This window comes from Peromyscus leucopus, chromosome 8b (assembly GCF_004664715.2).
Source record: "Peromyscus leucopus breed LL Stock chromosome 8b, UCI_PerLeu_2.1, whole genome shotgun sequence".
Classification (NCBI taxonomy): domain Eukaryota; kingdom Metazoa; phylum Chordata; class Mammalia; order Rodentia; family Cricetidae; genus Peromyscus; species Peromyscus leucopus.
This window is the reverse complement of record NC_051086.1, coordinates 18,133,124-18,205,212: the sequence shown is the minus strand read 5'-3', so window position 1 is coordinate 18,205,212 and position 72,089 is coordinate 18,133,124.

Here is a 72,089-nt window from a genome sequence, read left to right as displayed (position 1 = left end):
GCATTACATAGTAAGGATTCTGAAGCTGCCCTCCAGCTCACTGGGAAAGAATGCCATGATAGATTAGTGATGTCTGCCACAGGTGCAGAACCAGGAATGATGAGATGCATGATGGCAGTGTGCTACTGCTAGATGAGAAAATCTCCAGGGTATCCTGATTCTGACAGCCCATGATTTCATAATTTACACACTCCTTCAACAGCATGTTTGGCTTGCTTACTAGCTCATGATTGATAGCACACTATGAAACAAGATAACTTTTGTAAGCGATAGTCAAGCAATTCAGTTGAGACCAAGAAATATCTATTGAATATCCAAAATGCAGTAACCTCTAATTTGGAAACACAAAGAGGGGCAATAAGCCTTAGTCCCCTACCTTAGTGATTTTTCCTGATGCTGGAAAAAATTTTAAGAAAAAAATCCTGAGAAAAGCAACTTCAGTGAGAAAGGACTTATTTTTGTTTTATAGTCAAGGTTACAGTTTCTCATGGTGGGGAAGTCACAGAGGCAGGGGCTGATCACATCTGTAATCAAAAAGCAGAGAGTTATGAATGCATACTGCAACTCAGTTCCTTTTCCTCTCCTATACAGTCCAGGATCCCTGTAGAGAATGGTGTCATCCACCAGTGGGTGAGTCTTCCCACCTCAATTAGTGAAGTCAAGGTAATCCCAATAGGCATGCCCAGAAGCCTATCTCATAGCAAGTCTGTATTCTTTCAGGTTGATGAACAGCACTAGCCACCACAGTCCCTATCCCAGAAGAGCTCCCTGCTGTGAACAATGTGGGGATCAGACAGTTAATGGCAGATACATAACCAGTTTTCAGCGTGTATTATGGTAGAGAGCTCAGTCACAGGGGCCCTGCAACAATAACCTGGCCTGGAAGTTCTCAGGGTTCTTGGAAGCTGGATGCTATAGGTTGAATTATGTTCCTCAGAAAACAAAGGCTGCAATCCTGACTCACACTGCATGTCAATAAAATATGATTTGGAGATTGGCTTTTTGCATATTGTTGTGCTAAGTCAACTTGACTGCATCTGGAATCAACTATAATGCAAGCTTCAAGTCACTTAGACGAGAGACTTTTGATCGGATTATTTGAAGAGGGAAGACCTACCCTACATATGGGTGGCACCTTCTGGTGGCTGTGCAGAGAAAAGGACAAGGAAAAAGAAAGCTTTGCATTTTCCTTGCTTGTCCTCACTCTTGCTGGCAAGTTCATCTGTCTTGTTGCCTCAGCATCCCCCTGCTGACATTAGAACCAGCTTCTTTGAGCTTCCAACATAGCTCCACAGAAATCTTCCAGGTCTTCATTGTTGACTAGGAATGCAGAGACATCTGCCTGGTAGCTTGAGCATCTATCTACTAGATGCTTTTCTTCTCCAGTGTGAGACAGCCATTGCTGGTACTCTGGCTAGTTTTGTGCCAGTTTGACCCAAATATAGTCATCTGAGAGAGGGGAAACTTGATTGAGAAAACATCTCCATAAGATGGGCTGTAGGCAAACTTGTAGAGCATTTTCTTAATTAGTGATTGATGGAGGAAGGCCCACCCCATTGTGGGTGGTGCCACCCCTGGGCTGGTGGTCCTGAGTTCTATAAGATAGCGGGCTGAGCTAGCCGTGAGGAGCAAGCCAGTAAGCAACACTCCTCTATGGCCTCTGCTTCAGCTCCTGCCTTCAGGTTTCTGTCCTGTTTGAGTTCCTGTCCTGCCTCCCTTCAGTGATTAACAACAAGGTGGAAGTGTTAGCCAAATAAATCCTTTCCTTCTAAGTTGCTTTTGGTCATGGTGTTTCATCACAGCAACAGAAACCCTAATTAAGAAAGTTGAACTACTGAGACCATAAAATGTAAGCTAATCTAATAAATCCCACTATATCTATCTATATCTATGTATATATCTAGGTAGGTAGGTAGGTAGGTAGATAGATAGATAGATAGATAGATAGATAGATAGATGGATAGATGGATAGACAGATAGATAAATAGTACAATTGATAGATAGATAGATAGATAGATAGATAGATAGATAGATAGATAGATAGATAGATAGACAGACCATCTATATTAATTCATCCTAGCAGTTCTGTTGCTCTGGAGAATCCAGCCTAATATATATATATGTGTGTGTGTGTGTGTGTGTGTTGTGTGTGTGTGTGTGTGTGGTGTTAAATCATGAACACCCCCACACACATACCAAATACATTGGATTCTTAATTTCCAAATGTGATAAAGTGTTTACAGAGATAATTAAGTAAAACTGAGTATATTAGGGTGAGCCGTGATATGACAATATTCCCAGCATCCTTATAGGAGGGAAATTTGGACCAAAACAGACATGTACACAAAGAAAGTGAATTGAATAGACAGAGTGAGAAGATGGCCACTCGTAAGCCAAGGGGAGCCCGTGGCACATCTTTTCTCACAGCTGTTGGGAGGAACTAGCCCTGCTGGCAGGTTGAATGTAGACTTATAGTTTTCCAAGGTACCCACAAATAAATCTTTTCCATTTAAGTCACCCTACACAAGGAGCTTTGTTATGGCAGCCTTAGAAAACTAGTACAGATGTGATTAAGCCAAACCAAAGTTAGAGCGGGTTTGGGCATGCACTAATTCAACAACAAGTATCGTTACAAAAAGAAGAAACCCGTATACATCAGGACACATAAGAGGATAACAAAGCGATCCCTAAGGCATTCCAGCATCCACTAAAAACCATTAAAAAGACATGTTACTAATCCTCCCTTGGAGGCTTCTCGAAGAACCCAGCCTTGCCAACTCCTTAACTTCATACTTATAGCCTCTGGAACTCTGAGAGAATACAACTGTGTCCAGGACCACTTGATGGTTCATCATTATGGCTGCCCTAGGCAGCTAATACACTGATCATTTTATCTTCCCTCTCCTCTCACCCCATCCCACCGCAGGAACTGCCTTATTCCTCCTCCTTTGAGAAACCTCCTCCCCCACCACAGACGAGCTAGTCTACCAATAGGAATGCCACGGTTATCTGATGAAAAGAAGGTCAGGATACTGACCTGTGGACTTCTCCTGGTGTTTTCTGGAGGCTCCACCTTCCCTCTTGTTCTAGTTTCATTTCTGTTGTTGTGACAAACAACAACAACAAAAACATAAAAGAGGAAATGGTTTGTCTGGCTTGTAATTGCGGGCTATAGTTCATCACTTCAGGCATATCAAAGCAAGAGCTCAAGCAGCTTGTCTCTCATATCAGAGACTACAAGTGCCCTTGGTTGCTGCTGAACTGGCTATCTTTTCTTAGTTCAGGTTCAGCCCATAAAATGGTGCTGCCCACACTAGGGTGGGTCTTCCCACTTGAACTAGCAATACAGACAATGCCCCATGAGCTGGCCCACAGGTCATCCTGAAGGCCCACAGTCTTCTACTGAGCCCCTGCTTTTCAGGTGATTCTAGCTTGTAGACTTTTAAAACTGAACATCACACTTCTCTGCCACACCTGTGTTGATTCTCGTTGCTTTAAAAAAAAAATGAGTAAGTTCTGATTTGGCTTTGGGTTTTGGAGAAAACCTGACAGAGATGTGTACAGAAGAGGAAAAGCTGAGGCTAGATGAGCAAATAACAAAAGACTGATGAGCACAGGGCCCTCCCTGAGCACGGCACCTGGGAGAGGAGCTGTGGCACTGATCAGTACAGCCCTCTTTAGACCTGCCACTGTCCAGGACCACTGCACTCCACCACCACACTGGCTTAACTAACATCACATCTGAAAACAGCAGGATGGGGCCTGTACAGGGGAGACAAGGGCAAGAAGAGCCACCGAGAATTACCAGGGGCTTTCACTTTAAAATGTCAGAACTGAGAAGTTAGGTGGCAATACGAACCTCCTGCAAGAATGTGACTCTTCTGTCCTCAAGGGAGACATACACTCCAAACAAGATTTGCATATTCAAGCTTTTGTTTCCCTGCAAATTTATTGAAGTGTAACATATATGGAAATCAGCAATATACAGCTCAATTAGTATTCACAAAATTAACTCACCTGCCTAACCCAGACCCACAGAAACTGAACTTTACAGTCAATGAAACCACTTCATGTTACTCTCTCTGATGTTAACCTCCCCCTCTCCCTGAAGGATACCCACTCTCCTGGCCTCCAACAGACTTAGTCCCATTGTTTGAAGGGCACCAAATATACCGTTTCATGTCTGACATTTTTTGCTCAGCATGCTAGTGAGATGCACCCATGGTTCCATATGTAGCTGGAGTTCCCTCTGTGTTGTGGCTACAGTGTTTCATCGTGTGGAAGTACCAAGACTTGTGTTAAGTATTTTATTCTAAGCAGACACATGGGCTGTTCGGAGTTTGAGGTTATTGCATGTAATCCTGCCAGGAGTAAGCTTGTACATATGGATGAACATGACTGTTGGCGATCCCAAGACTCCACAAGGCTTTTCTCTAGTCACATCCTACTTTAGATGGCCCAGTCTCCTCTTCCTAAGGAATCTGGGAAGTCAGGGACAGCTATGTTTCCACCCTCATAGGATATTGGAACTGAGACGTCTTTTAAATATCATCTGTCCCATTTCCCATTGTACAGATGAGAAGTTACGTCAGGAGAGGAAAGTGAATTTACAGAAACCTCCTAGACAGAGAGTGCTTACCGCGATCTAATACTAAATCTAGTGTGTCTTCTACTCCTTGCTCTGTTTCTCCACTGTGACATCCAAACATCACTACTAAACTTTACAGCAGAGGCTGTGCTTTGTGGTGTAATAAATACATGTTAGCCAATGTCTACACCACAAACCCACTCCTGTACCCCATCGCTTTGGGTGCCAAAGACAATCTGCGCTAAGGGTTTCTAGGTAGAGTGGTGAGCTGAATTCCCCAGCCTTGCTGTCTGCCGGGGCTTGAGATGAGATTGTGTTTCAAAGCTTCCAGAAGCTTCCCTAATCCTCATTTCTCATCAGCCTTGGCATCTGTCCTCAAATTCTGTGTCCTAGTTTTCAGACAAAGCCATGGCATTACATGGGAGTGGACTGTGGGGATATTCTCTTTGTCTCTGTCTGTCTGTCTGTCTGTCTGTCTGTCTGTCTGTCTCTCTCTGTCTCTCTCTCTCTCTCTCTCTCTCTCTCTCTCTCTCTCCTCACTGGGGTTACAAGTGTGCACCCTCCTCTCTAGCCTCCCTCATATTTATTTGTGTCAATAAACATATTTAGTCACTCTTGTATTTTTGGTTGTGACCCTAGCCTTTACTGGCTGAGCCATCTCTCCAGCCCTAGTTATTCTTTCTTATGTGATAAAATCACTTAAGAAACTTAATAAGGCTCTTCTACATGACACATACAATTTAATGCTCACAACAGTCCATGTGATCTTTACTATTCTATTCCTTTTTTTTTTTTTTTTTTTTTTTTTTTGATGTAACATGGATGTTTGGGGTCTTTATTTTCATTCTGATTTGTTTTTGTTTATTTGTTTGTTTTTGTGTTTGGTAGGTTGGTATTTTTGTTTTTATTTTAGTTCTTTGAGAAATCATGTGGTCCAAAGAACCACTGGAAGTGGGTGAGCCAAGATGTTGACTCAAGAATTCACAGCCACAATCTCTACCCAGGTGCTCCAGCTTCTGTTACTGTGAGCTGTCATCACAGGATCAAGGAGGGGGAAAGCGCTGGCCCAGAGCGTGCTTTTCTTTAAGGAAACCACATAGAGGAAAGCAAAGCAGATGTTTCCCTGCTGAAGGGATGCAGTGTTATTTTAGTCCAGCCTTTCACCCGAGACGCTGAAGGGCTTGCCTTTAGAGATTTTACTCGTCAAACTGGGGACTCCACAGAGTCAGAGTCAGAGTAGAAAGATACACAAACTAGAGATGATGGTAACTGCTGCAAAAGGAAGTATGAGGCCATAGAAGGTGATGCCAAGGTACTGATGGCAAAAACATCAGTAGGTGCAGTCAGGCAAGGACCCATGTGATAGGTCAGGGAGTGAAGTGGAGACCTTCAGTGGATTTGTATTTTAATTTGTGTGCAATGGGAATCCAGTAGAAGGTCTTAAGCAGAGATTAGGGACTATGACATAGGGAAAACCACAGGAAGCAGGCTTCTGATGTTTAAACCTCAAATTTCCAGTGGTAGGAGTTTTCATGGATTCTTGCCCTGTTCCTTGAGGTGAGCTGGCCTGACTAGTTCGCAAGGTTCAGTTACACACTTGATTACTTCCTGTTGTTACCCAGTTTCATTCTTCCACAGACTCCTGTAGCAGGAATCTTAGATGGTCTTATTAATAAAAACAAACCTGGAGCCAGGTATTGGGGTGAATGCTGAAAGATCAGAGAAGCAGAACAAGCCACAGATACCTCACCTCGCCAGTTCCTCAGCTGATCCTGCTTCCTCAGACTGGAAGACTCTGAGTCTTTATCCAAATGAATCTCATCTGAACTGCTTCTCGAAAGCCTGAATGCTTAACCAGCCTAGTTCCTGGTTTTCATGCATTATATACCTTTCTGCTTTCTGCCCTCACTTCCTGGGATTAAAGGCTCATTTTCTGGGATTAAAGGCGTGTGTTACCATGCCTGGCTGTTTCCAATGTGGCCTTGAACTCACAGAGATCCAGACAGATTTCTGCCTCTGGAATGCTAGGATTAAAGGCGTGAGTGCCATCATTTTCTAGCCTCTATATCTAGTGGCTGTTCTGTTCTCTGACCCCAGATAAGTTTACTAGGGTGCACAATACTTTGGGGAACACAATACTACCACAGACCCTTCTCAAGTTCCAAGAATGGCTGGGTCGCCTCCACTAGTCCGCATGAAGCTCTCTTGATTTTGTTGTGTCTTACCTGGTTCCCTTTCCCCTCACCCTTTACACATGCAGGTCTTCTAGCCTGCAAAGCCTTTTCAAAGTCTGTGATCACACAACTGTCCCCGATCTACTTATTTATTGCATATCATCAGTATGTTTCGTGTGTGTGTGTGTGTGTGTGTGTGTGTGTGTGTGTGTGTGTGTTACTTGCATTTAAGCTAAGTGCCATCAGCCCCTAAAGCAATGCTAAGGATGTCTGCATATTTGACATGAATTCGTTGAATGTTCAAATAGATAATATGTCAATAATAATGCAAAGAATGTTCAGATTTCTAATTCCTACTTAAAAAAATACTTGGTTTATAGAAGAATAAAAGTAGGTGTTTGAAAAATGATCTAATCCCAGAATATCAGATGTCCCAGGTTAAAAACTAACAAAAAAATCTGAAAACCAGTCCATGAGGTTGATTTCTAATATAACAGTAGGATATCTTCAGGAACCTACTTCCCAGTGAAACTGCTGGAAATTATTTAAAACCCTTAGCACATACAGACATGAATTCTATTGATGAACATCAAGTAAGAAAAGTGAGATAGGCAGAAATTAATTCCACAGATACACAGAGATGAAATTAAATCCACCTAAAACTGGTAGATTAAGGAAGACACAAAAAAATGAATTCAGGAAGTTTTGGAAATGAATGAAAACAAAGAGATAAATAAAATTGTTAAAATTTAGGAGGGGAAAATTCCTAGTTGAGGGAGAGAGAGAGAGAGAGAGAGAGAGAGAGAGAGAAGAGAGAGAGAGAGAGGAAAATCTCAAGTAAGTAAGCCATCCATCTACTTTAAGACATCAAGGGATAAAAGCAAAGTAGACTTCCAAAGGGCAGGAGGAGGGACACACCAAAGACAGGAATGGGATTTAATGGAATTGCAAGAGACAAACAATGGAGAAAAAGCCACAAAGCCAAAGGCAAGTTATTTGAAAACATCAATGATAAACTTTTATCTAGGTTGATGTGGGGATTTCGAGGACTCATTACTGAAATGGAGGAGGCAGGGTAGGACACTGCCACTAACCTTAGGAATCAGAAGAATTAAAATGAGACACTATGAATAATTCTAGTAAATTAGATCAACTTAGATGGAATGGACGTAGTCCCGGAAAGACTGAAATGGCATGACCCACCTCAAGGAGAATTAATCTGAAGAGATCTATAGCAAGAAAGGAAAATGAATTAAAACCTACAGAAATTACCACAAAGAAAAGCCCATAGCCAGGCAGATTCACCAGTGAATTCTACCAAATATCTAAAGAAGAATTAATACCAATTCACTTCAGGACCTCCAAAAAGAAAATGAAACACTTCCCATCTCATTTTATGAGACCAGAGTCACCTCAAATGACAACTATATAATGGCATCCCAAGAAAGGGAAAGAGCCTAATCTCGTTCATAAACACAGCAGTGAAATTCTCAACACGATTCTCACAAACTGGGCCCAGTAACCTAAAAATCCAGAGAGTTCGATTTTACAGTCGAAATAAGAAAATTCTTTTCATCAGTTCTCCCTACATTTCTGACTGACAGGTACACCTGCTGAGGAGGCTTTCTGTAAGCGACCTCCTGGTGGTGTGCATTCAGGTTGACAAGTCATCTGTGCGGTGAAGAGACAAAGCAGGGACATTTGCCTGAGAAATTCAGAAGTAACCCGCACTGGAATGTGCATATCATCATCCACAACAGCTCAAGAAACCATACAGAAGGCATGTAGATGATGCAGAGAAAAGGAATATGAACTAACTAAATACATTTTTTTTCCCTGAGTTCCTCAGACTTTGGGGAGAAGATACAGTATTCCATCCCTCTCATGTCCATATATGGTAAGTATTCTCAGGGTTTCTCAAGCACTCTGGCAAGCACTCATAGTTTCACAGCCATAATTTGCAGGCACCATCAACTTTGGTTTAAAATAAACTAATGCAAAAGGTTTGTATTAACTAGCTCTTGTGTTGGCGCTGGGTCGCAATAGTCAGAAGGTTTTTGCTAAAGGACTTCAGAACATTGGATAATCAATTAGAGAGACAATAAAGCTGTTTATCACTCACCTCACAAGAAGCTCACAATCTGCTAGTGGCCTTAGCTCATCAACTCAGCACTGTCATTAAAATATTGCTCTTCCTATTACTTAGCCCACCATCCCTAACTCTCAGAACCATGCTTCCTGGATCAGTACCGGAAAGTGGATGCTCTAGCTCTACACATCACATTTGTTTTCAAGGCAGAAAGAATGAAGAAAAGGTATGACTATGGGTATTTAACATTTAGCTGTGCTTTTCATAAAAATCGAAATACTTCTCTAAGAGTCTGTTGTGGTTTGTCTGTGAGACTCCCCCCATCCCACTCTAGCCTCGTGTTTGAACACTTAGCCTTCAACTAGTGGTACTGTTTGGAAAGACATGGAACCTTTAGGGAGTGGAGTCTCGCTGGAGGAAGTGAGTCATTGGCTGGAAGGGGCTTGAAGTTGTATAGCCAGACCTAGTTCCTGTTCACTCTCTGCTGCCTACCTGCTACCTTGATATGATGATCGGTCCCATATTCCTGCCACCATGATTTCCCTGCCTTGATGGATCATATCTCCTCTGTGAGCCCAAATAAATCCTTACCCCGTAAGGTGCTTCTTGTGTACTTTGTTACATCAATAACAAATGATTACAGATCCTAAACTGACTTAATAGCACACACTGTTAGACTGAATCGGGGATCACAGGGTCTCCTCTGGTTAAAAGTGAAAACTAGTGATGAAAGCAAATTTGTGAAGGTGAAAGAGTTGTGTGGTGACATATTGTGTACCCCAATAAAGCTTACCTGGGGATTAGAGGACAGAGGCAGCCACTAGTAGACATAGAGGTCAGGCAGTGGTGGCACACACCTTTAATCCTACCACTCGGAGGCAGAGATTCATCTGGATCTCTGTGAGTGGAAGGCCACACTGGGCTAGATGAGAGAAACAGAACCAGGCAGTGGTGACACATGCCTTTAATCCCAGGAAGTAAAATGGCAGGACACAGAAAGGTATATAAGGCGTGAGGAAAAGGGACTCACTCTCTTGAGGATGAGGATTTTGTAGAGATAAGCTAGTGGCTGGCTGTTCTGCTGCTCTGATCTTTCAGCTTTCAGCCCAATATCTGGCTCTGGGTTTTTTGGGGTTTTTTTTGGTTTTTTATTGTAAGATCTTTTAAGATTCATGTTACAAAGTTGTCTTAAAACAATGTTATCTTAGTTTTGTTTTGTTTTCCAAGCTGTTGTGATTAAAAAACAAATCCTGATGAAAACTTAAAGGAAACGGGTTTATTTTGGCTCTCAGTTCAGGGTTATAGTTTATCACGGTGAGGAAATTACAATAGCAGGAGCTTGAGGTCACACTGCATCCACAGTCAACAGACAGAGTGATGAATGTTTGTGCTCAGCTCAGGTTCTTCATTTTACACACTCTAAGCCCAGGGAATAACACCGCCCACAGTGGAGAGACCTTGCCATGTCAATTAGCCTAGTCAAGATAATCCTCCACAAGCATACCTGGAGGCTTATCTCCCAGGTTATTCTAGAGTTCATCAAGACCCCTGGTGTGATTAAGATATACGCTGAGCCAAATCAGGATTCTAGCAACAATGAGAGACCTGCAGATGGCTGCTACAAGCATTCCTAACAGCATCTAGACAGTGTCATGCAAATATTCTTTTCCTAAATCATTCCCCACTCATATACTATGTCATCTTCACAACTCCCTGGGAGTCAAGAAGATGCTGTGCGTTACAGATGTCAAGTTAGACTATGGTAGGCGAGTGGCTCTTCTGCTCAGTGGAGCTTTCTAACATGTGATTCTCAGAGTGACAACCATCTTGGGGATGAGATCTTCTGGAGAAACACTGCATTTGAAATACATTGCCCCATGGAGCACTCTTAAAACACATCTCCCGAGAGCCATAGATGCCCCATCTCATTTAACCACCTTAGAAATCCTCCCACACGGAGGCTATCACAACAAGTAGGCAGAGCCAGCTATTTACAAATGGCATTGCTGTTCAGTGATGAACAGCCAGAGAGTGCTCGGATCAGGATTCAAAGCAAAGCAATTTCTTTGCAGAGCTCACCCTCTGTCAAGTACACAGGGCTGGAGAGATTGCTCAGTGGTTAAGAGGACTTACTGTTCTTGCAGAGAATAGGGACTTGGTTCCCAGCTCTCAGCAACTCACACCTAGATGCAACTCCAGTTCTAAAGGATCCTATGGCCTCTTCTGCCCTCCTCAGGCACACTCATGGTATATACACATACATGCAGGCAAAACTCCCATACACATAAAATAAAAATAAACCAACCTTAAAAGATTCTCTTGTCTCAAGACTTCTCAGGGCCTTAACTATACTGAAAATGTACTAGCAAAATAAAATAGACTAGAATCTCCAAGAAAAGCACTCAACTTGCTAACCGGAGAATACTATTCACAGGGTGCCTAGCAGAACTGTGGGGGAATAGTATCAACATACTTCTGCAAGGACGAGTGTGGCAAACAATTGACTTGTGAGCTACAAAACAGATGTCTGCCACTCTCTCTCCCATCTCTCCCACCAGTGCTTCTGTTTTTTTTTTTTTTTCAACCTATCTTTCAAAACATCTGTATTTCTTTTCAACCAATCTTCTCCAGGTAGGTTATTTCAAACTCTGAGGATAGATTTTGATGTTCCCTCTTTGTAGTCTGTATTGCCCTATGCAGGGGACATTTTAGGCAATGTATGGAACATTTTGGTTGTGATGACTATGGTGGTTTGAAAGAAAATACCCCCTCACCCCCATAAGCCCATGGGAAGTGGGGCTTGTTGAGGAAGTGGTCACTGGGGGGTGCACTTTGAGAGCTCAGATGCTCAAGCCATACTCAGAGTAGCATTTTCTTCCTGCTGCCTGCAACCAAGATGTAGAACTCTCAGCTCCTTCCCCAGCAGCGTGTCTGTCTGCATGCAGCTATGACAATAATGGACTAAACCTCTGAACTGTAAACCAGCCCCAATTAAATGTTTTCCTTTGTAAGATTGCTGGGGTCATGGTGTCTCTTCACAGCAGTAGAAACCCTAACCAAGACAATGACTCATATGGAAACAGCATATTGTTGCCATTTAATGAGCAGAGGCCAAAAACAGTCTGAATACCCTCTGATGCTGAGGGCAAGACTCTGTTCCCTTTCCTGTCCCATAACAAGGAATTATTCCACACTTGTGTCTGCTTGTCTGTACTGGTTCCTCTTCCAGCTGCCAATTTCTTTGAACATTGCTTAATTTTTAATTATTTTTTAGTTTGCATTAAAAATGGGTTTTATTATGATATTTAAATCTATATATCATTGTGTCCTGCTTGTATGCATCTAATGATCCTCCCTATCCCTTCCTCCTTCATTATTCCCCTCTATGTTCTTATGGTCATATCTCTCTCTCTCTCTCTCTCTCTCTCTCTCTCTCTCTCTCTCTCACACACACACACACACACACACACACACATACACACACTTTATATTCACATGTGAGCAATTATGCACATTTTGTCCAGTTCACTTCCTGTTACTCTATCTTATTCACCCTTTCCTTCTCTTTAGACCTTTCCCTCTGTCTGTCATCCACCTTCTACTTCCATATCACTCACCCACACATCTATACCTCACCCCTACACACACACTGAGATTCTGCATCTGAGAGGAAACATGACATTTGTTTTTTGGATCTGGCCCAATTCACTTAACATGATTGTCGTGGTATTGTTTTCCGCAATAAATATTGTTACTCTAATAATTTTATCTGTCAGGATCAACAGCACTAGATACAAAGGCTAGAATGTCACTACACCTTAATTAGCATTCCAGATTAGATCCATTCATCTCTGTTGATTTAGGCACATTGGAAATAGCCAAGCTGTGACAACGCTTTAATCAGAAAGCAGCTATAATCAGGATGGTGTAGAAGCAAGATTATACTGAGGACGAAAACTGAAACATTTGTGTTAAGCATTTGCTGTTAATTCAGGCTCCAGCAGCAGTTCATTGAGAATTTATTGGGACACAGAAGCTTCAGTCTGAGACAGACCAGCTGAGGAATTGGCAAGGGACATAGCTGTGCTTCTGTCTGTCTGATCTACCAGATGACCCAATAACTGCCTGGGTTGATTTTATTAATAAGAACTTTTGAGATTCCTGCTACAGTACCTTATGACTATTTCTTTGTTTTCAGAGGTCTACAGTGACCCTTGCCTCAACTTCTTTCTCCATAGGGAGTTTAGAATTGTCTTTTGTGGTTCTCTGGACCCAAAGGCCATCAAACAGCCATGGTTAGCAAACCATCAACTCTGATGAAAGAAGGAGGATAAACCTACTTCAGATAGGCAGAATTAGAGACAGTGTAGTAGGTACAGATGCTAGCCTTGGCTTCCAATGGCTTTCCACCTTTGAGTCCACACAAGAGGGTGTGTCCCTTTTGGGCTTTTATTTGGGGGTTCTTTTCCTGTGCTTCTACAATAAATTCTGTGTTTCATTTTGATCTGAGTTAAAGAGTCCCAATTAAAACACAAGTTGGAAATAGTTAGGTTTTCTTGACCTTAAATTCGAGGTTCTTCCTTCTCTCAGAGCATAAAGTTTAGAGAAAATAGAAACTGTGTCAGAGAGAGCCTAATGAGGTGGCCATAGATGGCACCTCTGTCAACCTCTACAAAGGACAACTGGAAAGGCCTTCCCTATTTTTGGATGATTATCCAGGAAGGTGACTAATGCCTGGGGTCTTGCTTTGGACACAAAGCCATATAATGTTGCAGAACCCCGAGTCCTCCACTCAATGAAGGGCATTAACAATCTGATTCAGTTTCAACACATCAAAAGAGGCTTGTGGAGACAATTATTTGCTGAAGGGGCAAGTGACCTTGTTGGACTTGACATTTATTTTATCTTCCTTTGAAAACAGTTAAAATTGCACCGTTGATATTTTGTGCTTCTAATCCTTCGCCTCTAGATGGTTACCAGAAAGAAATAATAGTAATAAAAAAAGATTAGATCTGGCTTTTGACTTGGGATAGACTTCGGAATTGTTTCTTTCCAAAGAAAAACAAGTACAAGATGCTGGCTGTACCACAGCCCCCACATGGGAAGAGCTCCCAGTTGCCCCTGGTGGTGCCGGCCTGAGGACACAGCAGCTTCGGCGGCTGGTCTGAAGCCAGCCAGCTTCAAGTTCAAATTCTGTGCCTGGCCCCAAGTTGGCTGGAGAATAGTGTGTCAGCAGGGTTAGTGCTGTCTTCTGCAGGGCAGGTCATTTCCCTGAAGCGAACCCGCCCTACACTTGTTCCGTGACCTCCTCCCACAAATCTGGGATGGTTTTCTAGAGAAATAGCTGCTGGACTCCCCCACCTCTTCTGCCCTTGCTTTATACAGCACCAGTGCCAGAGAACATTTGAAGGGTGGATTCCAACACCCTGAGGTCAGCACTGTCCTCCATGGCACACTTTGTGTTACCAGAGGGTTTGTGACACTCACTCCTATCCACAGCAGCCATTCGTTTCTTCTCCTTAAATTCTGCAAAAACTGTGTGTGTGTGTGTGTGTGTGTGTGTGTGTGTGTGTGTGTGTGTGTGTGTGTAGGCCCATGTGGAAGCCAGAGGTTGATGGCAGATTTCTTCCATATTTTTTAAAACAGAGTCCCTTACTTAGGATTGAGTTCACCAATTTGACAAAACCAGGTGGCTCTGACACATCCTGCCAGCTCTGCCACACACAATACTGGGGTCACAGGCACAGATTGCCACACTTGGCTTTTTATGTGGGTGCCGGAGATCTGAACTCAGGTCCCCATGCATTTTATCTGTAGAGCCGCCTCGCTATCTCTGATCGTCGTTATCTCTCATTTTAGACCACGGATCTTCATTGGTGGAGTGTGCACCCAGGCTTGCCGAGTTTCCTGCTTGCTCAGCCTCTGGTGACAGGATTAAATTCGATGGAACCAAGAGTTTGAAAAAAAGAACCACACATTTGTGAACTTGGTAGTCAAACAATAAACTCAGACTCAGAAAATTCTATCCAAATGAAAGAATTTTGCGTGTTGATTGGTTAAAAAAAAAAAAAAAGAAGAACAGGAAAAGAAAAACGAGACGCATCCTCAGATGTCAGGCCAATAATGAATGTCAGGATTTCTTTGACTCTCTGGAGGAAAAGCCCATGCTGATGTACTCATACATTCCCTTCAGAAGCCTGTGTTAGAATGTAGGGAACCGACAGGGGGTGTGGAGACTCTGAGGTTTTAATGGCGCTGCAGAGACCACTTAGAAACACTGAACATCACCAAGAGAACAGATGTAGCAGCCTTCCCCTGATCTCATTGTCACTTGTTCTCATTAAGGATCCAAGTGTGTAGGCGAGCTCTCCTGACGTAGCCTATGACTGGGGCCCTGAGGATGCTGCATGATGTCACTCGCAGGTCGGAGCCGGCTCCTTGCTCTGTGACTCTTCCAGCAGCCTGAGCTTTGATTGAGATGCTCCTTGGAAGTCACGGCCGGCCGCTGCAGCCGGGCCATGACTCAAGCAGATGGCGGATGGTGACAAACCTCTTCTGATTGGTGATGAAAATACCAGAAGCCACACTGCATTGTGTACAATATGTGAGGCTATTTTTTGCTTCCTTTGTACTGCTGGCTTCTATTTTGAGAACGGGTCAATCTTTCCCATGCAGAGCACTCACTGAATGAGCAGTCATGCCAGGTGTGTGTTTGAAGTGTCTACCGCAGTTTGTTCAATTTGGAATTTAAAAAAAAAAATTAGACTTCGGAATCAGACTCTTACACTCAGGTTTCTTATAGATGGCCTGCGAGTTGGAGATGGAGGGGAGAACTTCATTCTCCTTTTAGAGAAGCCATCAGAGCAGTCTCAAATTGAAACACTAGTTTAAATCGTCTTGCCTCTATCTACTCTGAGGAGATGTTGCTAATGACCCCTCTCACAAAGGGGGGAAGGGGTGAAAAAGAAAAGAGAAAAGAAAGGAAGCCCTGGGACATGGCTTGTTAGTGGAGGGCTTGCCTAGCACACACAAAGCCCTGGGTTCAATCCCAGCACGTCATAAACCAGGCAGAGTGAGTCATGTCTGTAATCTCAACGCTAGGAAGATGGAGGCATGGGAATTAGAAGTTCAAGGTCATCCTTGGCTGTGAAGGGAGTTGGAAACTAGTCTGAGCTAAGTGAGATTGTCCAAAAAGGAGAAATTGGGAGCAGAGGTGTGAGTGGGGAAAGGGCAGGACCTAAACTCTGCATGTCCCATCCCTAGGGAATGTGTCCATGGATTGTTGGAGTGGACTTAGGGCACAAATGCCGCTGTGGTGGCATTGCTACATTTGTTCCATTATTACTAAACTTTTGACCATTGGAATCATGTGGTGAGCTTTTATAAAATTTCAGCTTCCCAGACCCCACCATGAGAGGGTCCATAATCCAGCCCATTTGGGCTGCAGCCGGGAAATCTACAGCTTGAATACCAACTGTGTCAAATCTCGTCTGCGACCACTGCATAAAGATGTGGTGCTCACAACTGTGAAAGTCACAGGGTTGGGCTGGAGAGATGGCTCAGCAGTTAAGAGCACTGGCTGCTTTTCCAAAGGTCCTGAGTTCAATTCCCAGCAACCACATGGTGGCTCACAACCATTTATAATGAGATCTGGTGCCCTCTTCTGGCCTGCAGGGACACATGCAGTCAGAACACTGTATATACATAATAAACAAATAAACCTAAAAAAAAAAAAAAGAGCCACCAAGCCAATGACAACTCAGGTGAGTCTGCTCCTAACCTTGCTGCCTCTGCCTGTCCCTCCAGAGCAGTGGTTCTCAGTCTGTGGGTCAAAACCCCTTTGGGGTCGAATGACCCTTCCACAGGGGTTGCATATGAGATATCCTGCATATCAGACTTACATTATAACTCATACACATAAAAATTTAAAGTTATGAAGTCACAATGAAAGCAATTTTATGGTTGGGGGTCACTACAACATGAGCAACTGTATTAAAGGGTCGAAGCATTAGGAAGGTTGAAAGCCACTGCTCTTGATGGTTCTGCTAGGTGATGCATCTAAAGATCTGTCTTTCAGTTCTTCCTCTGTGATTTATTAGCTGCATGATCCAGAGCAATGTTCCTGGGAGGCTCAGAGCCCCCTCCATGAAATAGGGACTACATAGCCTGTATCCTTTGCCCCATTAAGCTATGGAGATCAAATTAAGAAGAGCTTGTAGCGGGGGTTCAACATTAGAAGTCACAGTTATTTAGTCTAGGGATGGCCTTCTCATACCTGGAAGCTCCCGCATCTAAACAGGCTCGTTCAGTGAACCACAGGAAGCATGCTGTGTCTGAGGGGGCTTCTCCATATGGTCACAAGGCTTCAAATCTACCGTGTGTGTAACAGGGATACCCTTACATCACTATTGAACGAGAGCTCACAGGTTGGGGTGGGACCCTGCTTCACTAACGATGCCTGTGATCTCTATGAGCATCATAAACATGCAGAAACCCTTGGGCCCGACAGTCACAGAGGCTGGAGACTATGGACAAAGCAGGACCGCACAGGCCTCTTCTTCACTCTCAGCCCTGAGTATCTTGGTCCTGGACGCTCCTCTTCTCCCCTGCTCTTCTTCTATTTAACTTACCCCTTTGCCTCCTTCCTTCTGGCCAGGCCAAATACATATCCCTAAAGTCTTGCCTCCTGCCCACTGCTTGCTACCAAAGCCTTTTTCCCACCTGCTGCTCCTTGTCACCTTTCCTTAGAATTCAGAAGATGTTTGACACCAATTCTGAAACTCTCAGAACTCAGCTTTTGTCTGTTTTCTTTATATTTGAAGGTTTTATATCTTGTTATTGTGTGTGTGCTGGGCACACACTATGGTGCAGGTATGGGGGAGGGGCTCTCTCCTTCTACCCTTGCATGAGTTTGGGCGATTGAATGTAAGTGGTCAGGTTTGCAGAGCAAGCCCCTGTGCCCCCTGAGCCACCTTGCTGGCTTCCAGCTTTTATATTCAAATGGATTTGTTTGTATCGTGGTTGTTGTTGTCATTTTATCAGGCTTTCTTTCAAAATTCCAGTAGAAGATTGTTATCTATCTGGATCAAGTCAGTAAGCAAAAGTCTGGGCAGCCATCATGATCCAGGCCGGCAAGTCTTCATCTCCTGTGGCTGTCAGCTTTCTGCCACTATGAGAAAACACCTCAGACAATCAACTTACAAGGAAGAAAGGTCTGTTTTGACCTGTGGATGCAGAAGTCCATGGTTGATTGGCTCTTCTTTGGAGCCTAAAGTGAGGTAGAGAACCAATGTGGTAGAAAAAAGATGGTAAAGCAGGTGGGAAGGGATGGGAGGGAAAAGAGGGACCCCTGACATCCCCTTCAAGGATGTACCCTCAAGGATCTATCTTCCTTCCTTCCACTACGCCTCATTTCCAAAGACTCCACCATCTCCCTAATGGTGGCACAGGTTGGAAATCAAGTCTGGAACATGAGAGCCTCGGAAAATATTCAGGGTCCCAGCTACAGTGCTCTCCTCCCTATGTTTTAAATCCAAAGCAACAGTGTTTGTTTGTTTGTTTGTTTGTTTGTTTGTTTTACCCGGTGTGGAAGGGCTCGTTCCCCCCGGCCCTTCCTTATTTCATGACCCAGTTCCAGAATGTTCAGCTGTGATCTGACAAAGTAGCCATGGTTTTCCTAATGTCTCTGAAGCATTTTCAAGGGAGCTGATAGACTCCCCACTGGGCTTGGCCTGCTGCATGAAGACTTGTTTTTCTGTTTCCTAATTTCTAGTATGACAACACTGTGCTCCTAATATCAGAATTCTCTAGGCTGGTGTTTCCCCTAAAGTGCCACCAGCGGGTTTTGATGAAGGGGAGGTGTCTTCAACCAATATTTTTGAGGATTATTTTTGCTTGGTTTGAGAGATGGTATTTTAAGCAGCTTTCTTTTAAATTGAGGGGAAAATTAAATGAACAGCAAGCACATTAAGAAGACAAATGTGGATGGCAGACTTCAGGGACAGACTCCTCCAGAAGAGGACAGGCCTTGACCAGCATTCCAGCTAGAGAGACATCCATTCAAGCCTCTAACCATGAGAGAATGCTGGAAACTAAGCAAAACTGAATGGAACAGAATATAGATACCGTTTTATGATGTGCTATAAATTATGCAAATACTGTCAAGACAATAGATTAAAAAATCCTGCTGCACCTCAGAAACACCCAGACCAGAAAACAGCAACTACAAACTGTCTCCTGTTCTACAAATAAAGTTTTATTGAGAGTGAATCATATTCATACATAATCTCAAAAGCTATTTTCACCATTAAAATAGCAGAGTGGTTGTAGAGAGATACTATAATCTGCAGAGTAAAAAAAAAATCTCTATCACACCCTTCACAGGCAAAAGGTTTACCAACTCCTAGTCTATAATGTTCTTCCTTGTACAACAGGACACTGCAAACTTCTTTCCTTAGGAACAGAATGTATTCTTATGAAGACTATTCTAAATATGGATGTCAATACAAAGGATAATCCCAGGGATGATTTGGGGAGGGGCAGCAGCCACAGAGACAACCATTCTGGTTTGCCTTTGGTCCTCCTTAAGGATGTCTTTGGAAGCCAGGGTTCCATGGAATAGTTTGAAAATTAATCCACAGCACATGCTTCTTCAGGTCAGGGCATTGCCTTGATTTCTTCTGTATAAACTTCGTGATTGGAACAGAAAATATGCTCAGAGCATGATGGGTAAGGAAAGAGATACATCATTTCCAGGTAAGACCCAAGTCCTCAGGGCTGAGCAAACTCTCTGCAAGACTTTTGCTATCTAGACCCCTCCCAAGAACTGTCTGTGCCCACTGTCACCTCTTCTCATACCTTTATGTCACTGGTTCCTGACTTCAGTTCCATTTCTCTGCCAGAATGGCATCCTTAAGGACCCCAGTGACAATCTTTATTGCTGTCCATGGGCATTCTTTGGATCTCATTTATTATCTTCAGGTGACCCCTGAGCACTTTCCTGCCTCCTCCTTCTCCTCTTCCTCCTCCTCCTTATATCTCTTCTTATTCCCTGGCTTCTTAAAATAGAAATTTTGTTTGACACTTTAATTTTTTTAATGATTATATAAATTTATGCACTACAGTATAATGCTTTGATATGAATATCATTCTAGAATAGTCAAACCAGATTAATTAACTTACTTGTCACCTGAAAGAAACAGATTATTGTGGTTAAGAATATTGAAAAGCAATTCTTTCAGCTGTTTTGAAATATGCATTGCTTTATTATTTACTACAGCCACCAGAACCTCCTCATCCTGTATCACCAACTGCGTGCTCTTTGAGCAACAGCTCTCCGTCTGCTTCTCACACCCCCCAGTCACTGGTAACCATTGTTCTGGACAGAGGGCTAACATCCAAAATATACAAGGAACTACTCAACAACAAAAAATAACTGTTAAAAATGAGGAAAGGACAGGAAAAAATGGCCAACAGATATATTTTTAAAATGCTGAACTACACTAATCACCAGAGAAATGCAAATTAAAACTATTATGAGCTAACTCCTCACATCTGTTAAATTGGCTATTATCAAAAAGATAAAAGTTAGGTGCTAGGAAAATGTGGACAAAAGAGAACTCTTGCACACTGGTGCTGGGATTGCTCATTTATATAGATGTTTGGGAAAATAGCACAAGGTTTTTCTAAAAACAAAAAGTAGAATTACCACATGATCCAGCAATTTTACTTTTGAGCCTACATCTGTGATGGTTGATTGTTATGTCAATGTGACACAGGCTAGAGTCATTTTAGAAGAGGGAAACTTAATTGAGGAAATGTTCCTACCAGATTGGTTCGTAGGTAAGCCTGTGGTACATTTTCTTCTTTGATGACTGTGATGGATCGGCCCTTCACACGGAAGTAGTGCCACTCCTGGGTGGGTGGACCTGGATGATGTAAGAGGGCGGGCTGAGCAAACAATGAGGAGCAAGCCAGCAAGCAGCACTCCTCCACAGCCCCTGCTTTAATTCCTGCCTCCAGGTTCCTGCCCTTCTTGCCTTCCTACCTGCCTTCTTCCCTTGGTGATTGACTGTTACCTGGAAGTATAAGCTCAAATAAACCCTTTCTTCCAAATTGATGTGGTTATGGTGTCTTATTTCATCAATAAAACTCTCAACTAAGACAACACCTGAAGGAACTGAAATCAGTGAGAGAAAGAGAAGTGTGCATTTCCATGTTTCAACTCCATTCCCCATAGTCAAGTCATGGAAACACCCAACGTGTGTGTATCAACAACTGAGTGGTACATACTATATATAGTATGCACCACAACAGGATGCTATTTAGTCTTTCAAAAGCAGGAAATTATTATTTGGTAGGTGGGCCTAGAGGACATGAAGCAAATGAAAAAAGCCAAAATGCAAAGACAAATAGCAAATGTAGCCCAGGCTAGCCTGGAATTCACTGTATAGATGAGGATCTCAAACTTCAGATCCTTCTACCTCTGACACATCACTATTGGGATTACAGGTGTGAGCCAAAAAGCTTCACTGTGCAAATGATATCTTGACCCCCATGTTCTTCCTTCCTCTCTCATCATCTGTCTTGAGGCTGCTGCAGAAGGTTCCCCATGTCTGTGCTGTATAACTCCCCCACTATACAGCAACAAGGATTATATTGCCTACCACCCCAACACTCACATAAGCTCCATGCCTTCCCAGGACACACAGGATAAAGGCTCAGCTCCACTAACGTCTTGTCTTATGTAGGCTGGTCCCTCTCACCTCTGATCTCACCATACATACTCACAACCTACAGCTACACTGATCTGTCTATTGTACAAACACACCATGCTCCTACTGACCAAAGAGGCTGTATGCATGATAGCCCTCTATGTCTCATGGTCTTACATAAAAAAAAAAAAAACCCTTCTCTTCATTCTGTAAATCTTAGATTAATCACCTTTTATGTACAAAAATCAGACACAGCCTTCGTGGCATTCCAAAGCACCTTGAATGTCTCCCTAACTTGTCGTAGCTGTAAGTGACTGTATTCTTACAGTCATTTGTTATATATCTAGTCTACTCACTAGAGTCTGATCTTGCCCCCCATGTATGAGAGCTGTGTATTCTTGGCCTCTAGCACAGATCTGGCTCTTAAGTGTACAGTAATTGTGCAGTGAGTTAAATTACTTACCTTTATTCAAGCGTGTTCTCGTGTGTTTAAACATGGACTCTTACCATGTTCTACCTTAAACTAAGTATCCTGTCTAGGCCTGTCCCTGACTTGCCCTTAAATGGTTGCTCTTAGCATATAGTCTGAAGGGCTGGCTACATGCTCTGCCAGCTCCAGAATCATCTTGGCTGCTCTGTGGGCTCCTGTGCTCTCCTTACTGCTGGGCCCCCTTGCTTCTCCAGCAGCCCAGGCTTCATCCTGAGTTAGTCCACTCCATGCTACATGATATCTAAAGGCTTTCTGTCATATGTATGTGTAACCACATAAGCCTGCTATCAATATTTTAGCCCATTTGCTCTTTCTCCACCTCCCCCTGTGTGTAGGGATTGGGGTGGGTTGAGCACTTGGGAGGACTATTTGTGAGCAAGCTGCAGCCATCAGAGCATTTCGCCTCTAACCATCTCTTTAGAGGTCATCTAAGGTCATTCTTTCCTGTTGTGTCATGATTATCACACTTAGGAAATTCACCATTATCATAATATACACAGAGGCCATATTCACATCTCCCCAACTTTCCAGTAATAAAATTGACCGTTCTGTTTTATTTTCTCCTTTTCCTCCCTGAGATTTCCTCTCTTTCCTGCCTACCCCATCCGGGTTCTGAATCTTGTTTGCTTTCTCTATATCTTCATTTCCACGCTGAATTTGGAAAGGACAGAGATTCCAAGATTACAAATTACATCCAAGCCTGTTTCTTCCTCATCCTGAGCACACTCCTTCACTACTAAAGACGACTTTGGGTCTGTGTGGCCAAGTTCTCCCCACGATGATGCGTGTAGTTTGCAGGCCATGGGGGAAGAGAAGCAGGAAAAGTTCATTCTTGCTTTCCTTTTTGCAGCTCAGTATAAGCAAGGAAGGAAGGCAAGCCCCCAGAGCACAGTCGTGCCATCAGCTAGAAGAAGTTCTGCGTCATCAAGTCATTGAACTGGCACATCTTAGGCTAAGCAGGGCTTATAGGAGAGCAGAATGCACACTCCTATCATGTCTGAGCCTTATGCAATTGGGAATATATTGTCTCCATCTGTAGATGTAACGGTCTTGTTAAATAAGAAACACAGAGCCAATGCAGAGATGAAAGCCCAAGGGGTCAGAGCGATAGCTAAGAGCTAAAAACCTTACCCTTCACTGCTGCTGCTGTCCTCCTTCCGCCAAGAGAACTACTTCCTGTGTGTGTTTGTCTTCTTATAGACTTTTTATTCTGCCTTCTCATTGGTTGTAAACTCAACCACATGACCTCCTTGTCACTGCCCATCTATACAGACCTCCAGGTCTTCTATGGTTGGTATTGAGATTAAAGGTGTGTGTCACCATGCTGGTGATATCCTTGAACACACAGAGATCTGCCTGTCATGTGATGGGGATTAAGGGCGTGTGCTACCACGGCCAGACTACTGCTATGGCTTGCTATTAGCTCTGACCCCCAGGCAACTTTATTTATTAACATACAAATAAAATCACATTTCAGTACAAATGAAATATCACCATATCCATCACTTCTCTTGAAGCTGTGCCAGAGCACCTGAGAGAAGTGACCCCAGGGCGGAAGGGTTGACGAAGGAATACAACCCATCATGAAGGGGAAGGTATGGTAGCGGGGACATGAGGTAGTCAGCCGTGGCATATTTGCAGTCAGGAAACAGGGAGAGGGCAGGAAGTGTGGCCAGGCTATAAACTCTCAAGACCCACCTTCACCAGCCCACTTCATCCAGCCATGTTCTAACTCTTAAAACATGCCCAGCTTTCCCCAAACAGCACCGCCAGCTGGGAAATTAAGACCTAAACACACGAGCCTATAGGAGACATTTCCCCTTCAAACCATAGCAAGTCGTTGTCGCGCCTAACCGTCGTACGATGAGGTCCACGGTGCCTCTGTAGAGAAGGGCTTGCTGTCATAACCTTTTCCTGCAGGAGGGAGTGAGTGCAGCCGAATCCATGTGCCCCCCTGGCTGGGAACCAGTGGTCCTGGAGAAGGTGCATGAGCAGACAGAGGCACTCGCTCATAGAGATCTATTGTCTTACATGTAGGAGTGCGCTTGTGTGTAACTGTGCCTTTGTGCAAAGAGTCCGTTGAAACCTCATGTAGCGTCTGAGAAACCATGGGCATAGGGGCTTTCTACAAATACAGAGCTAACAAAATAAAAAGAGAAAACCCATAGAAAAAAACCATTTGATTAGGCAATCTAAAGTCATATGAATAAATAATTACAGGCATTGTGTGAACGTCTCATTCTGTCTAATTACCATGTGGTGCAATAATAAGATTTGTCATAAAACATGTCAGATTCATTTTTGCTGTTCATTTATTTGAACAAAACTTCCAACATGGTTCTTGAATGCAAAGCCTGCATTGTCTGCTGCTCATACTGATGCTCGGGACTGAAAATATTAGAGGGAAATCTGCTCACCCACCCTCTTGTCATGAAAAGATTTATGACCATGAAAAATTTGAAAGCATTGCATTTGTATCTAAATTTCCCGATTCTTTACAATTTATTCCATAATTGTGTGTACCCAATCACAGGGAGGTTGGGAAGTCAGAAATGTTGCAGAGGCAGCAATTGGGGAGTTTTTCATGCATCCTGTGGAAGCCTGATGGCCTCATGCTGTGCTCCTGGTTAAATCTGGACAGGTTTGGCACTCAGAACATAGCTTGGCTCCTGAGCCCTGGACATCTTGGTCTGTTGATGTAATTTTATATGTTACTTACAATAATGTTTGTTGTATGAATTTTATATTGATACACCAATGATGCAAAAGTGCTTGAAGAGCTGGTCTATATGAGAAGAGATGGAAAAGCACAGACTCCAAAACCACACTAACAGAATAACAACACAGGCATGTACCATAAGCCTAGTTTGTGCTGTTTGACACTCCAATGAATATTGACAGCCAGTCTTGCTGCGAGGAAGCAAGACAGGCTTATGACTTCTCAGCCTAAAGTTCAAGAGGATCTGGAACTTTCCTGAGGCTGTAATAGAAGGGTGGCTGAACCTGACCGTTAGATGAGGTCATCGTCTTCATTTGCCTGTTTCACCTTTGCTCCATCATTTCTCCTGTTATTCTGTCTCTGTGATATATGCTGAAGTCAGACCAACCCTTGTTTAGTTAGGCACTACTACCAAGCAGGAGAATTGATTTTCTCCAATCCTCCGTCCCTCTGTTGATTTGGGGTTGGGTGGGTATACTCTCATTGTCACTCAGCCACTGCATGATTTTTCAAAAATATACATCACTTATATATAATTTTGATGAGAACCACTTGGGTCCAATGAGCAATGATCTAGTTAGTTGGAGAAGGCTAAAGAATCCATAAGAATGGATGATACAGTGAGGTAAGTGCTCTGATGGGAAACATACGAGATTTTGTGGGGAGCTCTAACCCAACTCTAAAGGAAATTATCCAAGGCTTCCTGGAGGAAGAGGCATCTGTGCTGAGGCCTGTGGCAGAGGAGGCAAACAACCCAGGAGAAGGAGGGAAGGAAAAGCGGTAACAAAAGCAGTGCAGTGGAGACGGTGAGGAGACCACCGTATTCAGCCTGTAACAGGCTACCTTGTAGTGATTCTTTCCAGAGGTTTCTGCCTACTGTAGTACTTGATTTTCTCTGTATTGATCCATCAGGAAATATTTCTGTTAATAAATCTGTAAGATTCATTATTTAGAGTCTGGAGAGATGGCTCAGCCATTAAGAGCCTTGCTGCTCTTCCAGGGGGTACAAGTTCAGGTCTCAACACCCGTGTTGGGAGGCTCATGACCACTTGTAACTACAATTCTAGGTGATCTGAGGACCTCTCCTGCCACCTACATGCGCGCACACACACACACACACACACACACACACACACACACACACACTTAAAGAAAGGCAAAAATAAGTCCTAAGAAGACCCATTAGGTAGTTATTGTACAGAAAGCATTCAGTAAGCCTTGAGAATTCAAATAGAGACTTTGCTTTTTGTGTGTTTCTGTATGTGTGACAAGACATATGCACATATGTTTGGATACATGCTCCTGTACATGTCCATTCAAAGTCAAAGGTAAATGTCTTTTTAGTTAGATGTCATTCACTCTAACTCTCCATCCTTCTCATTCAGGACAGAGTCTCTCACAGACACTGGAGCTCACTGACACAGACCTCTTATCACTGGCATAGGAATCCATTCATCTTTGCCTCTAAACACTGGGATTGGCAGCTGACATCGCCAAGACTAGCTCTGTACATGAGACCCGGAGATGCGAACTCAGATCCTCAAGCTTGCACAGCAAGGATTTCACCCACTGAGTCCTCTCCCCAGGCCTAGAGAGCCCGCTTCCACCTGCAGAGAGTTGGAATGTGCTCAGAGGAAGGCGAGAAGGAGGGAAATCTAATAGTGCTGACAGCTTTTACGGCAGAGGAAGAAACATTCCTGATGTGATCCCCAGGCTTTGGACTCCAACCCCGGCTTCCCCGATCTCACTATGCCACCTTACACAAATTACTCGACCTTTCCGAAGCTCTGCTCCCCACCTATGAAAACTGGAGTAATAAAAGATCCTTGTCGAGACTGCGGCACGGATTAGCGTGGTAATGCATGTGCAGCATTTAGCATCCTGCTCTGCTCGGCACAGAGCAGGAACACAATAAATGGTTTAGCTATTATATTATTGTAATGAATTCAGAGCATAAATACTCACATGCCTGTCCTGGGCTGCCTTTTGGGCGTCTGATTTCAAGTTTTTCTGGCTTTGTGCCCTGCCGGCGGTTGCTGCAGCCTCCAACTGCCCATCCCCCCACTGGAGGCTCTCTTAAGTCAGCGCCTTCCTGGAAAATGGGTGTTAAACCACTGTGTTCTGGGGAAGCTGGTTTGGTCTGGGTCATAAGCAGGCTTCAGAGTCTCCTGGGCGCCTATCTAACTCTCCATGGACGGTTCATTTCACCACAGTGGCAGATCTGTCTGTCCTGGATGCCTGCAGCCTTTGGTTATCACTTACATGGGACGTGATTCTGTACCCCGAATGATTTTTTTTCTATTTTATGATATCTTTCTATCTGCTATTCATTCTACTAGCAGCTAATGTTTTTGAAGTCCATATGCAACCTGGGTTTAGCAATGTTCTTCTGTTTAAAAGGTCAGAGGGGACTTTCAGCATGGGCAATTCATCGCACCCCAAACCATTCTGTAGTACATGCTCAAAAAGAATCAATAATCAAAGTCATATTTGCACAAAAAGAAAGAAAGAAGAAAAATAAGCTAAGATTGAGTCTGTTTGCCCATTAAAGAACAAGTCAAAGACTGTAAAGACAGCTAGTGGGTAAAGCACATGCTGTATAAGCCTAAGGGCCTGGGTTCAGATCCCTAGTACCCACATAAGAGCTGGGTCGCTGCAGGTATCTGTAACCCCATTGCTGGAGGAATGCAAACAGTCGGATCCTAGGAACTTGCTGGTCACCCACCTAGTCTAGCCAAATGGTGAGCTCCAGTCCGCGCGCGCACACACACACACACACACACACACACACACACACACACAGATTTGTTATGTGATCATTTGAAACGTTACCAACTACTTTCACTCACTATTTATTTACTGATGGTAGATACTCAGGGAGTCTGTTGTTCTCTACCCAGCTCCTGCAGAAACACTGACACCATTCCAAGAAGCTGGAAAGTGACAACAGAGAAGTCTGACAGTGTTGATGGGAAACAGTAGGTTTGGGCTTGTACACAGGTTACCTTCAAGGCCACCCATGGAAGAGCATGCAAGTGAAAGTTTCTCAGCTGGCAACCGAGATGAAGAGAAGAGACAGGCAGACATAGGTACAGGCGCCTTCCCAGAGGAGACAGCCAGGCCTCTGATGTCCCACTAAAAGGGCAAATGGGTAACACAGCTCTAAATGTGAAAGGGTGACACAGTTCCAAACTGTGTAGCCTCTGAGTCAAATGGAGAAAACCGAGGTCCAGAGGTTTGGGGCTACAGCCTCAGCTGCTTACCTTTGAAGTGTCGTATAGATTTTCCATCCTGCCCTGCAATATACAAATAAGATTTGAAATTATCTTCCAGTAGAAACTGACTCAGCAGCATGACAGGAGACATTTAGCTTGTGGCTTCACAAGGACAAGTTGCCCTAAGCATGCATGCTAGGAAACGAGGCTCCTGGTTCATCCTGAGGAGGGGGACCTGCAACAAGAGGCAGGCAGGAAGTCAATTATCAACTCTGCTAGCTGGCTAACTGGGGAAGCCCCGGTCTGGGAGGGACCTGCATATGACAATTTAGCTGAGAATGATCCTATCAAGACAGTTCAATGGCCAAGAGAATATGAGGTGCAGGGATTATCAGGGTGACAGGGCTGTATGGGATAAATTGAAAAGCAATGGAAGGGATCAGAAAGTGCTGGTGAAGTAGAGTCTGGTAGAGTCCAGGAGCCATAGATTATAGGGAAAAGGGGAAGAATGCCTCAGGCTGGGCAACCAGAAAACTCTTTGCTTTGGAACTCTGAAAAGCAAGGAGCATGGAAAGTTCTAGTCAGGGTTACTGACGTGCCGAGATTTCTCTCCTGAGTGGAAACAGATTGTCAGAACTTAGACGCTGCTGCATCTTTTACTGACAGATTGGGTGCAATTGTTTCCCCGATGGGGGTTGGGGGCATGCTTCAAAAGCAGACGAGGAAAGGGAAGAAGAGAGAAGGAAGGGACAGCCAGCTGTCAGCTTCTTTGGTGTGACTGTGGGACAGCTCCTGCAGATGTGCCCAAGGCACCAAAAGCCAATTCCCCAAGCTTGGGAGCTCTTCAGCAAATCCAAGGGCCATCAAGTCGTACAAGAGCATCCCAACAGTCTGTGGGACATGGAGCCTAGCCACAGGGTGGGCTCAGCTCTCATGTGACATAAGCACTCTCCTTGCACCAAATTAAACCAATTTGATCAAAATTTGTAATGCAGAGGAGCGTAATTAAATTGAAGATTTTAATTAGGCATGGTTTTGATGAAACTTAACAGGAGCGGGCAGGAACAGTCTTGCTGTCTATTAAACCTAATCCTGTGCAGTGAAGAGCTCGCTAGTTGATGCTCCTTAATGGTTACCCAGATCTCAGCTTCTTCCACACGATGAGCTTGGAGGAGGGATACAGGGAGAGACAGGGAGGAGGAGGTGAGGGAGAAAGAAGTGAAGTGAGACTTTCATGGGTCGGGTAGAGGTGGGTCCATCAAAGGAATATTGGTGCTAAGCTTCTGGGGTGAGTTATTTCTTTATTTGACAAAGTGGAGAAACAGCGAAGATCATGTTCAGGGATGCTTTGCTGTAATGGATGGGGAAGGCAAGGCTCCCTGCAGGCGGAGGGGCACCTCCAACGGCTCCCTCTGCTAATTGCTTAGAGTCTCTCTACTTCACTTCACAGACTTTGAATCTTCCCCTGGTCTCTTAATAAAGAAGAAGAAAGAAGGCTTCTGGGAGCAGCTATTTGGGAAGACTCTTCCCTCAGGACTGGATTTTCAGAAGGCTCCAGGAAGGCCAGCTTCCCCAGTACAGCTGCCAGCGTAAAAGGGAGATGCAGAAATACGGTCTCGCAGCAATCATGAGAGAATGGGCAAAGCAATGCATGAGTAAGTGAGCACTCTAGAACTCTCCAGACAGACACACAGAGCTAAAACTTACCAACCAGACATGCTGTTTCCTAACAGGTGTCTTGTCTGAAAGAGACACCTCACGTCTTTCCTTTCTCTCTCCTTTTCTTCCTTTTCCCAACTAATGCTTCCTAAGGCTTCACCGTGCAAGCGCATCATCAGGAGTCATACAGTTTGACAAATGCTTAAGAGTTCAAGTTTCCTCCTGCCCTGAAAGGCCATTGTGGTAAAGGTGGACTGAGGAAAAATGGTCCATATGGATGGTAGCAGCTTGGGTCAAGTTGGTGTTAGTACAGGTGAAGAACTGTTGGGTATATTTCGAATCCTTCTGGGCAGAAAAACAGACAGCTTTTGGAAATGTTAGTGGAAGTGGTTGCTAGCAGAGAAGAATCAGGAGTGATCACCCCAAATTTTTTGGTCAGAGTGACAGGGTAAATGGAGGTCCCATTTGCTGGGTTTAGGATAGAATTGAGAGGACAGAAAGTTGTGTGGGTGGTTTAAGAGTTTAATGCAGGATTGGGGGTATGTCTGTCAGAGGAAGAGAGCTTGCCTAGCATGCACACAATGTCAAAGTGTAATCCTTAGCACTATATGAGCCAGGTGACACACATCTGCAATCCCAGCATTTAGGGGTTCAAAGCAAGGGGATTCAAAATTCAAGATCAGACTTGGCTATATGGTGAGTTTAAGATCAATACAAAAGAAGAAGGAAGGAAGGAAGGAAGGAAGGAAGGAAGGAAGGAGGGAGGGAGGGAGGGAGGGAGGGAGGGAGGAAGGAAGGAAGGAAGGAAGGAAGGAAGGAAGGAAGGAAGGAATATTCAGTACTGAGACCCATTCTTGAATGAAAGAATAAATAAATTTTCAGTGCTTTTTGTCTTCCTTAAAATTGAGATGCAGAGGAGCCTCCAAGTAGAGCTGACAGGGAGACAGTAGAATGGATGACCTGAAGCACAGACAAGAGGCTCAGGCTAAAGCTAAAAACCTATGAGTCATGGGCATATAGATGGCATTTAAGCAAAGGGATGGCATGAGCTCCCCTAGGGTGGGAGGTAAAGGGAGAGGAAATAAGAGGTGCAGCTGATGATTTCCCGCAGGTTGCTCAGCCCTGGTTTGGCCTGTTACTCAGAGCTATTTATCAAAGCATTAGGCAAAGGGTAAAATACTGAAGAGACTTAATTAAGGAATATGCTTAAGAAATGCAGCAAGTTATTCTTAGATACATGCAGTTATTTAGAGATGACTCCCCAGAGGTGATATCACATAGGTAGGTGGTCATGTTTCCTTTCCTATAACAAAAATACAAGTAGCAAGTGCATTGGTTGGATGGTCTGGAAGGGAGATTGCTCTCTTGGGCATTTAGATGACTGACGTCATCCTTTTTCAAGTTGACTAGTAATTGAGTTGTTTAAAGTGGCAGTTCCTGCTCACAGCTCTTCAGCAGAGTCATCTGACCAGCTGGTTCAAACTAAGAACTTCCTGGATCAATCTGAATTAGCCAGGGTTCTCTAGAAGACCAGACCCATAGAATAGCTACATACTACAACAGGGGATTTCTTAGGTCACCTTATACAACACAGGCTGGGTAGTCTAGCAATGGCCGTCTGCACTCTGGAGTTTCTGAGAGCCATATAGCTGTTCAGTTCACCAGGCTGTAAGCCTCAGCAGCCCTGAGCTGCCACTGAAGGCCTGGCGGTCTTCCATCCACATTTTCAAGCCAAAGAAGCCAGGTTCTAGCGGCAAAGGAGGATGGCCACAGCAGTGGTAACAGTAACAGAAGCAGACTGGCTCACTAGAAAGAAACGAAGGCAGACAAGAGAGCATCACTGGCCCACCCCACTCCAGGGGAGGGCCTTCTCCCTTCAGCTCATCCTTCCTGGAAATGTCCTGCAGACCTGCTCAGAGGTGCACTGTAGTTGATTCTAGATCCAATCAAGTTGACAACCAAAGATCACACTCTACCTAGACACATTGACAGAGTCTGTGTTAAGATCTTAGGAGTTTTGTTTTTAACAGAGACCCTGGAAGATTCCGATCTGGGAACCCATGGCTTGCCATTTGGTAGTTTTCCTGGCTATTTCAAATGCAAACTTGTGATCTGTGATACCCACATAACACCATATCTTCTAAACTGACAAGGGTCTGGATTTGTAAGACTGGGGTGAGGTATAAGCTTTACGTTTGTTGTTATAGCTAGAGTAGCATGTCCCCGTGGGCATGTGTGATAAGACTTCATTCTCATCTGGCTGCCTTTGGAAGGTGCTGACATGTTAAAAGATCTGGTCTAGTGAGATGCTTTAAGTTACTGGAGTATGTCCTTGAAGGGTATTATGGGATGCAAGCATCTTGTTCTGATTTTTTGCTTCCTGGCCACTATGAGGTAAGCCTCAGGTAACTAGCTTGTTTTCCCACAAGCTCTCGACCACAAGCACTGCCCCAGAGCAACAGTGTCAATTAGTCATGGACTGAAACCTTCCAAACCGTGAGCCAAAATAGACCTTTCCTCTTCATAATGTGGCTACCTCAGGTGTTTGCTACAGTAGCGTAGAGCTGACCGGCTCACACATGCAATGTCACTACTTGTGTGCCACATGCTTGCTTCCTTCATTTTCTTTATTTCTCTTTCTCATCCCTCACCAGGACTTGAGATATAAATTATGGACATCCTGGCATACACATGTACATGCATACACAGGGTTAGCATGTGTACCCAGTGTTTCCCTCCCTGTCTCTCCCACATTCCCCTTTTACATTGGCCTATTCCTCCTCTTCTCTATCTTCCTCAATACCACCTCAGTCATGCACTCATCACCTTTCACTCAGGCCACTAACAGAGTTTCCTGTTTCCTGTGACAGCCCAGTCAGTCTCACATCTACCTCATCTTCCAAATGTCTGCTCAAGTTAATGTTCATGAAGTAAATCTGATTTCCTCAGGCTCCTATTCTACAAAACAATAAAACTCATTTGCCTGTCTACAAATTCGCCAGTTCCTTTGCACAGTATTTAGTGGCTGCTGCAAAGTGACAGCAATCTTCCCCCCATCCTGAATGAGGGACACCAGCCCCACTCATACATGCCCATCTGCAGTCACCCCTGACGCCCCTCTTTCCACACTTATCACCTCTGCTACTCTATGGCTGCCTACCCAGTTCCTTCCTGACCTACCTAATCATGCTCGCTCACTTAATCTGAAGCTCATCTGTCCCGTAACTACAGACCAATTCTGACCCTTTATCTCTGAACCATTTCAGATGTTCCCTGTGCTCGAAGGTCTTCCCCAGCATCAAAGACATGGCTCGGTGTTCCTCCTTTCCTCTCAGTGTAGCAATTTGCACAGATCCTTACTGGAACATTTACCATGTTGTATTATCATTATGTGCTTCTTTCTCACACATCCTCAATCCCTAAGACAAACTAGGAAGTCATCCCTCTTTCTATGCACATGTCTTGTTCAATGTCAGACTCATGGGAGATCTTTGGTAAATATGTTGGGGTGGAGATTTCTGTTTTTTTCTCTCTTGCTCTCAAATCCCAGCAGCTGTGTTCTTTTTTTTTTTTTTTTAGTTTTTTTTTTTCCTTTTATTTTACAATACCATTCAGTTCTACATATCAGCTACAGGTTCCCCTGTTCTCCCCACTCCCACTCCCTCCCCTTACCCCCAGCACACTCCCCATTCCCACCTTCTCCAGGGCAAAGCCTCCCACGAGGACTGAGATCAACCTGGTAGACTCAGTCCAGGCAGGTCCAGTCCCCTCCTCCCAGGCTGAGCCAAGAGTCCCTGCATAAGCTCCAGGATTCAAACAGCCAACTCATGCAATGAGCACAGGACTCAGTCCCACTGCCTAGTTGCCTCCCAAACTGATCAAGCCAATCAACTGTCTCACCTATTCAGAGGGCCTGATCCAGCTGGGGGCCCCTCAGCCTTTGGTTCATAGTTCATGTGTTTCCATTTGTTTGGCTATTTTTTTTTCAGTAATTGAGTAAAACCGAAATCTATTATAAGCCACAGTCATCCTAGGGACTTCCATACTGTATATATAGCCTCCATGGTTCTATGGGTTGTGGTCTGATTGTTCTTTATTTTATATCTAGAATCCACTTATGAGTGAGTACATACCATGACTGTCTTTCTGGGTTTGGGTTACCTCACTCAGGATGATTTTTTCTAGTTCCATCCATTTGCCTGCAAATTTCATGCTTTCATTGTTTTTCTCTGCTGAGTAGTACTCCATTGTGTATATGTACCACATTTTTTTCATCCACTGACGGGCATCTAGGTTGTTTCCAGGTTCTGGCTATTACAAATAGTGCTGCTATGAACATGCAGCTGTGTTCTTAAGGCTATCAACATACCTGTCTGTAATAACCTGTCTCTTATGCTCTGTTTTGCCAGAAGCTTCCAGAGTGGACAGCTGAGCATAGAACCTTGCTAAAAACAAATGTTAATCCATTTCCAGATGGTAGCACAGCACTCTGAATAAAATGCACCAGCTGTCATGTGTGGCCCTCCTCAGTCTCATGTCTTGTCAAATGGGTTCTGTTAGATTCTGCTCCTTTAGGCTGATATGTGCTGATCTCTGGACAGACGGGGAATAGTTATTATGCACACCAAGTACATTCCTATTGTTGCTCATCGCCATTATCAATAACTAAAATGGAGAACAGTGGGGATAAGAAGCCATGAAAACCACAGTAGGTGTCTTTGATGGTTAGTGTCAAATTGTCAGCTTGGCAATTTGAAAACAAGTGTCTAGGCACAACAGTGAAGGAATATTTAATCTCTGAGCATGCCAGTGACAGAGTATGTAGATTGACTTAATAGACATGGGAAACTCCATCCTAAAAGAGGGTGCCACCATTTCCTAGGTTTGGGTCCTGGGCTGAGTGAACAAGGACAAAATAAGCTGAGCAATCTCAGCTTCTGGACTGTGGATGAGCCTCAGGTTCCTGCTCCCTGACTTTCTCTGCCACAGTAGACTGTCATCAGACTAGGAACCAAAGTAGAACCTTTCATTCCTTAAGTTGTCTGAGTATTTTATCACAGCGACAGAAAAGTGATAAAGACAATGCCCTTGACATGTAGCCTGTGTAGCATCAGGCAATCCATAAGCACAGCTGTGTCACATGCAACATACATGTACATGAATGTAAATTCTTCTGGTGGTAGTCTCCCTCATTTTTATAAGATTTCCAAAGCTGTCTGGCACCCATTAAGAGTTAGGAACCACTAGTGTAGAATGTATCCTCAGGCCTTTTTTAAAATTTATTTTTATTTGTGTTGTGGGGATGGTACATGCATGGGTTGGGTGCCTTAGGAGACCACAAGAGGGCATTGGATAGCATGGAGCTGGAGTCACAGGCAATTACAGGCAAGTTTTGAGCCATCTGATGTGGGTGCTGGGAACCAACTTAAGTTCTCTTCAAGAGCAGTAAGTGCCCTTAACTTCTGATCCTCTGGGACAACTGAGTTCTCTCCTTCAACCATGAGCTCTGGGGATCTAACTGAAGTCACACTAGGCTTATGGCCAAGCATTTTTACCTAGTCAGCCATCTTGCCAGCTCCTAACACATGATTCTTAAACAGTCTTGGGAACATGAATGCTTTTAACTTTGTATGTTGGATCCCATGTCGCCTATCTTTTCAAGAACCTCCACACTTGCTTTTTTTTTTAACCTACAATGAGACTCCTTTCAGCCTCAAAGCCAAGAAGGAGTAAGTGGGTCTCATTTCTAATAAATCCTGTAAATAAAACTGGCTCCTGCTGAATTAGATCCCTGTAAAACAATTCCCTGAGGCCCCGAAGATTAAATAATAGAAGAGAATGTTTTGCACTAAGCCATGCAGATGATAGAGGCTATTCCTGATATCATACTTTACACAAATGACTCCACAACAAATTGGCTGTTTAAAGTGGTGGTGTTCATCACTGGGACGCAGCATGGATTTTTCTCCTGGCTTTGGAAATTTTGCAGAAGTATTGTGAGGTCCTTGTTACTCACTCACCAGCTTGCAAATGTACCTAAGAAATGCTTGATGAACTCGAAGCCAGAGGGAGCATGTTTCGCCTGCAAAGCAGTTGTCTTCAGTCTTTCATGACAACCAGCAAAAATGATCAGGGTTCGTTTTACATCCTTTGAGCAGTGCTGCCAATGGGGGCTTCTGGGAAACACGAGGTACTATATGATGGAAAGAAGCCTTTCTGATTTCATCTCTTCATGTCCTTCTTTTCTCAACATTTTTCCTCAGGTGTTCCCTCTCGTGGTATGATCCCCATACAGATACTGCCTCTCACTCTCCTCTGCCCTTCTGTGAGTCCTGCTGACTCACCCCACTCATCTCCTACCTGTCATTTTCCTTTGGTTTGGACCACTGAAGTCATTCATCTGGATGACGTCAGTGGCTTCCTAAATTGTCTTACTTAGTCTAGCTTTGCTTTTACTTCAATTTAGAGAATTTTCTTTTAAATTTTCCCATTTATGTTTTCCTCTTTTTTCATCAGTACCCCCACCCCACCCCAAGTGATTGTGGAGTGAACATCAGCACAAAGAAGAGTCTGGGATGACCTTGAGTCTGACCACAGAAGAGCTATGTACAATTTATGCCTCTCTATGGTCGTTCCTTCCCTAGTTGTAGCCCTCATTACTATAAATACTAGAGATAACCAATTCACCAAAGAAAGATGGCTTGGGGGCTCACAATTTCAGATAATTGAGCGCACGAAATTGGTTTATGGAAGGAATGCCCTGAGCACCAGTCACATACTGGCCAGAACTAAAACAGAGAAAAATGAGAGAAGGTCCCACAATCCCCTTGGAGGACACACACCCCAGTAACCTAAAGACCTCCCACTAATGTGCTATAACAGTCCAATAGTGCCAACCTTGGGACCTTTGGGGCACATTCAAGGTTGAGACTATGACAGCTGTTGTTGCTCTTCCTCTCTGCCTATGAACTATGGGTAAATACAAGCTAGGTTACATTTACAGATATCACTAATTTCTACCTTAGTGTCATGCACAAGGGAAATAATCAGCCCACAGCAAATGGATTAATAAATGGCTCATAACTTGAAGACAACCAAACTGCTTTTTGATTGGCAACACAGATAATGAAAAAGCAAATGTCTTGCAAGGAAAGTTGTCTGTATTGATGGGACAGAGATGTGTACACATTTCTCTTCTGGTGTTTACTGATCCTCATGAAACCTCAACAATGCTTTCCTTTAGATCTCAAACAGCATCATGGACATGGCTGAAGCTCCATATATCACTTCTTTTTGTATCGTCCTTGGCCTTGCCCTACCAAACCACAGTGCACACATGGTGTTGGGGCCATACTCTATTAGATATCTAGAGAAGGTTTTTCTCATTCCAAAAGAATGTGATATTGACTAATTATCAATGTCACAAGCTGATACACATCTAGCTAAGTTATTATCTTAGCTTTAAGGCCCAAATAACTAAACACAAAATGCCAGTCATTCATATTCATCAAGTGCTGAAAGGGATAATTCAGCATAGCCTGTCTGCCAAATCTTTCCTATTCTTGAACTAAGGACAAAAATGAAAAACTCTTAAAATGGTTGGTAATTTCTAGATCATTCTTTTATTTCAGATACTTTTGTCCAAATAGTAACTGTTTAATTCTGATAAACAAGCACTTATATCCTCTCTAGATCTCTAGATGCCAAGTGCCCATTCACCTAAAGGCCAAAAGATGGATTGGGGCCATTTTGGTAGTATTACACATAGTGGTCCATTCTCTCCCTGCCAGCCTTTCATAATCAATTCTGGGATAGAATTCACTTCCTTGCTTCACTCTAAGAGTCTATGGATCCCAAGCCAAGGCCAGCCCTAAAGGTTCCATCACTGACTTCTATGACAGTTAGAGGGTTGGAATTTCCAAGTTGAGAAAGACCCTATCTGATAGCAATATTTTTTTTTAAAATACTTATTCTTGCGTTCTTTTTTTTTTTCTTCTGGGGACTTCTCACATTCCTTGACCTGGCTGAGATGCCAGTCATGGTATCTGCATTAGTTGTGTTTCTCATCACTGTGGTAAAGCACTTAACAGAAGTGGCACAGGGTGGAGGCTTGTGTTTGGGCTTATGATCTCATAGAGGCTTTGGTCCATCATGGCAGCGAAGGCATGGGAGTAGGTGAAGGGGCCTCTTCATCCATGGTGGCAGGATCATGAGAGGGTAGGCCTTCAATGACAGCAGACAAGGAACAGAGAAGCAGGCATAACCTTCAGAGGCCTGCAATTGGTAATCTACTACCACTAGCCAGGCTTGCCTCCCCAAAACTTCACAGACCTCCAAAATACAGCTATGAGACTATGAGATACATCTCAGATCCAAACCATGACAGTAACCCGGCTCTACCACAGAACAGAACTATGCCTCAAACTGTCCAATCTGTACCCTCCCTGGGCCACTATAACTGCATCAAATTTGGGCAAAAAAAAAAAAAGTGAACGATTAGACTCCTCAACATTAGATTACTGCAAAGAGAAATCACCTTTCTTTTGTGGATGCTGTTGTAATTTGGATGTCAACTGTCCTTTAGAGACTCATGTGTCAAAGGCTCATGGTCTATTGGGAAGTGATTGGTTCCTGGGGGCTCTGACTAATCTTTTTATGGATTCAAAATATTGTGACATTATTAGAAGGTGGCAGGAAGTAAAAAAAGTAGGGTCTAGTCAGGAGAAGTAGGCCACTAGGGGGTATGCCTGGTCCCTAGGATCCTCCTTTCTCTGCTTCCTGGCAGCCAGAAACAGCTCTCTTATGCTACTCTTTTCTGAGGTGACATCTCTGTCATTCACAGAAAGCCATGAAGCCAATCAACCATGGACTGAGATATTTGAAACCATGAGCCAAAATAAACCTTTCTCCCTTTGAATTGTTGCTGTCACATATTTGTTGCCATGACAACAAAACTGAATAATGGAGATGCTAAGCTAAAACATTGTAGGTTGGGCTGACAAGATGGGTCATGGAGTTGAGGCACTTGCTGCCAAGCCTGATGACCCAAATTTGATCCCCAAGATACACATAGAAGAAGAATGAACTCCTCTGACTTCTACACATGTGCTGTGGGATGTGCACACCCATACACATCTACACATATACATACATGAATAAATAGATGCAATAAAAAATATGAAGTTGTAGATACGTGCTTGCTGGCTGCTCTCTAGTCACCAGGGGAGGTCTAATCTGGAAAAAACATGATGCCAGCAGAGACAAGTGATGGTGGTTGTGATGGAAGACAGTTGTAGAGTATGACTTACAAAATGCAAGAGGTACTCTAGATGACTTTTCTATATTAACTAGTTTAATCTTCATAAACTGATAATTATGACCACGATCAATACACTGCTGTTATGAGTACAGATTAAGCCTGCGTAGCCTGGATTCTTAGCCTGTGTTCTCTAAAGAAACTCAAGAGGATTCAGAGAGAGGATAGTGGGAGATGCAGATCCTCAAGGCGTTGTTGGGCTCTTGGCTCTGGCCATGTCTGGTATCTAGGCTTTTGGAGGCTCAGCTATGTGGCTCAACACCTTTTGTTTGTTGTTTAGCCAAGCTGAGCCAGATTTCTATCCTGTGAAACTGGTGTGGAATGTTCCATCCCTCCCACCACCTTTCTTTCTGATTGTTTTTCCTACTTTGCTGTAACTAATATTGTGGAAATTTTGAAAATGAAAGGAAGATAACTCAAAGAAAATAAAATCTGTATGTGATCTAACCAACTTGAGGTAGGTAGTTATTTCTATTCTTTCCTCTAATCCTTTTTATAAATATTTGTACATCATGCACGTACATCCTATGAGGTTACATAGACATTTTTCTCTCTTAAACAGTGTATCATAAACATTCCTCAGTGTTAAATACTTTGAAAGCATACATAATGACAGCTTTATTTGTGTGTGCTCATGTGTGTACATCTTCAATGTACTTCCTGCCACTTGACCTGTTTCCTGGTTAACTTTATCTGCAAACACAATAGATACCAAAGCCTGGGAGGACAGATATGGGTTCTGCCTTGCTGTTCAGGGCATTGGTGAGCAGCCCTACACAACCCACACCATCTCCTGCCCTGACTCATCCTCTCTGATGGGATGACAGAGATCTCAGAGGCAGAGGCATCTTGATGTTCCTTGCCCATCCACCTGTGAGCAAAAGTCAGTTGGGCTCTGCACACAGCAGGCTGTGGCTTATACATGCTCTGAGGAAGACCCGCACCTTTATCACAAATAGATGAGCATAAAGGCAGGATGGTCCAGCAAATTCCAGTTATGATTTACTCCGAGGTGTGCAGCTTTAGCAGTTAGCACAGTGAGAAGCCTCTTGTTCCTGCCTTTCTAATGCTGCACATCAATAACAATTTGCTTGGCAAAGCTCTGGGTGCTGGGCCTCAATATTCAAACCACTCAGGAGGAAACAGAAGAATAATGTTGAGAAATTAGGTTGAAATACCAAATAACTCTTTTCGCCATATGCCTCCCAGTTAGCCTGTATGAAGGCTCGTAACATTTATGAAGCATTAAGTGCTACATAAATGGCTAGTTATTGATATGTATATAAGTAAAAGAAGTAAATGGAAAGAGTGAAAAAATAAACACCTGTACACAACACAGACATCAGTCCCATGTTTGACAAATTTTGGGGTGTGATAAGGAATGAAGGCAACAGACTTCTAAAGCCCAAACTGGCAGCTAAGGCAAAAGTCAGAGGCAGAAGGGATGCTTGGTAGTCCACAGTTAAGAGAAAATGAAGCCTGGGAGTTAAGAGCAGGGCAGTCATTTCAAGACAAGAATAATCACAAAAGCAGAAGCACGCTCCCATATTTTATTCATGCATTTTTCATTAACTGTCAGCTATACCACTGCTATAACTATGAATCATGCAGTTTGAGACTTACTACCAATTACCATCATGTATTCCACCCTGAGCATGAAAGGAATTAAACAATTGCAAGAAAGATGTCATATAAGTAGGTATAAGGAGGGGACAAATCTGTATTGCAAGGTAATGGTGTCAGTTTTATGTATTCCCATTAACATGGCAGTGACTGGTGAATCATCTTGGACACACATGGTGCATGATTATGAACATGGGCACTGTTTTCAAGCTGGCTGGATACAGTCTTAGTTTTGTTTTTTGGAAGGGTGGGGTGGGATTCCTTAACCTCTCTGAACCTTAGTATCCTACTTTGTAAAAAAGAACTAGCAACCACACCTCCACCCTTACATTGGTATACAGAAAACATTTTTTTTTTTAAAAAAAATCACATAACAAATGCTGCCTAGTTGCCCAGATCACAGTCAGAGTTCAGGGTATATTTGCTATTGATTATTCCCTTTCTTCAGAATGGACAGATTTACAAGAACAAATTTAACCAGGGTCTGAAAGTCTAGGAATAGTGGAGCTGAAATCAGTCCATCCTGTATTAGAACACAAAGCGCAAGCCCACTTCCCACACAGTCCCCCAAATGTCTGTTTTCTATTTCCAACTCCTAGTCACATTTAAACCACTATTTTAAAAACATTAAAGAAAGTGCTTTCAACAACGAGCCCTCGCCCATAATCATAGTCCTCCCCAGCTCATTTCCTGTTTAGTTTCTATCTAGTCTTTTCTCCAAAGGAGGGTTTTAAAGAATACAATAATCTTGGGATTTCTTGAGTTATTTTCTACTAATTCTCAGAGCCAGAGGATTTCTTTTCTAGCCCCCTTTCACACATATGTGACTCATTCTCTCTTGATCCCAATGTCCATGTTGATCAAATAGGGATAAAGACAGGTATATCACTTGATCTTTGAGCTCATTGGAAGGACCAGATAAGAAGATGAATATGATGATGCCAGCCAGATAGCTCAAAGAATAAGAGCCTGCAGTGCTCTTGCAGAGGACACAAATTCAGTTTCCAGCACCCATGCTAGATAGGTCACAACTGCTTGTCACTCCAGCTTCAGGGGATCTGGCCCTGATACTCTCCTCTGGCCTCTACAGGTGCCTGCACGCACACACGCACACATGCACACATGCACGCATGTGCGAGCATGCACACACACACACACACAAAATACTAAGATAAATCTTAAAAATAAGAAAATAAGCCAGGCATGGTGGCATATGCCTTCAATCCCAGCACTCAGGAGACAGAGGCAGGCAGATCTCTGTGAGTGTGAGGCCAGCCTGATCTACAAAGTGAGTTCCAGGACAGCCAGGGCTGTTACAGGGAAAAACCTTGCCATGAAAAAAAAAAGAAAATAGTTATTGAAATATTAAGTGAAATAGTAATAACTGTCTTTGTTACTTCCAAGGCAGGCTGTCTGCAGGAACAGATGCAATAACAAGTATGACAAGACTTAAGGAAAGTGGGGTTATTAAGTAAGCAGGAAAAAGAAAGTTTGAAATATGCAGTTTAAGGAAATGAGGAAATAACTCTCTCAATTGTGGAATAGCTTTGAAGTTTTTCCAAAATTACAGTAAATTTCACTCAAGTAATTTTCTTCAGTGATTATGGTAAGTTGTTGGATTGTCTTGTTGTGGTTTGTGCAATTTTTCTTCTCTTTTCTGAAAAACAAAACAAAATTATATTCAATGGCCATTTATCTACTTTCTTAGAAACAATTCTTCCATGGTCCTCCAATATTTAGAGACTATATTAAACAAAGCCACCTATAAATTATATTAGGGAGTAAAGAAAAAAGTAATGAACTGGAGGGGTGAGCAAAAGTAAGTATGCTACAGATGTTTAATCCCCTCCCACTCCGGAATTCCCTGCATGGATGGATTAGTGAGTGATGCTAAATCTGCTGAGCATTCCATGAGGTGATGACTGGAAGTATTTCCCATGGCAATGACTTGAAGTATTTTATACTAATCAGTACAGGTTAGGGTATGCTGCAATACCTATTCTCTCCAAAATTCAGAGTTGTGGAACTATAAGAGTAGATTTCTTACTTACAATAAATACTCAACATAAATTGACAGGGACCTTGTTCAGTTTGCTCACTCATGGGGCGTGATGATTAGTATTGACACAGAACAGGATCTAGAATCACTTAGAAGACATGTCTGTGAGGCATTATTTGGAATAAACTAGCCTCTTGTGCCCATGAGAAATGATTGAGTCCATTGTGGTTGAAATTGGGCAGCCCCATTTGGAGGACTTGGATCCTGGACTGAATAAAACAGAGAAAGCTATCTGAACACAAGTGTTCATCACACTGTGCTTACTGACTGCAAATGCAGGTTGACCAGTTGTCCCAATCTTCAGCTGCCATGAATTCCTTGGCATAATGGACTGTACCCTCAAGCAGTGAGCCAAAATAAGCTCTTTCTTCCCTAAATTTCATCTGTCAGAGCATTTTTATCACAGCACTAGGAAAAGTAGTTGATAAAGAGAGAAAGGCTAATAGGAATGCCACCTTGACTTGTGAGCCTTGTAAGTATCTTGGCAAAAAGTGGTAGGCAAGGTCCAGAAGTAATAAATTCATTCTCTGCTCACATTGTTACCCAAAACCAATTACTGTCTCACACCCAGAGACATGCAGTGGGTGGCAGTCATGTCTACCACTCACTCCTCAGATATTTATCCTTCAATTCTTTGAAGACCTAGGCCCTGACTAAATCCATCAGAGCTCCAAAATAGAATATTTTTCTTTCCCCAACATGGCCAGTTTTAGAGAGCACCATGGCCCTGGGAAATGGTCTACTTGGTGAAGCAGAAGCAGTTTGGTGCATGTCAACAGTTGGTTGTACTTGCTGGAGGAAGAATTCAGAGGCATACATGGAGTGGGAGAAACCCGTCCTGCCTCCCATGGGAACACAGATATGCAGCATGGAGAATTTAACTCCATCCTCACACAAGCTTCTCCCAGCACTTAGGAATCTGGGTCTTGCTACTTAACACTGGCTGCTCTCATACTCCAGGCAGGGCACAGGCCAGGCCCTCTGTGGGATATCTGAGTCCTGTTGCAGATTAATGGAGATCATCATTGCTTTACTTTCACAGGAGAAGTGGGGCCAAGGGTGGACTGTTTGTTTGCACAGACACCATTAGGCTTGGCCCTCAGTTGTTTGAAGAGGCTTTTGAGAGCATCTTATGAGGTTTGGGAATTAAGAAGCATGAGGCCTACCTTCCAGAAATAGCCTTGGAACTATTCCACTATTTATGTGTAACTGTGTATGCTCACATGCATACACATGTGTGCACCTGCATGTAGAGATCAGAGGTCAACCTTGAGGATTGTTTCTTGGAAGTCATCCTTTCTAATTTTTAAATCAGTGTCTCTCAATGGGATCTTAGACACCAGTTAGGCCAGATTGACTAATCAATGAGCCCTGGCAATCTACCTATCTCCACCTCCCCAGTGCTAGGAATACAAGGACCACCACACCTGGCTGTTTATATGAATTCTGGAGATCAAACTTAGGTCCTCAAGCTTGCATGGCAAACACATGACAGAGCCATCTCCCCAGCCCCTGTCCCATTATCTTCCAAATGATTCAAGTCTCATTTCTCCAACCATGACCCTCTCTTACAGTTTCAACAACTTCAATGTACCTGCTAATCCTCTTTCTCTTCTACAATATTTTCCCTACAGAATGTGGAGCCTTCCAACACGGGAGAAGTAAAATTAATCACAGCATCTATCATTACTGCATGTAACACTTCACACAATCCTAAAGAAGGAAGATCATTATAATTTTCTTTTGCAAATGAAAATGAGACTCAGACAAGCTAAGGGATCAACATGGAGGCAGAGGCAAGAATCCAGATGCCCTGCTTAGCTCTCACTTGGCACAGCCCAGACTCATCTGAGAGGATAGCCCCTACTGGAGAATTGCCTAAATCAGCTGGCCTGCAACAATGGCTGTAGACTATTGTCTTGTTACTTGATATAGTAGGGCTCAGCCCACTGTGGTGGGCACCACTCCTTCCCTAGGTAGGCGATCCTAAACCACATACAATGCTAGCTGAAAGTCAGTCTGTCTGTGAGCCAGAAAACAGTTCTCTACAGTTCCCACCACGCTTATTTGGGTGCAAAGACACTGGGAAGAATAGCAATGCCAGCCTGCCTTCAAACTCCTGCTTGAGTTCCTGCCTTGTCTGCCCTTAATGATGGACTGTGACCTAGAGTTGTGAGCTCAAATAAACTCTTCTTCCTGCCCTAAGTTGCTTTTGGTCAAAATACTTTATCACAGTAACAGAAAGGAAGCTGGGATACCAGCCCTGGTTCGGTGACTCCCAGGGTACTCTTGCCACCATCCTGCTTGGCACTGCCATGTGCTATTCTTTCCTTCCTGGTATGTAATTCTGGGCATTGGCTAAGCCTTGCTCCATGGTGCTGGCCTTGTAGGAGACATGGCAGAAGGAACACTGTCAAGCAGAGGCTTGTCACTAACTAAAAATGTGTTTGCAGTCAAAAGAAATAATCCAATTCCCAAGCTGTATCAGGAAACAACCTCAGATGAACTCTGAATGTTTCACATTAAGCATTGATAGACTTTTCCTGAAGACCTGGGCTGCCTACATGAGGGATGGAGCCCTTTAGGCAAGAGAACCTGTGGCTGTGACCTACCAGGGAACTTGGGAGTCTCTTACCTGAGCCAACTTCATCATCGTGAACAAAGATGCAAATGATGAATCTACACGGACATGCAGATCAGGGGTTTTCAGTGAGGCCTGACCAAGGCATCTAGTGAGCTCTGAGTATGACATACAGGTCAACAGAAAGTCTCTAGCAAAATATTGTCTTTGGGGATGAGCATGGGAAATATTTGTTTAGTGGATGAAGAGTCTCCTTTGGGGGTGATGGAGATGTCTAGGAATTAAAGAGCACTGGCCATTGTATAATACTGTTAATTTACTAAATTCCACTGATGTCATTTAAAATGATTTTTACATTTACATGAACTTTTCCCTGATTAAAAAAAAAAAGTTTAAAAAATACTGCTTCTACCAAGTGCCATGGTTCCCAAGGGGCCATGTTCAAAGTATGACTGAACACCGCTCCCACTCTGAGCACCATCTGCCAGCCCTGGATCCCACGTTCTACCCTTTCTAAAGCCAGGAATAGATGTTAGGATCCTTCCCTCTCTTCCTTGCCTTTCTCTGATGGAAAAAGTGAAGTTTACTTTCCCAGGTTGATGGGATTGGGGGAAGAAAAGAGGCTTCTGTGTCTGTCCATGCACCCAGTTGTCAGCTCCAAGTTTCTACTATTACCAGCTGTGATGTCCTGACCAAAGCCAGAGGCCTGCTCGTCGGTACCTGGATCCTTGTCCTCTCCTGCCGACTGCTCTGAGTCACTGTCTATGGTCTGAACACAGTACACCCTGGTCTCTGTTCACACTCCTTGCAAAAAGGAGAGTTTGCCTTGTTTCTCCACATTAAGCTGTAACAGGACCCAAGATCTTAGCACAACTGACACCATGTTGGAGGCATCATTTGACCTTAGACCAGCACATAGGCCCCAACACCTGCCAAAACAGGAACAAACCTAATCAGTCACAAGCCCTGTCCATAGTTCCAGGATCCAGAAAGGTCCTAAATGTGACAACCTTGCTTGTTGGTTTTGTATAATTTCACTTCTCACTGTACTTGCTAACCGAAGAATGTCAACCAGAATGTGTGTGTGTGTGTGTGTGTGTGTGTGTGTGTGTGTGTGACTAAGAATGGTGAAGCCTGAGACTGCATTATTCAGGCAAGTTCTCCATGCAGCTGCTGGCTGGCAATACAGATTTTCTACTCAGCTTTAAGAATGTCCATGTGTTCTCTGGTGAAATTATCCCCAACAAAGTTTTCTTTGGGAAAACCATGACCCTTGTCATTTAATTTGAAATTCTTATTCTTAAACCACCACCACCACCACCACCACCACCACCACCACCACCACCACCACCACCACGACAGAGGACAGGAAGTTCTTTTGGCAGCAAATATACATTTCTTGCTGTCCTTTCCATCCTTTGCTGTTGAAATTGATGGTGCTAGGTCCTTCTCACTGTGGGTCACCAGCTGCCTCAGGCCCTTTGTCTCTCTAGGCTCACACAACAAAAATGTGGAAGAACAAGGAAGGTCACCCTTATCACGTCTGCATGAACAGGAATCTAGGATGTCATAGCAAACACCAACAGTTTCCCCCATCTCTCTCTCTGTTTGAGTTGTTGCTATGGCAGCCAATTTCCCAGGCTTGAGCAATGAGGTCTGGTCTCAGGTCTACAGAAGTGGCTCTCAGGGCTGTCTCCCCAGCACCAGCCCCTGAATCTAGAAGTTTGGCCAAAAATCATCTGGAAAAGTTGCCTCTTCTTCTAGCTGACTTTGCCTACTGAGACCTTACTAACAATGCCAAAAATGCTTCATGTTTCGTAGCCCTTTTAGAATGTTTCCAAACCCTCATCACATTAATAACCCTGCTTGATTGTCACAAGTCTCCTGGGAAATGGGTAGAGAAGCAACCAAGATTCATTCACTACATATGAGAGGCATGAATTCAGAGAGGTTAATTAAATTGCCAAAAGTCACATACCCAGCTAGGCAGGGATAATCAAGTCTAGAGATCTTTTTTCTTACCCTATAGCTTTAGATGTATCCTGGGTCTTAAACCCAGATCTGTTCTCCTGGCCTGCATCAGAAACCCCACCAAAAACCACTCAAGAAGTAAACTTCTGTCTCTCTCATTATTAGTTAGTTCCCTTCACCATCTCCCCGATGTCCAACGAAATCAGAGGACATGGGAACTGGGCTGGTGTATCTCCCTTTGATCTGTTTTCAATAAAATCCTATTTACAAGATACACTTCATTTCTTTTGATGTGCAGTTGTTTAATTAGCTCACATCTAAGACCAGGCTCCCTGAGAGAGAGAAAATTAATTAGCTCATTCTTTCTCGAAAAAGACACAATTCTTGAACTAATCATGGTACTTGAATGATTAATCTGCTTTAAATACACATGTGTTCTGGAGTATTACAGTAAGGAAGATTCTGGAAGAAGAAAGGAAAGAGTGATCGAAGGGATATGAGAGGGAGTCTGGCAAAAGCCAAGGAGAAGGTTTCGAACTTCTTCAATGGCATGACTGGCGCCGTTCATCCTGAGGCCTCCCTAAGTCTTCTTTCTGTTCCTTCGATGGCCATATTTCCCCAGGTGGCAACTGCTTTTAAAACTAACCAAGTGACATACATTAGCCTACTGCCAGGAAACAAAAAGGGAAGGCTTGTCTACTTCACACTAACATGCTAATAACTGATACCATTTTTTTGTGTCTCACAGGTCTGGCTCTTAGTTGAGCCTTAAAACACCCTGCCAAATAAAGTACAGAAGAGGAAGCAGGGTAAGTGTAAAAGGTGTAAATTCTAAGGCTGGACCACCATATAAACATCCAGATGTGAGTGCGATTGAAAGAAGGGTATGCCCATTGACTGACTATGGTTAGAAGAAGTAAGTGTTGCATTCCCCAGGGGCCCATGTGTCAAGGACTTGGCCCCAAAAGTGGCACTGTTTAGAGGTACTGTGGACCTTTAGGACCTTTGGGGCTTTGTGGAAGGTCCTTTGGCTATTGGGGGGATGCCCTTAGACTCCAGCTCTCCCTCTTGGCTTCTTGGCTGATGAGTGAGGTGGTTTTGATCCACCATGAGCTCACGATGTACTGCACTGCTTCACCAGATGCCTAATGCATTGGGGCCGCTCAGTCAGGGACTGGAAGTCTCTAAGCCATGAGCCCAGATGAATCTTTCCTATTTATAAATCAATCTCCTCAAATATTTCATTAGAGTAGCAAATCTTACTACCACAGGATGACCTGGTAGCTGAAATGAAGCATAAACTATCTCCAGTGATCTTCCCAGACAACACTAAATGAGCAACATGTTTGGCCACACAGTTCTATAATTTTAAAACCTGTGTGAATCCATCTGAATGAACAGCGCTTCTTCCGGCACTGAACCCTAGGAGAAATGTATTGTGTGGCTTATCCTTATTAAAGATCACTGAGCAACATGATAACCAATAACCTTGGAAAGGATTTTGAAAGAGGTTCCGCAATGTTCATTTTGTGCCCACTCTTAAGATACAGTATGATAACATTAAATTAAGACTTAGTTCTGAGATAATATATAAGGAAATAGCAAAACAGAAGGATTGCCGTTAAGAAACTTCTCCCACCTCATCATGGTGGTTTCCAACCCACACGCCTTGGGCCTTTCTGGCTTGGGATGGACAGCAACGTCACACTGTGAGGTTGAGGCTGAGCCCCATACACCTTCCTCCACCTCAGCTCCATTGGGTAAACTGAGGCATAGTGTTATACAAAGTAGGGACAAGGGACATACCCTAATCTTGGTGTGCTCACAGGCCTTTGGAGCAGTAATTTTCCATCTTTCTTTTCTGAAAAATTGTGTGTGTGTGTGTGTGTGTGTGTGTGTGTGTGTTATTAGCTGGATTATTAGGGACCTGCAAACTTTTCTCACTTTCTAGAATATACACATCAGATTTTAAACCCTGACAGTCTTGACAGTCTCTTCTGCAATGACTCCACTCTTCTTAATTAAAAATGAAGAAGAAATAAATAGATATAAAAACAGATAATGTTCATTTCAATATTGTACAATATTGGCATCAATATATGTTATTTCAGTACATATTTATTTATATGTTTATGTTTTATATTATGTATATTTATATGTATATTTAATTAATACATATTTCAATACATTTCATAATTAATATGAAACACAATGGTCTTTGAATTGCATCCTATATTTGATGCATCTCACTTGTACCAACCATTCTCAGCAGCCAGAAGTGATCACTGCTCTTCATTTTAGAAGCTCTGCCCACTCCTCCCCTTCTCTGTTCTTCTGAATTTCCATCACAAAACATAAACCAAGGGCTATTATTGTGTTTCCCTGCCCCTGACAGTATAAGACTACAAAGGATATGGTACAAATGCAGGGGGTAGACATCATTTCTGAAGTCTTGATTACTGTCTCAGCAAATGATGTCTTCATACAGAAACTCAGCCACCCAGCTCTGCACTGCCCTAAGGCAGCAGAGGTAGGAAATCCTGACTCTTAGTAATGAGTGTAGTGCAGGGGCCAGCCTGAGACTAGGATGGAAAGCCCAACTCAGAATAATGACTTACTTAAACATGCATTCCATTCTGACTGGTGCATTACTGCATAATCTGATTTCGTGTTCAATTTGACTTTTATTTTTTATTTGTATGTATATGCCTCTCTCTCTCTCTCTCTCTCTCTCTCTCTCTCTCTCTCTCTCTCTCTGTGTGTGTGTGTGTGTGTGTGTGTGTGTGTGTGTGTGTGTGTGTAATTGTATGCTGGGTGTGTTTGGGTGGCTGTGAAGATGAGAAGAGGGCATTGGATTCTAGCTGGAGTCACAAGTAGTTGTGAGTCACCCACTGTGAGTCCTCTAGAAGAGCAGCAAGCACTCTGAGCCACTGAGTCATCCATCTCTCCATAACCTGAACTTCTTAGCAGTGAAAGTATGAGATCTCCTTCCCTGAACATCCTCCTTTCAACAGTGTTGTCTTGTCACCACCATTCTGTAACCAAAATTCATACTCCGAGAAGACAGTGCCTTGGGGAATAGGTTTCCTAACATGATGTTAAACTGGAGACTGTAACTGCAGCTCCTTAGACATCTCTGGAGGACTGAGATGCAGAAATGTCCCTGCTGAATTGGCTTGATGACTCAGCTACTCCCTCATAGCAGGGGATAAAGAATGGCCAGAGAGGATAAGTGGAGAAAAAATGTGTCCTGGCTAGTTTTTTGTTAACTTGACACAAACTAGAGTCATCTGAAAGGAGAGAACTTTAGTTGGGAAAATGCCTCCATAAGATCCAGCTATCAGGCAGTTTTCTTAATTAGTGATCAGTCGGGGGAAACCCAACCCACTGTGGGTGGTGCCATGCCTGGGCTGGATTCTGTAAGAAAGCAAGCTGAGCAAGCCATGAGAAGCAAGCCAGTAAGCAGCACCCCTCCATGACTTCTGCATCAGTTCCTGCCTCCAGGTTCTTGTTCTGCTTGAGTTCCTGTCCTGACTTCCTTCAATGTGAATACTGATAAGGAAGTGTAAGACAAATAAACCCTTTCCTCTCCAAGTTGCTTTGGTCATGATGTTTCATCACTGCAAATAGGAACCCTAAGTAAGACAGAATGTATTTGAAGAGGGCTGTACTAGGTGTTTCTTGCCAGTCTCCACTCTGCTTTTCTCTATCTTGGTGACAGGAGCCTTCAAAGACAGGATTTGACAGCTGCACACAAAGAGACCAGCTCCTGAGATCTGATGCTAGGCTAAGTAAGGAGGGGGCTCGGTCCTGAGATTTTCTTGAATGACTAGAAAGCTCCAGAAGATTCCAGAGACTTTAAATGGGCCAGCTACAGGACTAGGAGGGAAAGGTAGTGGGAAAAATTGGAAAAGGTGGTACCCAAGCCTCATACTCACCTTTAGTTGAGGATAGGGTGGTCACAGATGAGTGATGGTGTGAGTGTTACTATCTGAGGACCAAGTGAAACTGCACCATGGGACCTACAGTGACCAGGAAAACAGAGAGGGGGAAGAAGAGAGATGAGAAGAGGCATGAAGGAAGAGGAGGAAAGAGAGGACAGGAGAACCCAGCACTGAGAATGATTGTGTGCTGCACTGGTTTGGCACACAGCTTTAATGTTACTCTACACCCTCGGTGGGTTGTTGCATCAAATGACGGGTAAGTTACAGAGAAGGAAGTGTGTGCTATAGGATGCTTGCTATATGAGCTTCTGGTGAAGGAATTCCAGGCCCCTCCCACCAGGATGATCAGGGAGACAATTGACAAAGATGGTCTTTCTGACTCTTCAGATCACACCAAGTTTCTGGTGATCCAGTCTACTGGGAGGAAAAGCACTAATAATAACAGATCTGTGATAAAGAGAGGTGGCTCAGTGGTTAAGAGTCTGGACTGCTCTTACAGATGACCTGAATTCAGTTTTCTGGCACTCATATGGCAGCTGACAACCTTGTAACTCCAGCTCCAGAGGATCCAATGCCCTCTTCTGGTCTCTGTGGGCACCTGAACACAGTTGGCATGCACACACATGAATACATATATATATATATGCATCTACATTATATCTTTCAACTGAGATATCACTGAAGCATGAATCTAATTAGTCTCAACAATAAAAACCTGGAATTTGATATCAAGGGTTAAAGCTGAAAGATCAGAGAAGCAGAGCAGCAGCTACTACACCAGAGACTTCTTATCTCTACGAATCCTCAGACCAAATGGGGCAGCCAAGATCATGTCTCCATCTGCATTATATTCCTTTCTCTACCTCCCGAGTGCTGGGATTAAAGTTGTGAGACTCCCAAATTCTGAGATCAAAAGCATGAGCCTCTCAGGTGCTGGAATTAAAGGTGTGAGCCTCCACTGCCTGCCTTTGTTTCTCTTTTAGACGGGTTCAATCTCATGTAGCCCAGGGTGGCCTTGAACTCCTGATTTTCCTGCTTCCACCTCCTTTAGCAAATCCTACCAGCATGCACCACCACAACTGGCCCCTATGATAAACTAGTGGCTAGCTCTGGCCTCTGATCTTCAGGCAAACTTTATTTGTCAGAACATAAACAAAATATCACAAAACATATCACTGTGTTCTATGCATTGAACTTAAAAAAAAAAAGTTAGGTTTTATTATTCCATTAAATTTTTAAATTTTAACTTTGACAAGTTCATAGGTATATGCAAGGTATTATAAACACATTCATCCTACTATACTCTCTTATCTACCTTTCATTCTATAGATGCCACCTCCTTCCCAGCTTGTCCCCTTCCCACTTGCATGTCTTATTGTTGTCTTGTGCAGGTGGCCATAATAGTTGTGCGCTCATGATGACAACAGGCATGTCATACACAGAAGACAACATTTCACAACATTCCCCCCCACCCTTCAGCACTTAGGCTCTCCCTACCCCCTCTTTCAGTGATGTTCCCTGGGTCTTGAGGTGGGGGGTATGATAAACGTGTCTTTTTTAGGGCTAAGCACTCAACTTATTCTGTTTTATAGAAGAAAGAATTCAGGTTTGGGGGAACTGAGTAACTTCTCAAAAGTCAGTGGGTAGGAAAGACAACATTTGAATTCATCTAAACTACTACCTCTATTGATGCTGTTTCTAGACCCAATTGTGGCCTTCAGACATTGGGCATCTATTTCTTTTGTGCTTATCTTCCCCTCTCCTCTTATCTCCTCTCCCTTTCTTTCCTTCCTTCCTTCCTTCCTTCCTTCCTTCCTTCTTTCCTTCCTTCCTTATTTCCTTCATTCTCCTCCTCCTCTGCCTCCTCCACCTCCTATTTCTCTCCCTTTGTCCATCCCTCCCTCTCCCTCTCTCTCCTTCCCATATCTCTCCTCTATCCTTAGATTTCATCCTCAGATAGACTAGAGATTCTCTCCTCATCATTTACCTAAGACCAATGAAATTAACAGAACTGCCCTAGACACCAATTTTGAGCCAACTAAAGTCTTGGCTTCAGATATCTCACAAGAATCTTAGTCAAATTCTACAAATTGCTAGCCAGGCAGAACAAAGACAGAAAAGCACATTCCTACTGCTTGATTCTGTCAGGTCTGAATTCTGTTAACATGATGTTTGGCTGAGAATCAAGAAGGATTTTTCTGTGAGCACCAGGCAAAACTCATGGCTGCAGTTGTCAGATGAAAACAAAGTTGCCACAAATCTCATTAAGTCCTCACCCCTATTGGCCATCCTGAGAAAACACCTAGATATCCAGACAGGGGAGCTCTTAGTCATTGGAAAATGAGACAGCAAGCAGGCTGGTGCACTGACCCAAACCTCTAGGCACCATCAATGATGTCCCTATGTAAATTATGTGTAAGGACACTGTCCCTTCACTTTCCTTTCTTTGCTGGGTTGTTTCCTGTAAGCTTCAGTCACAATCTTGTGAAAGGAGAGTTCAGCTTCTTGCTAAGGAGCTAGAGGATCTTGAGTTTCTGCCTTTTATGGAATGCTTCCCAGAATCAGTTTTTTGACCTGCAAACAAGTCAGAAGAGGATTTTCCCCCCAAAGATTTTGTGTGAACTCTGATCTTAGGTGTTAGTTTGATTTTAAAAAAAGTTCCTCTCCATGAGGCACTCATCTAGCCCTGGATTCCGGTGGGTTCAATTCTGATAATAGTAAAGATAAGTAATAAAGGATAGCTTGATTCTAAACGCTGAAGCATCTTCGCCGAGAAGAGGTAAATCCAAGTACAGGAAGAAAGAATTTTAAAAAAAGCACAGCAGACCTAAAACCAGACAGGAAGGAAAGCTCCACTGTAAATTCTTTTATCTGTTGATTAAAAAATAATAATAATGTTTATTGACTACTCCAATTCTGAAGACCCCCAAAACTGGCCTCTCTTAAACAGTCGCTCAACAAGATACCTTGGTTACTCCTCTTTCCATTGCTGAGAGACAACATACAAGATACTCAGCTTCAGAGAGGAGAAGCTTATTTTGTTCATAGTTTCAGATCATGGTCAACTTGTTGCTTTGAGCCTGAGGCAAGATGGAACATGGAGGTAGAGAATACATAGTGAGCAGACTATCACAGAGGAGAGAGAGAGAGAGAGAGAGAGAGAGAGAGAGAGAGAGAGAGAGAGAGAGAAGGGTTTCTGGTCCTATTTTTCCATTTGAGTACATGCCTCCAATGACCTAACTTCTTCTCACTAGGTCCTATATCTCAAACCTTTCATCATCTCCCAATAAAACCACAGGTTGAAGACTGAGGCTTTAAGTATATGGACTTTTGGTAGATAGTTATTCAAACCAGATTTCCCAAAAGATACTGGGTGTCTGTAGGCAGAGTTTTCCTGTTCCAACCCCAGCCAGTCCCAAATAATCGCTCAGAGGCTTATATTAATTGCAAATGCTTGGCCAATAGCTCAGTCTTGTTACTAGCTTATTCTTACATTTAAATTAACCAATTTCTATTAATCTGTGTATCGCCATATGGCTCCTGGATTTACCTGTCCTCTAGCATGTCTAGCTTTCTCAGTGGCTGGCTGGTGTCTCCCTTTTAACTCTGCCCTTCTTCCTCCCATCATTCTCCTAGTCTGGCTCTTCTGCCTAACCTTATTCTGTTTCAGCTATTGGCCAGTAAGCTTCTTTATTAAACCAATCACATTGAAAAATCTTCACAGTGTGAAAAAGATTTATTCCATAGCAGGTATCATTACTTTAACTCAATTCCGCCACTCACCACCTGAGATTGGCATCAGAGCCCATTGAATCCCAAAAGACTGCATCCACTGAAGAAATCAGTTATATATTCCTAAATGGGACCTGTGCTTCTCACTAACTGGCCATAAACTGGAGTCCAAGGACTCCAGCCCCAGGGTTGACTAACTTTTTATAGAACCTTGCAGAGCTCAGGCCAATTCTTTACACATATTTGCCCACTAGTTACAAAGGGTAGTTTAAAGCTGCAAGTGAATGAAAAGATACATACAAAATGGTAAGGAAAGGTGCCCAATGTAGGACCTTTCATCACCATTGAGTTTGGGTATGCCAACCTCTTAGCCTGTAAGTTTGCTCTTGGTTAACAGTTTGGAAGTTCCCTGAACTCAGACCTTTTGAGCTGTGTGGTGGTTAATCCTGTCAGCTTGCCAGGATTTAGAGTTGCCTGGGAAATAAGCATCCAGGTGAGACTATGAGAGCATTTCCAAGAAGATTTGACAAAACTGGGAAGACCCACTCTGTATGGATAGCAGATTCTGTAGGCTGGCATCTCAAGTTGAATAAAAAGGATAAAGGGAGCTGAGCACCAAGATTCCTATTTCCATGCTCCCTGACAGGAGACACAGCACTAACAATTGGCCCATGCTCCTGTCTGCTGTGCCTTCCTCACTCTAATAATGGAACTCTTGAACTATAAACCAAAAGAAGATCATAGTGCCTTAAGGGATTTTATCATGAATTTTGTCACCACAACAAGAAAAGAATCGGTACAAGCTGTTCCCAAAGTTTCCTTATGTAGGCATAACTGATTACATTATTGGGCATTGTCTATCAAATTGATCATCATCAACTCAACCTTCAGCCCTTCCCTCTTCCCCAGTGGCAGAAGTGGGGACTGAAGTTTCTAGTTCTTGTAATAACAATAACTCAGTCACTCCTCCACCCCAGACACCAGTCATTTTTTATTATGCAAAAAGGGCTCTTACAAGTCCAGCCAGTCCAAAGATCTTAGAAGTTATGTACAAGGAACCAGGGCCAGAGGCAACATCACAGGAACCTAGAGGTTTGGAATATTTTTAAAATGCCAAACTGATGGTCATTTCAGAAAACAAAACAGAAAACATTTCCTGTGTGTGAGTAACTATGAATCTTACTGAACAACAGCTTCAAATAACAGTTGCACAGTCCACATAACAAACATATAATGTAGATAATATTATTATCTTTACTTGATAATGAAAATTTTGGAGGCCAGGGAGGTTAAGGAATGTGATTAACATTGTACAACTAGGGAAGGTCAACCAAAGACTAGAATCCTGCCTATGATTTATATCACTATGAAATTCTGCCATGAAGGGTGGACCCTCAGATAATGAATAAAACAAAAGTGTCAGTCAAGGGGGAAAATTACAAATAGACCTTCAGCCTCCAGCAATATATTGAACCATATTCTCAAAATATTACTGTTTTATAATCTATTGCTTCTGAACACATTACACAAAACTTATCAGCTTAAAATATCAATGATTAAATGTCATCATTCTACAGGCTGGTGAGGCTTAGGGAATGGCTCTTCCTACACTTGTGGCTAATTTAACTGGGTTCACACCACTCTCCCTCAAAACACGGCCACACTGGCAGTTTAATGGAAATCTCTTAGGCAGTAGATCTTGGCCAGCTCTCAAAAAACCATTATATTTTAGGAAAAGAAAATATGGCTATATTTAATTATCAATAATAATTTTTAAAATGTTTTGCACAAGAGAAAGATAAGGAAATTTCTTTAACCAAATAAAGGACACCTGTCAAGTCCCTACTTCAGTCTGACCCTTTGTAGTGAAACATTGAAATCATTCTAATTTGAAAATGGAGATCCAGACAAGAAAACTTTTACAGACCATTCCTATGGGAAGCAGATCCAGAACTTGAGGTTGATGTACAAAATGCTTACTCAGGAAGGCTTTGGGACTTCAGCTCATGAAGAATAGAGGGGAAGGAAGCTGTTTTGGATACAGAGAATTGATCTAGGAAACACCCCCAAGGGAGACTCACTCAATCCAATTCATGGAGGGTCTGCATCTGAGATGGCCCTTCATAATAATACCTCACTGGAAGGCAGAAGTCTGTCGTCAGATATGGGCTGGTCTTCCAAGGAGCCATATCTTGCATGAGGCAGGTTTTTCAATCATATGGTTCTACTGAGGACCACCCTCAGGTAGTACTCTCTGCAGTGAGGGTGGGGGGTGGGAGGAACGATCAGTTCTTCATCTTCCATGGGATCTGGAAATGCACAACAGCCGCTACCAGAGATGCCCTTACTCACAACCTCTATTCAGTACTATGTGGACATAAAACGAATGCAGGAAGACAGGAAAAAATTGTGAATGATAACAACTACAAAGACAAACCATCATTATTCGCAGAAGATGATTAATTCAAAACTCAGTGTATGGGATAATTGTTGAGATGAATAAAAAATGATTAAGAAAGAGGCTAGAAATAAGATTAACCTGTAAAAATCAATTGACTTTCTAAACGCAAACTGAAAATGAATTAATTAAGTAAGCATGTCGAGAATATTCATTGCCTCAGTGTTTGTAAGAGCAATGGTGTAGAAATGACCCAAAGGACTGTTCAAGAAAAAAATATATATGACTATGCGGCCATACATGGGATTGTATACAGTAATAGAAACAAATAGATTATACATGAAATCACTACCACCTACATGAATCTCAGCAATAAATAAAGTTTGGAAAATTGAGTTGATTATAGAAGATAATATGTAATATAAGATTTTTTAATAGGCACAAATTCACAATTAAAATACTTTCTAATAACATATATGCATGATAAAATACTTTTTAAAGCCAGGAACACATGAATAAAAATTCAGCATAATGGTTGTTTGCATGAAAGAGGAGATGGAAACTGGAGAAGAACACATGAGCCTCAGCAGGAAGACTTCTTGCAAATGATGGTGGGTTCATGGACATTTGTTTTGTAATTATGCTGTGTGAGTTATATATACATATATATATACATTACAACCTTTTTATATATGTCAGTATGTTATATCATTGGACCCTTTATGTATATCACTAATTTTGAAGTGTAATATTTATTTTTGAACTAATGTACAACTGTTTGCCCACATGTGTGTTTGTGTACAATATGCATGAGGTGCCTGAAAAGACCATCAGAGGATAGGCAGAACTGAACTTGTAAGCTGCCTTAGCAGTGCTGGTAACTGAATTCAGGTCTCTGAAAAAGCAGTGAAAACCTTTGCCACTGAGCCATTGCTCCAGCCCCAATTTTGAAATTTAGAAACATCTTTTTAAAGAAAGAAAATCCAGTGTCAGAGGACATAGTGAGTTAAGGACTGGTAAATGAAACAACAATAATACTTACTGTAGAGTAAGGAAAACTTTATTAGACATGGTTGTAATTGGCATAGAGACCCCTGCAACAAGACTTTTACAGTGAGAAGGCTCAACTCAAAATAGATCAAGGGCAAGTGAGAATTTATAGCCAAGAAATAAGTTGAGGAATTGTGGGTGGAAAATAGTAAGAGAGAACTGCAGAAGTGAGAGGCATTCATCTACAATCACCTATGGAATTGGTAGTTTTTTCGTGAGAGTGTGTGTGTGTGTGTGTGTGTGTGTGTGTCTGTGTTTGTGTCTGTATCTGTGCTTATATGTGTGGGTATGTACATGTGAGTACATGTGCTGGTAGAGGCCAGAAGAAGGCATCAGACCTCTTGGAGCTGGAATTACAGGCAATTTTAAACCATCTGATATGGGTGCTGGGAATTGAACGCCAATCCTCTGCAAAAGCAAAAATGTGCTCTTAATGGTTGGGTCAGCTCTCTTATTGCTAACAGCAAATTAGCATAACATGACAACCTGAAGGGTGGAAAAGATGAGGCTACAACAGGGTGAGATTTTGAGGGTTTGGCTGTGGAGGCTGAGGATGGGGAAGTTCTTGCTATACTGATTCAGAGGAGCTGTTACTCTAACTGGATTTTCCAAGAAACCACAGAGAGATGTTTAGGAACCTCTCTGAAGCTTGGTTCAGCAAAGGATCTTTTTCAGTTCTACAGAGAAAGAACTAGAAAAAAAATCAATGGAAAAGGTGACTAGGAGTCCAGCAGGACTTAATGAATAATAAAATTGATTTAAGAGGCAAAGGCCCCCACCACCTACCCTAGTGGAGTTTAAAGCCTCTTGAAAGCAAAGGTACAATTTCTTCCAGAATGAGAGAAGAACCCTTACTTTTGTCTGTAAAGGCCTGTAGGGTCTTGGTGACCTGCTGGGTGCAGATGGAGAAAGATAAACAATGGAGGCTGCACATTTTTCTAGTTTCCTTTTCATTGCTGTAATAAACACCATGACCAAAAGCAACACAAGAAACAAAGGGCTTCTTTAAGTTTACAACTTAGAGACAATCCGGTAAAGTCAGAGCAGGAAATCAAGGCAGTAATCTGAAGGCAGGAACTGAAGCACAGGCAGTGGAGAAATGCTTCTTACTGGCTTGTTTCCCATGGATCACTCATCTTCCTTTCTTATACAACCCAGGACCATCTGCCTAGGGATGATACCGCCCACAGTGGGATGGGTCCTCCCACATCAACCATCAATCAAGAATATGCCCTACACACTTGCCAATAAGACAGTCAGGTGGAGGTATTTTCCCAATTGAAGTTTCTTTTCCCCAGAAGACTCTAGCTTTAGTCAACTGATAAAACACAACACAACAAAACAATAACAACAAACACCTAATCAGCACACATAAGGTGATAACAGTAACATATTAGTCCCTGCCTAGGGTTGAGTATCTGGAATTTGACCAGGACAAAGCTCTAGCTGATATATGAAGCATGACCACAAGCTAGTTTTTCAGGTTTAAGATGGTATCACATAAATATGGTATCACACACACACAGTCTTAATAAATGAATTTCTGCTGTTTTGCCCATTTAACATTCCCGTACTTTTCTTCAACATGCCATACCTGACTTTCATATAGAAGACTATCCCATCAACTGTTGGTCTCTGGTCTATGCAGGCTTGTCTCTTACTACTGCCAGGGGTAGGCAACTAACCCAAGAGTAGAAAATCAAGTTATTTCTTTCTAGTTGGTCTCAGTAACAGCTCAGGTTTGGGTACTTCAGGTCAGACCAATCAGACACAACCCCAGGGAGAAGATCATTTCTCCTGTTGAGTGGCAGAAGGACAGGACCTGTGTCTGGCACTGATGGCAGCCATCTTGCCATCATGAAGAACTCTCTGAGAACAGAGCTGAGAGAAGAGCCAACAGACAGAGAAGGATAGCTTGATGCTAGCAATATTGCCATCCACGCTGAAGGACATTGGGAAAAAGTGTTGGGAAGCACTCAGCGACGTGACTCAGATTTTCCTCTACTACAAACTCACTGTTGGACTCTGGAAAAATGATTTAACCCACTGGAGTCTAAAATTCCTCATCATTGAGATGGAGATTAATAACAAGCTGTCATTGATGGTTGTGATGAAATGCAAAGACGCAGTGCCCATGTAACCTCCCCCAATAAACATTATTTATTATTCCTCTACTTATATTCTCGCAAACCGCCCTCCCTAACCTCCACTGCTATGACATTTTCTCTACTTTCCTTTTCCCCATCAAAAGTGATTTATTTCAGATCTACTGACAGAGAGACACACACGCAGAAAAGACAGAGGCTCTGAGATTGAGATTATTGATCCAGCCTTGAAGACAAATAAAAGCAATTTAAGCCTGAAACTAGACACACAAAGGAATTTCTTGCCCAGGAAGATGTCAGCACTGCCTGCTGAAGAGGCCATCCCTATGGGTTTCCTTTGGCAGTGTCAGCCATGCTTTCCTTAGGACTAATCTGATTGTTCTGACCCGAGAGAACTTGTCAAGAAGTTAGACAGGATTAACAAAAAAATACCTCACAGCCCACAGCTGTGTGAGCACCTAAGGCTGATCACACATCTGATGTGTCCAGATACATTCAAGATCTCCTGAATCCTAATGTGTTCTGAAGAAAAAAGAGTTGCGGGGGGTCACTGTGTCCCAAAGATGCCCCCATGTCTCAAAGGTAGACATGAACTTCTAAAATCCATGGGCCTTGAGTAGTCTGTCTATAAATCAACACTCAAAACAGGCAACGTGCCTAAGGTCCCTTATCTGTTTTAAATTACAAACCTCTTTTTATTACTTTTCTCTACTTGAATCAGGAGGAAATTTGAGCTCGGGATGGCAAAAGAGATTGCAGCTCCCATGCCAACTCCAATCACATGTGCCGAGCTGGGACAGCTCCCCAGGCTGGTCTCAGAAGGAAACGGTGCTATAATCAATTAGTGACATCTGCCAGGGACCGCAGCCAGGAGTGGAAGACCAGACGAGCGCGTGTCTTGTATGCGGTTGTAGCAGGCGCAGGGGGATAATGTAAAGCGTTATCACTTGGACTCTCTGACCTTTTCAGAGGGCCTTGCCTGTTTATTTTTCCCACCATTTGTTTCTCACGTGGTAGATATAGAACAGTAGCAAACTATTGCTTCGTCCTTTGCAAGATCAGACATGAAATGACAGGTTGGGTCCTGAGCCAGCCAGGTTTTGTTTCTCTTCTTGTGCCATCCAATCCTCTGGTCAAGCATCTTCTTCCCTGGATAAGACCAGTCTGGCTCTACAGTCCTATCATTGTTTTCCTTGGTTTTATTTAGAAACAAAAATGTCACAGCCTCTGGGACACATGAATGGCTCACAGGTTATACAGAGAGATATGGTGTGTGTGTGTGTGTGTGTGTGTGTGTGTGTGTGTTGTGTGTGTGTGTGTGGTTTAGGCATGTGTTCATATTCATGAATGCCTGCACACATGTGCATGCTGATGTACATACACTAACATATGCATGTGGAGAGCAGAGGTTGATGATGTTGGGTGCCTTCCTCAATTACTCCACCTCCTTTTTATCTTTTTTTTTAAACTTTCCTTGAGTTTGTTACTTGGCAATTTCATACATGTATAACTTCCGTGCTGTCATGACTCCTAGGAGAAGAGAACAAATGTCTACTTACCCTAGCTAGGAAACTGACGACTGACCAAAGGAAAAATATCACCCAAATCCAACTTGGTGAACCAATGAGTTTACTGTAGTTACATACAAGAATAGGAATGACAGGTTACTTACAGGAGCAGGGATGACTCAATGGCAGCTGCATCACCAAAAGCCCACCCCAGCCTGAGTGACAGCTCATGGAAGCTAAAGCCCTGGAGTTCACTACACAGCCTAAATGAAGCTCGACAGGTCAGGGAGCATCTTATCTTTTGGGCAGCTTATCTGGTCTGCCTCTCCAAGCAGCTCATCTGGTCTCTGTCTCTTTAGCAGTCCTTACTGTTTATAAAATCTTGAAGAAGGAGGGACCTTGTGCATCTGGTCGATTTCAGGAAGTTCCTGAGACTTCTGAATTGTTTATTTCTTAAGTCTTAAATGAACATTGAACTTTGGAGAAAATTACTATACAATAATGATCTTCACTCTGATTATTTTAGTAATAGTACTAGCACTAGTAGCAGCAGCAGCAGTAGTGATAGTAGTAGTAGTAGTATAGACCCAGTCTCCCTCTCACCCCTACTTTCCTCCCCTCCTCCTTATGAGTCCCCTTCATACATTCATTCATGTTTCCTTCTACAGAGACTGGGTCTCTCACCGAACCTGGGCCTTGATGACTGAGTAGATCAGTTGGCTAGTGAACGTCAAGGATCCATCTGTCTCTATCCTATCACCCCGTCTAACACTGTAATTACAGGTGTGCACCACTGTGCCCGACTTTCACATGAGTGCTGGAAATTCTTTTTTTTTTTTTTTTTTTTTTTTTTTGGTTTTTCGTTTTTCGAGACAGGGTTTCTCTGTGTAGCTTTGCGCCTTTCCTGGAACTCACTTGGTAGCCCAGGCTGGCCTCGAACTCACAGAGATCTGCCTGGCTCTGCCTCCCGAGTGCTGGGATTAAAGGCGTGCGCCACCACCGCCTGGCCAGTGCTGGGAATTCTAACTCAGATCCTTGTGCATGTTACTTGCTGAGCCATCTCCCCAGCCCTGAGATCTGCTCTGGTAGATGAGAAAGCTGAGGCACAAAGAGGGAAGTGACTTGTGTAAGACGACAGAGGGGAATTCCATCCACCAGTCTTCCCGTACTGCTTCATTCATCTGTTTTACTCTTTCTCCATCCTTACCTCCTTGGCTATGGCAACCAAATGTCCCACCAGGAATCTCTTGAAAAATAATAGTTTAATCAATGTCCTTCCGTAATCTTCACAAGAGAAAAGGCTACATAAATACAAAGTGACAACTACGAGGCAAGTGACAGAGAATGACAGGAAGATTTAACAGATAGCAGTGATGTTAGCTCACTAAGGAGCGTTTGCATTTTCTAATCATGTCAAGAGTTACATCTGAGATCCTTTCCTAGGGCCCAAATGTGACAAATGTTTTAGTTGTAATTTCTGCTAAAGACAATATATGAATGCTGACAAGTTTGCAGTTTGATAGTTTTGAAAAGTTTTGAAAATTTGGCATTTCTGTGGAGACCCTAACCAGGCCAGGCTTGTTCCCAGGTAAGGCATTGGTGATTAAGTACAGTCCCAGTTTGCAAGTCTCACGATGTGGTTGGAGAGGCAAATAATAATAATACATGGTGCAATATAAATGGGATTATGAATGTAGACATAAGGCACAGAAGAAGAGGGATTAACTTTGGAAGACATCAGGAAATTCTTTTACAGAGATAATATCAGAGCCAGGCTTCAAAGGATGAAGAAAGGCAGATTATTAGCTCGTCCACTCAAAACATTTAAGAGTGTGCTCAGGCTGTGCTGTAAGTCGAAAGGTACATAAGATGGGCTGGGGAGGTGAGTCAGTGGGTAAGTGCACCTGCTGTGCAGCATGAGGACCTGGGTTCAGATCTCTAGTACCCGTGTAAAAAACTAGGCATGGCCACATGTGCCTGTGACCCCAGTGTGGAGTGAGATGGGGACAGAAGGAACACTGGGGCTTGCTTGTTACCAGCTTAGTGAAAAACCAGTGGCCTCCAGATTTGGTAAGTGACCCTGTCTGGAGGGAGCAAGGTAAAGAGTGACAGAGATACCAAACTTCTCTCTCTGTGTCTTTCTCTGTGTCTCTGTCTCTGTCTCTGTCTCTGTCTCTGTCTCTCTCTCTCTCTCTCTCTCTCTCTCTCACACACACACACACACACACACACACACACACACACACACACACACAACTAATCGAAAAAGAGAAATACATAAGAAAGCCCCAAGACTAGACAAGATGGGCTTACATGAATAAAGAGTGACGTCACTTGTTTTGGAAACAACACTTAGTGAACATCCCACACAGTCGGAAGAAGAATCTTAGAAAACACCAATAAAATTAACAAATCCTTGCCTAGATTAGCCAAAAAGAAGAAAAAATGTGTATCATCAAAATCAGATATGAGGAGGTGGTCCCATCGCTTCTACAGAGATTAAAAAGTAAAGGGGACCGCTAGGCTACCTTTAGGCCAGCATACAAACAATTTATATGACATAGAAAAATATTAAACATCATTAAAAAATTATAAAAACTGCCCCCAAAAAGAAAATTTAAAACCAAGATGGAAAGTAAAGAAATTGAATTCAAAACTAAATCTGCCCACAAAAGAGTTCAGGTTTAGGTGGTCCCATTGATGAGTTCTATCATTTAAAGAAACAAAAGCCATTATTTACAGACCCTTCCAGAGGAATGAAGTGGGAGAGGGCAGTTCTTAACTCATTGTATGAAGCTAAAGCCAAAGGCATCACACAAGAAGGCTGCTGACAAACATTCCTCCTACATGTGCACAAGAATCCTCCGCCAAACATTAGAAAACCAAATCCAGCATCGCATATATTACCTATCATAACTAAATGAAATTTCTCCCGGTAACATCAGAGAGGGCAATTTATTTTACTGCTAACTTGTGCCCTTCATGGTGCGCTTTCCTATATTTTTATTAATGTTTATTTTTATTACTTTTGATTTGTCTGTACAGTTTTCATCCACAAAGATAAATAGCACAGAAATGCACACATATGGTCCCCTTTCTTCTTACACAGAAGAGAAGGATACCATTCTGTATCTTGCTATTTTCTCATGAGAGTATCAGATTTGCATTCCGAAAAGATCACTCCTACGTGGAGGTACAGGTTAGAGAACTTGCCTGAGAAAATCAGGAAACCGGGCTACAGACAACATGAATGGTCAAGACTCTTTGATCGTCGCCGGGCCTGCAGTTGGCGAACACTGCAGTTATACCAGACATGATGCTAGTAGTCTGGCTGGGCGTCTAGGGTAGTCGGCTAATGGAGAGATAGGAGAAGAGCAGACACAATGGCAATAAAGCGTAGAGGGTGTGCGAGGAGGTTCGGACTTGTAAGTTAGTGAGCTAAAACACATGAGCCTTAAGTCAGCGATTAATATTTCCAGTGAGAGGAAGTTTACTATAAAATGTGAAGGTAAAGATTAGATGATATATATATATAGCTTTCTCATCTGTTTAAACGAATTATAGGCCATTATCAAAATGTATATAAACAACACAAAAGAAAAGTGTAATGAAGCGACCCTAACATATCTGCAGCAGTCACAGAGATTCAAAATTATCGCACGATCACAATGACCTCAGCATCAGATTAATTGATACGCAGGGCCTATAACTTTCCGCTGTTCCCGCTATCATTTCTCCCTTTCAACTGTTTGAAACTGGGGTTCCTGGGGGACTGTCCCAATCATCTTATCTGTCAGTACTTTGAAAGGGCTTGGTCCCAGAGGATGACTGGATAAGCACGTTTGGAGCAAGGGGCGTAGTTACTGGTACGTCAGCATGACGCGAGAGTCAAGAGGTCTTCAGCCATCGTGCTTCGTCTTCTGATCGCCTGGCCAACCTCGCCTCGACTCTATTAAAAGAGGCTCATTGGCCTTTATTACAGGGCGTGCTTTGATGCCCGTATGGTAGAAATTCATCATGGCGTTATGGTTTCAGAGGGATAGTTACTGTGTGGCGGATTGTGACCTTTAGAAAAGTAGGTACAGCCTTTGTTTGGCCAAAACAGTAGTGGAGGAGGATAAAGGTCAGGTTGTGGAGGTGAGATGGGCTGTTAGTTTTCTTATATTACAACTTAAACCTGTGATTCCCACATCACTATGAAAAAGTGGGATTGTGGGTAACACTGTGAGGAAGCCACCTTGGCATAGCAACACATCTACGAGGCAGCGAGAGGGCCAGAGAACAGAGAATCAGAAAGAAAGTAACCTCGCACTCCTAGTAGAGAAGGCTGATGGAGTGCCTATCGGGTCACTTGATCGCATGGACTTTTGGCAAGAGTCAGCAACTTGAGAGGCACTAACTTCTGCTCATGGATCCGCGACCGCAAGCGCCTGTCCACAGTGGTAGGCATAGATAGGATGAAACACAGCGCCGATGACATGTTGCCGCATTCTGATGGAAAGGCGCCATTTCGCTTGGCCTGATGAGTGTCATTGCTGCTAGTCTTAAGGCGTGTCTTTTGGTCTCTCAGTCGTGTATGATCACGGTGATAACGATCTAGTGGTGCTACTGGCAGACACCTCGTGGCACTCGGGATTGGCGCCGGGATAGGGGCTCGGAACTGAGGGCCATCGTGCAGACGATGGTCGCTATCTGGGGTCAGTTTTCATAACAATCTCACCGTCGCCTTATCAAAGCCCGACTATCCTCGCACTGGGCTCCGCATCTCTAAACAGGGCCGATGTATTACTACTCTAGCCTGTGACATCAAGATGGCATAGCAAAGTCGATGACTAAATTACGTAATGTGGTACCGAGCCTGCTAAAGATCACGTGGGGAAGCGTCAGGTGAGCCAGTTTAGTTCTGATTATGGCTAGTTTATACATTAGCTATACTAGCTATTTAGTCCTTCAAGATTACTGATCAAGCAAATCCCGTCTGGAGTTTAGTCTGTTTTATTCTTGGGTGATCATTTATCTGTCTACTGGTTCAACTACGAATGATGGGTGGTCATCGGGTGATTGGGGCAGAATGTAAAGGAAGAGAAGGAGTAAAAGAAAGAGGAAGAGAAGTTAGGATAAGAAAAAAGGAAGAGTAGGGAGGTAAGAAGTAGAAAGTGAAAAGGAAGAGGAGGAGAAGGAGTCAAAACTCTAGTGTAACCTCTGAAATATCTCATATATGTAAGAGGTGGGATTTTAATGTGTTTTTCCGTGAAGAAATAAATTACTGTTTGGTGAAGCTAATGATAGAAAAGCAAATCGGCTATATAAACGTGGGCCGTCGCCTGTTATACCGTGGACAACAAAATACTCAGCAAAGACTTGAGTGATGGATAAGAAGTAGGTATCCAGTCATGTGTTTGCGAATGGAAGGTATCTTCTGGACAAGGTGAACGTAGATTTAGCATATTGTCATCACATTCCCGTCTGGTGGGCAGGACGAGGAACAGGGAGTTGGCATTTCGAGTGTCTCTTTACATGAGGTGTGTCTGATGTCACAGTCTCGTCATATAGCGGATAGCTCTCGATCGCCTTTAAGGATTATTTGGACCTCAAAATGACTGCTCCTCATCCGCAAGATGTGAGAGTTCGTTTGATTCCTTCAAAAAGTGCGGCCCAAATTTCCAGTGGACTCTTAGCGCTTAGGAGGATATAATTACCCATCTCATCTACGTTCTGGTTGATCATTAAATCACTTATAGTGTATTTTGTCCCAGCAGCTAGCAGATCAATTCGATTTAGATAGATTAGTGGAATCACATAGTCCAGAAATCATGGGGTAGGCGGTGTTGCCTGTTTGCAGAACTATCACTACAACACCGCCTCTCAACAGCGCTGCCTCTACATTGGGGCGGAGGGGTGGAAAGGAGACAGTCCACCATAGTAGGAAAAGAGTTGGCTTTGAATGTTTAACTGTTTAATTCTCGGCATTAACCATGGTCTTCCATCCCACACTGAGATTTCTTGGTAACTCACAGGTTAAAGTCGGAGCGCGATCGACCGAGAAGGGCACATAGGCATAAAAGCAAAATATATTCGAACAAAGCCCACACTGTGTATCACTACAGTAGGTGGTGGTATCCTTGGCGGCTCATTTTTTTTTAACTGCCTCATTTGCTTCTGATTTGGGAAATTTCCAGAGAGAGTAAGGAACTAAAAAAAACACTCAGTTTTGGAGTCACACTCTGAAAACACAAGGTTGTGAGATTTTGTCTTTGAATGTCAATGCATAGAAAACGTGGCTGCCCAAACCTTCCTAGTTCCCTCTTCATGAAAATAGCCTGATGACGTGATCCACTGCATCAATGACATAGTAACAGAGGAGGGAATATTGGGCATTTTCGTGCACGGGCTGACAACAACTAAATAATGCCATTGCTCTGTAGCATGGTAGTATCAGTTGTATTCGTATATCACCAAGGTATCTTTATGGCGCACTATCCCGAGTTCGTTTGGGGTAATGTCTCACCGGTCTAAATTCAAAGTCTGGTGGCAGCTTTAGCACAGAAAGGAGAGAGCTGGAGAAGGAGTTAAGGAAAGGGCAGAGGAGTCCAATCCACTGCAAAACTCAGCCGCTACTGTAGCGGCCATAGTGCAGGCAGCTCGTCGGTCGTCATCAGGTAATAACTTCTCCATTGGAAAAATGACGTCTGTGCCAGGCTCAAGGTGTGAGTTCTGAAGTGTGGCTGCGTAGACTGTGCAAGCCTTCGTTGGTGATCAGAGGAAGAAGCATTATCACGGCGGAGAATCGCCTATTTCTTAAGATCCGTGCATCGCTGGAACGTTGTAGGTAGTAGGGGCTTTGCTGGCATATTGTGCAGTCGAGAAGTAGTTCTATCGATGGGCATGTAACCGGTGCTCCCAGGAGTCTTACAGAGCCAAGCCGTCTCTCTCTCTCACGCCCAAAAGATGGTGGTACTGGGCTGTGTTCAGAAGTAAGATAAGGGCCAGCTGTCATGAGACACGAATTGGATGGTCTGCCCAAGATCACAAGAGGTTGTTCTCCAATGAGCACCTTCAATGTGGTTAGACGCTGCGCGCATCTGATACTAAAATGCTCTAGGATGGCAGTTGGGGGAGCATCTGACACTGTAAGACGCTGGGTGAAACATGCTTGCAAAGGTTTTCTGGCACGGCCACACGGCAGAGATGTTTTGCGCTGCGTCCCCAGATTGTAGAAAAAATAAACTGACAGGAGCGAACGGAGTATGGTGGTGCATCACTGTCCCACTGCCATGCTTTGCAGTGGGACATTCCGCAACCCGTGCGTAAAGCGGGAGGCGGCAGGACGCTCTACCAGAATCTGCTTGTTATATTATTGAGCTCGCGCAGGAGGATTCCTAATGTGGCTGCCAGCGGCCTAACTGTTTCAGAGTGCTGTGACATGAAGATTTATTACTAATAGTAGGATATCATTCAAGTTAAGCTAAAGCATCCGGGTTGATTATTTGTTTGGCAACAGGCGATTGGCAACAGTGGAACCTTAAATGAGCTTCCTGAGTATCTATCGAGACCCTATGTATGAAAAGAAATTCTGAATGCATGTAACTAACTTGAGACGAAGAGTTAGAGAGAGAGACAGGCCTCCCAGGGACAGAGAGGGTGTACTGTGAGAGCGTAAAGACAAGCAGTTATGGCTCTGGCTGAGAGGCAGGCTCAGGAGGGTATAGGATAGCCAAGAAGGCAGGCAGGATACTCGTGAGGAGGAGGAGAGGGAGTTGTGGAGCCCCGGAGACACCTCGGACTAGGTCGTACGACGGGTGTCGCGTAAGCTCGGCACAAGGTGTTAGGGTCTTCAGGGTTGACAAAATGGAGCTAGACGATTGGGGGCGACGGCCGCCCACAAGCGAAGGATGGAACCGTCAGGTGTGATTAAAACAACACCAAAATGTGAAAAGGGTCTAGAGAAGCCTCACAAGAGAGTGTACACTCGTCTACGTATGATATCGCTATTAGGAGATATTACCCTATCGATGAAGTTGGAATAGAAGTGACGTGCTAGTGGTGCTACAAAAGAGAGAGAACGAGTATGGTATGTGAGCAGCCCATATGTAGCTCGACTTTGGATTCTATCTCTGCTGAGCTCCAGTGTGACCAGAGAGATTGCGCGCTATATGTATATAAGTAAGAGAGAGAGATGTGAATAATAGATGACAGATCAGACGTGGAGAGACGAGTGAGTGTGTAGGCCGTATATGAAGGCTTCTAAGATGTTTCGCTCTTCCGCTATAAGATACGTCGCGTTCTGAGGTGTGTTTTTAGTGAGCACTGTGAGTATAGAACATTCTGGCCAAAAGCAAGTAGTTGGGGGGAGGCCAAGAGTTTATATTTTACGGCTTGTCCTTAGGGTAGGTCCAGTCTGCCAAAAGGTGAAACGCAGGGGGTAGTACTGCCAGTCTCAAGAGCATGAGCTTGGAAGGCAAAACGCTATTGGAGGAGACAGCTGTTTACTAGGGCTTACTCCCAGCCCTCCATCATTCAGCAACCTTGCGTTGTACAAGCTTAGGCCCACCAGCGCTAAGGGGATGGCACCACACACAGTGGACTAGGCTTGACATGCATTAGGTCAATCCAATTTATCCCACTGATTTTGCCCAACAGGAGTCATCAGAAGGCTAGTTCCGCATGCTGGGCAGGGATATGAGAGGCGATCTGACCGTTACACGGATGACGTATCCGCCCGGTCAGGGTCTATTACAGTTACGCTAGGCCGGGAGCACTGGTACTAAACGTATGTTCACTCGCGTTCTTGGCATGACGCTCTTCGATAGGTGCTGTGACAATGGAGGCAGTTCCGCTGCAGCTGAAGTAGAGGTACCATCTTCCCAGGGTGACTGGCTGGAGTTTTGTGAAAGTTAAGAGACAACGTTGACATGCTAACTGCACAACACACCCTGATGCGCACAATTGGCACACTATTGAGGACGACTCGACTCCAAGCACTTTGGGATGCTGAACTATTAAGCGGGGACAGCAGGCGGCAGGAGTCTAGTTTTTCATCTTTTACACTTTAACTCTAATACGAGGAAAGTTATCCCCTTCTTCTTACTTATGGTATTGAGGTGCAGAGATCGCACTTGATGGTGTCTAGTCGACCTATGCTGGAATGTTCTAGAGACTGCCACAGTAATTGATAGAGGCGCTTGTGCGGCGCGTTGATAGGCAAGTGGGAAAGATCAGTATCCAATCATGGAATTCAAAGCTGACGTTATTATTGTGGAGAAACGCCCTGATCTTCGCCGTATCAGACAGGGTTAATGGACATCAAACCTCAGCCGTCAGCTGCTGAATCAAGCTAAAACATGATTGAAAAGGCATAATGGAGATAGGCCAGAAACACTCTGTGAACTCGAGCATTAAATGAACATTAGCTTTTAAAAAAGAATGAATAATTTAAAGGATGAGTCAGGTTGTGACATGATTATGGGATATTATGTTGCTTCATTACAACTCGTTGACTGGATGCTGGAATCCAAACGCTAGGAAGACATACCGTCTGGGGCGATGTCTGTGATTCAGATTCTTTCTAGAGAAGTATTAAACATGAGGTAAGGGAGTACAAGCTCTAGGATTTGGATAGCATTGTCCTTTGGGGCCAGGGTCGCTGGTCTGAAGTAAAAAAGGAGTAAAATGAAGAAGTCAGGCAGAGGGACTGAGTATGGTCAATTGGCCTTCTGCTTCTGACTGCAGATAACAATGTGACGTCAGTCACGTTTCACTGCTACTCTTCCGGTTCATTGCACATTGCTTGAGCGAGACTCTTGGTCGACAGACCCTCCCCTGCACTGATGTACCCTCAAAAGCAGCGACCAAACAAACCCTTCTATCACCGTAGTCGTCTGGTCTGCTTGTGCTGGTGCCTTTAGTCGTAGTAAGCAAATAATTAATCATAGTATGAAAGAGAAAGGTAGCCTTAGCTTCCCATGCCATAGTGCCTTATGGTTTTTAAATGACATATATTCGTTTTAAATATGGGTGTTAGAGTGAACACGCAAGGGCATCTGGGACAAACTTCTGTTTTTAATCACGTCACTGTCTACTTAGTGGAGTTCTAGAAAAAGGGACATATTCATCAGCAAAACCAGTGTCGTGTTTCATTTATCAACAAGTTACTAT